General features: G+C 41.2%; 1 protein-coding gene, 1 long non-coding RNA gene and 1 pseudogene across 3 annotated transcripts; 1 reads left to right on the top strand and 2 right to left on the bottom strand.

Moving 5' to 3' along the window:
• Positions 1 to 15,167: 15,167 nt before the first annotated feature.
• Positions 15,168 to 17,667, bottom strand: LOC147454444 (uncharacterized). 2 transcript variants are annotated; one of them, XM_086516397.1, is made up of 2 exons: positions 16,731 to 17,667; positions 15,168 to 15,900 (listed from the first exon to the last, which is right to left on the bottom strand). In XM_086516397.1, the coding sequence occupies exons 1-2, from the start codon at positions 17,574 to 17,576 to the stop codon at positions 15,295 to 15,297; spliced, it is 1,452 nt and encodes a 483-aa protein (XP_086372523.1). In that variant the 5' UTR covers positions 17,577 to 17,667; the 3' UTR covers positions 15,168 to 15,294. The 2 variants fall into 2 exon arrangements, with proteins under 2 accessions (XP_086372523.1, XP_086372524.1); XM_086516398.1 differs by having other exon boundaries at positions 15,168 to 15,885; positions 16,731 to 17,666.
• Positions 17,668 to 20,968: 3,301 nt separating this feature from the next.
• On the top strand, positions 20,969 to 39,009 carry LOC147454442 (uncharacterized; annotated as a pseudogene).
• LOC147454443 (uncharacterized) lies at positions 21,873 to 23,114 on the bottom strand. Its single transcript, XR_015188775.1, has 4 exons — positions 22,989 to 23,114; positions 22,270 to 22,328; positions 21,995 to 22,063; positions 21,873 to 21,922 (listed from the first exon to the last, which is right to left on the bottom strand). It is a non-coding gene; the product is annotated as an uncharacterized LOC147454443 (long non-coding RNA).
• Positions 39,010 to 72,089: the final 33,080 nt, after the last annotated feature.

The raw sequence follows: 72,089 nt of genomic DNA, 5'->3' as shown, positions 1-72,089 counted from the left end.
CCATGAGTACTTAATGTTATTCTTTTAATGAACCTACTATTTGAGAGAATTTTTCTATGAAGCATCTATAGTATGCACACATACCAATAAAGCTTCTTAGCTTGTGTAGATTCCTTAGGTCAAGCCATGCTTTTATTACCTCCAACTTTGATGGATCCATGCGGTTGCGGGCATTTCTCTTGGGGCAAGAACGGTAGCCATATCCTTGCTCTCACACTTAAAACATTTGTGGTCCTTGCAAAAAGCTTCAAGCTTCTCAAGAGAGATTTTATTTTGACCTTTGTAAACTCCCTTCTCCTTGGAACGATTGTTGTTGTTGTTGTTGAAATTGCCTTGGGAAGAATTTTGGGCATTGGTTTTCCCATTTGCATCACTTTTGTGTTTGCTTTACATGGGCTTGACATTCTTTCTAGCCCCTTGTTGAAAATTGATGCTCAAAGCAATCATAATGTGGTGGATTACTTTGGTGATAGAACCAGGTCGTTGGGAGTTGACGTACTCGGCATCTCTTCAGGTAATCCCACAAAAACCATATTAGAGAGTTTCATACTTTAGAGACAATTTGGGATTCACCAGGTCTCAAATATTTGGCCATATGGACAAATCTCAAACTATTTTTTGGGGCCAACTCCTTCCACAAGGTAGTACCTGAAAAGCTCTTTCAAGACATGATCTCACAACTCTGGCTAGGATTTGACCATGTGATCAAATCTTAAGCTCATTCTGAAAGTGGGAATTGGGAAATTCCCAAATTCACTAATATGGTGTTCACACATAATTTTTACTTTTGCTCGGTAAATTCTATCTTTTGAAAAATAGTAGCCTTGAGATGTAAATCCCAAATCTTGTCCACATATTTGTGGATAGACTCATGGGAGAGAAGCTTCAAACTCCGCCATTCGGTAAGAACTTTGTCCTTTGCATCGCTTGCACAGAATTGCTTCATGATGGAAACTTTTAGAGTTTTCCATGCCTTTGGGGCTTTGTTGTTTCCACGAAGGCTAGCCCACCATTGACGAGCAGATTTTTGGAAGTGCATAGCTACATGGAGTAGCTTGGAGGACTCTGTGAAGCCCTTGTCTCCAAAGGCCGCATCAAATTGTTGGATGAAGGCCAATACTTTGTTGGTGGCACCAAAGGTGCCATCATAGGTGAGAAAAGATATACTCTTTTCTCACTCTTTGAACTTCTTGAGCTTTTGGGACCTTCACCATGCAGGGCAAGATTTGTGATATCCTCCCCTCTTGTATTCTCTAGGAGAATTGTTACCATATACATGTGGTAGTGATGTGTGTGAACACACTTAGGACCACCGGGGCATTTTTTCCCTCTTAAAGAGGTTTTCTCCCTTGCATTGTATACACGCCCATCACTCTAGGGTTGTCTACCTTTCAATTGCACATTAAGTAATACACTCTCTGTTGTGTGCCTTGACCTTCCTTCATCTTCTCCAAGTTGTGTGTGTTTTCCTGCATCCCTAATTCCAAAAATTGGTATCAAAGAAGGTTGCATCCTTCCGGGCTTAGTCACCATCAACTTCAACACACGCTGTGAGCGGGATGGAAACACACACAACGCCTCTATAATGACCCGACACACACTCTTGGGATGATATACACACACACTATGGGGCACCACTCGGCTTACACAACCCACCTAGCCGAGACAAGGAACACACCGATGGAGTGAGAAGAGAGAGACTATCCATTTGCCCACTCCACACACACAGAGAGAGAGAGAGAGAGAGAGAGAGAGAGAGAGAGAGAGAGAGACCCAAAAAATTGAGCTCAAAAGAGGATAATTTCTGAGGTTTAGATACAATTGAGCTTGGGCCAACACCAATGGGGCAAATAGCTCACACAATATGGGTAAAATATGCTAGATACAATCACAAATTGGAGCAAAAGCTTCGCTCATAGGAGAAACTTACATAGCCAAAACAATAGAAAAACAACAAGAAATTTGACAAAATGGATAGTGCCAACGTGTGTGGAATAGCCCAAAACCCCAGTCTACAATGTCAAAGTACTCAAATTCGACCTCGGATGAGGAGTTTAAGGCATAAACAGGCTCCAAAAACAGCAAAAACTCAGTTGCGGCTGGTTCTCCTCTTCTCTCCATGTTTTTTCCAATATTCTCTCATTTTTTTCAGTTCCCACACTTAGCTTTATTACTTGGGCACCCTTGGCCTTTTAGTTGACCTCAAACGACCCCGAACAGGCCAAAAACTGGCCTCGTAGTACATAGTTGTCACCCTGCTGCATCCATCCGCACACCTGGCACTCAACTTTTTCCAATAATGCATCCCACAACCACGTGGTGGCCCCTAGATATAATTCTCATGATGAACTTTGTGCATAATTATCACAAGGAAACACCCACGATGTGTTCGTACTTATCCACGTGCAAGTATTGACCGCATTCGACCTCCTCACGCCACTAGATGCCATCTGACGCACCTGATTACCTCATGTTGTCGGCCCGCAGATAGCTTTCTCAAGAAGTTTTACGTGCTACCAAATCCTCATTATTATAGAAAAAACACACTGGTACTGGTGATAGTGAAAATTGATGCACTATGTACATGCTGTCATACATGTACACATGTGGACCCCACGTAACCACCTAGCTTTGGAAAATGGGCAATCCTGTATTTGACGCACCATACATGTGTATATACATATGCACAATCCCTTGCTCCAAAAAACTCCTAACATAGTTTTTCCATCCCCTAGCCTGCTAGATCATTCATGATCAGCAGCAGCAAAAAGAGATATGAGACTTGCCGTGTCACAGGTCTGCTCATCCCTCACCAACATTACTTGCCCCGCAGACAACTCATCTTGCTCCACCATCATTAACCTAGCATGATATAATTTAAGATGCCATCTATTTACCCTTGACTTATGTAGAATCCCATCCAGGTTACCCAGCTGATATGTACAATTCGGAAAACACTCCACTACCTTGAAAGGGCCTTCCCACTTAATTTGAAACTTCTTTTGGAAGGTTTTGTCTAGCTTACTATTGTAGCACAAAACCAAGTCATGCTTGTTGATACCCTTACTTTTGACCTTTTCATTTATCTTTTCTGAAGCCTTATCTTGCATCTGCCCGTAATGTTCCAATGCGCTCATCCTATCTAGTTGAACCTCTTGTAACTGCAAGAGCCTCTCTTTGAATGCATCACTAGGCGACTTTTCTAGCATCTTGACCGCAGGCAACTCTACTTCCACAGGCAATAGTGCTTCCTTTCCATATACCAAATGGAACGGAGTAAACCTTAAACCCGTCTTTACCGAAGTACGGTAAGCCCATAATGCACTAGGCAATTCCAAATCCCAATTCTTTCCTTGGAGCTCTGTCACTTTTGAAAGAATTTGTACCAACTCATCATTGAATCTTTCATTTAGGCTATTACACTGTGGATAATAAGGAGTGGTATGCTGGTGTCTAATCTTCATCTTCGTGCATAAAAAGTCTAGCAGTTTAGCTCTAAATCATGGCCCCTTATCCGAAAGTAGCTCCAGTGGAACCCCAAACTTGCAACATATTTCATCGTACACAAATTTTTCCACATCCTTTGCAATAATTTGTTTTACTGTTATAGCCTCTACCCATCTAGAGAGATAGTCCACTGCAATCAAAATATAGCTTTTGCCCCTGCTTGTGATAGGTAACGGGCCTATTGCATCAATCCCCCACTTTTCAAACACATCAAACGCCATAATGGTTTTTCGTAGCTCTGGCTTCAACACTCTCTTCCCAAATGCTTGACACCTATTGCAAGACCTACACCAATGGTGAACATCCTTGTGCAAACTAGGCCATACATACCCCTCTTGCAAGATCTTATGCAAGGTGATCTTTAGAGAAAAATGTCCACCACATGCGCCTTCATGATTCTCTTCCAACACTCTATAAAGATCCTCCCGCCAAGGTACACGTCTCAACACGAGATTAGCCCCTTTCATGTATAAGACATCCCCAATAAATTTGTACCTGGATGCTCTACGCACAAAACCATACTTCTTAGACTTGTGAATGTCCTTCAGAATGATTCCTGTTAGCAAAAACTTCTCTTCTTGAGCCAAACTTTCCCGGCCATGATAAAGAGGTAAATTGGTCCTCAACACAAATGGCTCCCCAATCATGCTTTGAGCTGCTTCATGTGCCTCTCCATTTAGAGCACGTTCAATGTGTCTGATGCTCCATGCTTCAAACTTTTTTAACAGGCCTTTAATTCTGAAACACATTTCCTTCAATGAGGTGTTCTTGCTCTTCCATACACCCAACACTTGCTTCACAACTAATAAGGCATCACCTTTTATGCTCAACCTTCTAATTCCATGCTTGAAACAAATGTGTAATCTAGCTTCCAAAGTAGCATATTCAGCCTCATTGTTACTATGAGCATCCAATTTGAACCCTCTCTTGCATACTAGCTTCCCCTCTGGATCATAAAGTGCTATACCCCCTGAAGCTGCATCATGGCTCTTTCTGTATGAGCCATCAAAGAACAACACATGTGCATTTCTGATCTGTGGCACTTCTTCAACTAACCTTCTCACCACCTCTTCCTTAACAAGGAGGGGATTCTCCTTGTAGGTCACCAAATCGCCTAAGGTAGCTCTTGTACTGTCTTCCACTAGAAAAGAAAACTCAAACTCTTGCAGCTCAAGTACCCATTTCTTCACCACATTTGACATGTTAGTGCCATTAATTAACTATGGCAAAAAATCATAACTTGTCAAGAAAACAAAAGTTTGTGGTAGCAAGTAATGACAAAATCGTCGACAAAAGTAAATATTACACTGGCCATCATTGGCTCTACTTTCGAGAATTTTCTCTTTGCTATCAATTTCACTCGGCTTGCACAATACACTGGCCTCAAATAATGGCTGTCGTTCCCCTTTTGCAATAGCATGGCTCCAATGGCGTCATCCCCTACTAATGGATTTACATAAAACACTTGCTCCCAATCAGGATCCTGCATGGATGACAACCCCCTATTAACACCTCTTTCAACTCTTGAAATACCTCTTCACACTTGTCCTCCCATTGCAATGGATCATGCTTTTCCACTTGCTGTAATGGATAAAGGAGCTGTGAAGATAATGGAATAAACCGCGCCATGTACTTCACTTTGTATATAAAGGTTGCCAATTGCTTTGTACTCGTAGGTGATGGAAGAAGAATAATAGACTTAACCTTGTCTGGATTAGCCTCAATGCCATTTTCTGACACCATGTGGCCCAATAACTTCACCCTTGGCTGTGCTAGATGACACTTCTTTGGATTTAGTTATCCTCCACATTCTCACATAAATTTGTTCATCTTGTCGCTCTCTTTGACCATTGCGTGATGCAAAAAAGTCATATCTTGCTTGGATTCTCCAAAAATCAACATGCAAGTTGGAAATTTCCAAAGAAAATGATGTAAAGCAGACATTTCTTACTTTTTCCTTAATCTAAGGCTCTAACGAGCATCAAAACCATGGAATTTGAAAATAATCAAAGAATCATGTTTTTCCTTGTGTTAAGCATTGTCTTCCTACATACAAAACTTTCCCAAAATCTCACTCTGACACCTTCAAAAGTGGCTTCCAAGGAGTGCCCTCGGTCAAAATTTGAAACTAAAGGAAAACAATCAATGAACTCCTAGACTCTGTACAAACTTTAAAACAACCAAAATTTCCTTCAAAAAAAAATTATTGCTAAAAGTTTGAAAATAGGCCCCCTTGGACTCCCCACAAAACGATATAAATTGAAGGGTTCAAGGAGAGATATTGTGTCACAAGTGTATGGTAAGAATCTTACCGAGGTTTATTCCTTAAAGATCTTATTTCCTTTATCATGTCTTCTCATGTACAATCTGCTCTTACACATCAACAAACAAAAAAGTCTAAAGTTCTTCTCATTGACTTTGATAAACAACATACATTCATGAACAACTTACAAGGGGTACTGCGTTCATACCGGTAGTGCGGTCATAGTTCTTGCATCCATTCCATGACATGGTATGCTCATGGGGTGATTTATCACATAAAAATTACTTTGGTGGGGGTGCCCTCGTGTTAGGAAAGGGTGTGTTGCTGATGGAAAGTTGTTGTATTGTCCTACTAGGGATCTCTCCATGTTAGCATTATGGTTCTTGGCGTAGTGGGTGCCACATTACTCGAGGAGAGCTTTGTATCACCATAAAAAATTCATGTTATGCCATTTCTTTGAGCCATTGTTGCAAACACCACCACTCAACTAGCATAGTAAGAGATCACCTTGTACCATGACGCATTAGAGACTTGTTCTTCAAACAAAAACATGTAGGAATTCAACATTTTGCAAGATATATAATAAAGACACTTGTTACATATATGTTGTACAAATTTGCAGGTATTTCCATCCAAATTTTCAAGTATGCCAAGTGGGAATAAACAATCCTAAAATATACATTATAATGAGATTACCCAGCTCTAATAAGCATGGATTTGAAGCACGTACCAGCAAGATGTAACAAAGAAGGCTGTTTTAGAGAAAAAGTGGTGTTTAAGATCTATTATGTCAAAGACTATAAGGTTATGCAAGCTCTACAATGAAAGGGAAGAAGATGAGTGAGTACATGTGTGTGTGTTGGGTATACACATAGAAGATTTTGGTGAAAAATGGTTCAAAATCTGAATGGAACATTTTAATCAAAACAAAGATAATATAAAATGAGTTAGAATGTATAAACTATCACTTACATCCACCCAACAATCAACATTGGTGTCAACCTATAGCACGGCATTGTTGTGATCATCTTTGATACCCGTTTGTGTGACTTTTGATGCAAACTCAATGGGCAAGCAAATATACACACTTATGGTGTGTAGAATGCATGGTTTGTGATATTGTTGAGCAATATGGCTGCTAAACCTAAGGATACAAAGGGGGATGACAATGGACGAGAGAAGAGGGAGGTAGGGGAGAGGAGAGGGAGAGGTGCAGGGGAGAGGGAGCTGTAAGCGAGATGCAAGGGAGAGGGAGGAGGAGAGGAGAGTGAGAGTTATTTTTTTGGATGGGAAATAAAAATTCAAAAATGACCTTCTAGTGAGTGTTAAGTTCAAAAAAGGGTCAAAAGAAGACTTTTTTGATATATATATATATATATATATATATATATATATATATATATATATATATATATATATATATATATGTGTGTGTGTGTGTGTGTGTGTGTGTGTATGTATATATATATATATATATATATATATATATATATATATATATATATATATATATACATACACACACACACACACACACACACACACACACACACATATATATATATATATATATAGGTTGAGATGAACTTTTGAGAAAAATATAGGTGAAAAAGGAGTTTTGGAAAAAAAAAGTCATTTTTTAGCTTAGGGTTATGCACATTTTTTATGATGTGGCATGGGAAAGGGATGGAAGGAGGTAGTTAATGCCACAACACCTTTTTCCCTTCGCTTTTCTAGAGCTAGAGAGAGAAAGGGGCCTCTAGGAGGATCACAGCATAGATGGCCCTAAAAAAAGGCTAGAGAATCTTACTCAAAAGTAGCTTATTAAACACACTTGTCCCCCAAAGTCTACATAAAATTAACCTTAATCCCTTAAAATTAAGGATCCGTACAAGGCCCATGCAAAGTTCATAATTTTCCTGATGCTTTCTCAATCTCTTGTTCAAACCTCGACATTTAGTAAAGTAGTCCAAATCAGTATTTGAGTCAAGACTACTAAATTGCCTTTGTCTTTGCTCATCTTTTGAACATTCTAAGTTTTTTGTTGCCCCGTGGACTCTTGTTGTGTCAACTTTAGTTCAATCAAATAGAGTCTCATCCGTTTAGTGATGAGTCTGATCCATAGCTTGTCCACCTATTCCATTTGCACCTTGTGTATCACCAGCAGGTGGTTGTCCATCAATAGCAAAGCTTGGTGCGAGAGAAGCAGGGTAATCATCATCATCATCGTCATTTTTGTGATTACTTATTCCAGCTCCATCCTCCTTACCATGCTATGTGTCCTCATCTTCAACGCCATCTAGGTTGTTCATATAATCCATTAGTGCTTGATTAACTAGGGTCATAATATATTCCTCATAGTTTTCTTCCAAATTAGACTTGATCAATCGTACTAGATTTTGTAGGTCCTCCAGGTTCAATGTCAAGTTCCCTTCTGGATCAGAAATGTCCACTAAATGATGATAGATGTACTTATCCATGATAGATTGTTTGAGAGTTTTGTGAAAAATCTTCAACTAGAAACTCGTTGCACATTGTTGGCTTTAAGCATTTTTTATTTTTCTTCCTTCAAAACAGAGTTCTGTGCACTCATCTTTTCCATTCTGTTAAATGTGCATAATTTTCTCATCTTTCTCTTGTTCTATCTACAACCACATCGCCTATTAGATGCAAGGTTTCTTGTTTGTATTCTTCTACCTGGATCCAGGCTTGCTGAAGGTTGACTTTGAGATGACTCAAATCAGTGAGTTGGAGAGAACTTGGAACTTCCATCATTTGACCAATGGCATTGACAATTGTGTTCCACTCTGCATGGATGGTGGACACACAACCATCAATAATATGGATGAGGGAACTAAAGTTGCAGTAAAGAGGGGGAATCAAAGATCATAGCAAGAAATAACTAAATTTATAATAGAAATCGACATGTCATTGAAGCTCTTCCATAGGCATCTTGTCTCCCAATGCAATTACCTACACGTGCAGCTTGAAGGCATCTGGCATCATGCAAGATGTTGGTATGGGAAAAAGAGTTCATGATGATATTGTTTGTCGGGGGTTGTTGACAAAAAATGGTGTGCTTGGCATTGCCTTGGTTGACATGTATGCCAAATGTAGTGTACTTCCTAAAGCACAAAAAGTACTTGATGAGCTTCCTCTACGAAATGTCGTCTCTTGGAATGCTATGGTCGCGAGATGTGTGCAACAGTGGCAAGGCCAGGAATCTCTAGGCTGTCAGCTCTCCAAATGCATTCACATAGGCTTGTATCTTGAAGGCATGTGGCTCTACCCAAGATGCTGATATGGGCTTGAATATTTGCTCTGATATTGTTATCCAAGGGCTGTTGCAAAAATTGGCGTGCTTAGCAATGACTTGGTCCACACACATTTGTTTACCAAGCAAGCAGCAATAAAGGCTACACAAGCAAAAATGGAGAGCAAGAGAATGAGTATTTCTTTTGTGAGTTCACTTAAAGACTGTGCTAAGGAGAAGGTTTTGTACCAAGGAAGTAATTCATGTTGATATTCCGATAGTGGATTACTTGAAAAGAATGCATACTTGGGGAGAATGGTGGTCAGTATGTATGTCAAGTGCGGTGCACCTGTTTGTGCACAACAAGTCTTTGACTAGCTTATTGTATGGGATGTCATCTTGTGGAATGCATTGATTGCAGGATATGCCCAACAGAGATGCAATCACCTATGCATGCATCGTGATGGCATGTGACTCTACCCAAGATGCTGATATGGGCTTAAATATTTGCTCTAATATTGTTAGCCAAGGGCTATTGAAACAGTTGTCGTGATTGGCAATGCCTTGATCCACACACATCCATTTTCTCTCGCAACATCGTAAGCAAGCAGCAATAAAGGCTACATGAGCAAAAATGGAGAGCAAGAGAATGCGTCTTTGTTTTGTGGTGTACTTCATAAAGCACAAAAAGTGCTTGACGAGCTTTCATGTCGTCTCTTGTAATACTTTGATCGTGGGATATGCCCAAAATTTGCAGGACTAAGAAGCTTTGGGTTTTTTTTAGCAGATGGAAAGAGAGGGCAGCTCTCCAAATGCAATCACCTACCTATGCTTGTATCTTGAAGGCATGTGGCATTATGCAAGATGCTGATATGGGAAAAATAAATCTCGATGACGTTATTTAGGGATCGTTGGAAAAAAAGTGCTTGAGGAGCTTATTGTTTGGAGAAACGTCTCTTAGAACGCATTGATTGCAGGATATGGCCAACCGAGACTTGGTTAGGAAGTTGTGGGCTATTTTTAGCAGATGCATAGAGAGGGCCTATCTCCAGACGCAATCACCTGTGCATGCATCTTAAAGCCATGTGCATTGTGGATCCAAGTAAGATGCGGATGATGATATTTTTAGTATGAGGCTATTGAAAACAGATGCCATGCTCCACACTGCCTTACTCGATGTGTACGCCTTGAAGGTTACATAGAGATGCACTCTAATTAGAGCATAGGAGTAGCCAAACGCTCTCTCTTCTACCTCGGTAATCAAGTAGGCACTACGAGTAGCTGTGTGTGTGTGTGTGTGTGTGTGTGTGTGTGTGTGTCTTGGGCACCACATTTAACAAACATCAAACAAAGGCATTGCCAAGCATGACATCTTTTTTCAACAACCACTTACTAATAATATCAACGTGAAATTTTATGCCCATATTAGCATCTTACATAGAGCCACATCCCTTCAAGATGCATGTGTATGTGATTGCATTTAGAGAGAGGCCCCCACTTTGCATCCACTGAAAATAACCTTGAGCTTTCTATCCTGCTCTTGTTACATGCATCCCGCAATCAATGCACTCCAAGAGATAGCATTCCGGATAAAAAGCTCCTCAAGCACTTTTTGTGCTTTCTGAAGTGTACCACATTTGGCATACATATCAACCAAGGAATTGAGAATCACAAATTTTTTTGGCAATAGTAGAGCATTCGAAGAGACACTGTTCGGAACAAAAAGCTCCTCAAGCACTATTGGTGCTTTCTCAAGTGCACCACATTTGGTAGTGTGAGTTTGTATATGTTTGTGTGTGAGCCTACAGACGGATAATACGGCGGATTCAACCTACCCTAAGAGCAAGAACATCAAGATAATCGACATGTTGGCAGAAGTCGCAGAAAGGATGACGATGGAAAAACACATACCAATGGCAAGGTGGTAGAGCAACGAAGGGAAGGTTTTGGAGATGATCCATCCAAGGTTGTGCTTCGATGCATACAACAATACCAACAATATATTTATATTCCGTAAATTGATTTTCCCTATGTGATCTTGAAAGTATTTAGAATGAAAATTTTATCATATACGTGTTTCTCTCTGACGTTTTCTACAAAGGATTCTTGCTTCTCAATCTTTTGTGCGAGGACATGCTCAACTCTGCTACCTGATTCTTGGCTGCATGATCGAGAGGCGCTTAAGATTGAGCCAAGTCAAAAACTTAATCCAATGGTGCAGAGCACCAGCCTTAGAGCGTTGTCCCAAGTAAAAAAAAGCACCACCACCAACCCTGCTATTGTTGAAAAACGGAAATACTCCGATCTTTCCCCTTTGGCAAGGTCTCGTCTCGTCTTCACAGGAGTTGTCATAGCGACTTACGGACCTCCATGGTGGAGCAAAGGGTCAACTGGACCCTATCTTCGCTAGCAGCTCTCGTTGTTATGGGTTGCGAGGAGGCTAGGTCAAATTAAGTCTAGTACGCAGCAGTGGTGTGCTGTAGATTTTTTGTTTCTGAGTTGCAAACTCAAGTAGTCGGTGTTTGTCTCTCTCTCAAGGGAGGAGGTTGCAGGCGATCTGGAAGAGACTTACCGGCTATTGTTTCACCCCTGCATCCATGTCATGGCCATCTAGCTCTCCACACAGTCTGGCTTCCAACAAGAGGCAACTGGTGCAACATATGAAAGACATGTGCTACACATCATCTATCGACGGACATACTAGCTGCCTCGATTCTGTTGAATGATGCCACCAACGACCGACCCTACCTCCACCACCTGTGGTACATTTTGTTTTTCGGATGCACGTGATGTTGCACAAGTGGTTGACATTGCTTTAAACCTCAGTTCATAGCTAGTCAAAAGGAGACGATGAGCGTGGTGGAGCTGTTGCTAGAGTGCTCAAAATTGCTACACTTGCCCGCCTAATTTTGATAGGTCTGACCTGTCACCTCTTCAACAGCAGCTACATTTTCAATAGAAAACAGTTGCTAATGATCGAGATATCTAACTTTATAATTTATATGATGGCTTATGGCATCAACGTGCTTCACTAGGTTCCAGTGGGGCTTTTGAACTATGAACTCCTCACTACGATAAACCCTACACCATCTATGACGTACAATATAAAGTGACCTATGTTTCTCTTTAAGCTTAATCAATAATTGGTATTTTTTGTATTTATCTTGATTCCTGTTTTGTGTCTGACATAGAGAGGACATATATTCACAACAGTGAATGTTTCAATGGCATAAGCACGACTCCAACTCGACAACATTGCAAGGTCCGTTATCTATATCCAATTCCCTATGCCTATACGTTTGCTTGGTGCAACACATAAATGCTAAAGGGTAGGGTAGGGCTTCTGTTTCTTATCATTTTTGGAGAAATCACAGTGCCAATTTTCCACCGTACTTTTGAATGGCTCTTCTACATGACCTGCACTGTATATTTAGCATTTTCACTTTTGTGCCTAATTGCAAAATGAAATGTTTAACTAAGTATTCACATTGCTTTTATGTAGCTTGATTCAAACATTGTCCTCCAACTTGCACAATTGGATGACACCCGTACGCGATTACCAGGTCGGTAATGCATTTCAATTTTTAGTATGTCAATACTTTCTGTATTTTCTTAATTTATCAATGCTTCATTAAGTTTAGTTTCGCCTCATTAGTGCATGCTCTAATCTTGATCATTGAATCTATATATCAAATAGACACGCACTTCTTTTCTCACAATTTGGCAATTCAAGTTATGTATTACAATACTCAATGCACTTTACGCATGTTTACTTTATTTCTAGGTGGCTGATGGGAATCTACGTACATCCTTGTTTGGCAATGCATCTTATATATTGCAGCTCAATGTTCTCCTTTTCAGAATCATTCTATAGCGTGATTTGCCTCGAATATGTTTTACACTAAGTTGTGTGATCGACAACCAAGACTCCTTGCTCCCTCCGACTGCGACACTAGGTAACTCTCTCTCTCTCTCTCTCTCTCTCTCTCTCAGGTTCTATGAGAAATAAGAAAGAATTGACTACACTTGATTTGGAGAAAAATTTTCATTTTTAAAAGTTTGTCAATGTCGTGAAATCGGACCATTTTACAGACAGCTATAGAGCTAATTGGTCATCATATACGCAATTCTTCTATAAAAAATTGTCAATACGCTTTGTAATTCATTTACTTCAATGCTAGATGCTTGATCTCAATCTGCCTATGTCCTGTTCTATTCTATAGCAACGCCCACCAAGAAAGACTAGTTTGTTTTTTGGAGGAGGTTTAGCATGGTAGGCCTTTGCATTTAGGCCACAACAACTAACATTAAAAATTCGAGGCATGCTTATGATCTCTTGATAAACATTAACACCATTTATACTACATAGCAATGCCAAACATAGAATACCAAAAAAAATCGTCAAGTTGTGTATTGGCAAGCCAATTGGGCTAATATGGATCCGGGGGGGGGGGGCACTGAGGATAATGCTCTCATTCATTGTATTCTCTCTCTCTCTCTCTCTCTCTCTCTCTCTCTCTCTCTCTCTCACACACACACACACACACACACACACACACACACACACACACACACACACACACTCACACACACACAGAGGTTGGGTATTGGCAAGCCAATTGAACTAATATGGTTAGGGGGCATTGAGGATAATACTGTTAGTCATTGTATTCTCTCTGTGTGTGTGTGTGCACGCGCAGATAGGGAGAAATGCAATTCACAGGTTACAACTTAGGCAAAATCTACAAATGGGTGCAATAACGTGGAAGATCCGCTTTTACAAAAACAATTCCGTGGTAGGAGGAAAAGTTTTCAATAACCAAGCCATTTTGGTTTACACACAAATCATCCACAAGTGCTACCTCAAACAAACTTCGAAAGCAATAAAGTTTCAAGTCTTTGAAGGAAACCCTACAAGAATTAAACTCGAAGAGATCGAGCAAGAAAGCAAAGAATGGATTCTCTTTGTTGGAAACACAGACTCTCAAGATTGGAAGCAAACACCTCTTGATATAAGAGATAGTGCTTAATATAGGCTCTCGACTTCCAACCAAAACACAGCTTGAACACTCTCTATAGTAGTGACTTTGTATCTTTTGCTGCCTCATCACAGCAAAGATTGTGCTCGAGTCTCGATGTATGGTGACATCCATTTGGCTCAATGATGATACATCTCCACCAGTCAAAATTGGGAGTGGTAAGAGTATGATCAAATTAAAAAAAAAACACCCTCTTGGGTAGGGTCGTTTAGAGAACTCTCTTCTTCCTCTCCTCACTCACACACGAGCACACATATGTTCAAGCTCGTGTTCTAGTTCATTATAGTCACTCTTTTTAGTTTTCACATTCCCACAAAGGTGACCTTATTGATTCATCAAGAGTGAAGGTTGTGAATATTGATGCCTCTTTGCCAATTGCAAACATTGTGTATGGGCTCTTCATTCATGACCTTAAAACTTGTGACGCTAACCACCCTACATTACTCATCCAATTCTAGCCGAGAGGTCATTATGATAGCAAACATGTTATACCTGTGCACAATTCTCACATCCACATTCCTAGAGAATAGAAAGGCTCCAGCAACTTATACAATATGAAATTTACCACCCCCCTAACCGAATCCAGGATAAGCCCAGATTCACCTTTGAAGGAAAGATCGATGTACGTGTTCATGATAGTCATCCACAAGACTATAGCTCTCAGACAGTGCTTGCCCCGCCCCTCCCGTGTGCCCATTAGAAAAATAACTTTGCAATGAAAAACACAAGTTCATGACAATCAGCGTGTAGGCAATTCCTACGAGCTACATAATACTCTTTATTCTCTACCAAGGACAAGTACTTTTAAAACCAAAACTTGTACAAAATACAAGAAAAGAGCATCTGACGTGTGATACAAGAAAACAGTGAAGCACATATAAGCCAAAACTGAACACCGGACACAAGCTGGGTAGGTGGGTCATCTCAAAGACTCATTGGTATGTTCAATACTGAACGGATCACCATAGCTAATACAAACACACACAGACCGATGATATACAGCACCTAAGAAATTACTGACAAAAAAAATGTAGTCCTGTTTGTTCCTAAATGACAGCAATCAGAAAAAACAACTTCTAAATCCACAAACGAACAGAACGTAACAAGTAGCAATCACCACAGGTTTGAACTTAATTGTCACTTCATGGTTTTCCTGTTTAACAAAAACTAAGTTGTTCCACTACAAAGATACCGGAGGCCAAAAAAGGGTTGAGGCACATAATGGTTGGCACTTAGCTGTTGGTGGCCAGTTCCTTCAGACGTGCAGCATGCCGCTTTCCTTTCAAGTGAAATTCCAGATTCTTCTGACCAGTCACAGAAATGTTGCAAACCTCACATGCTAGCGGATTGTCCTTTCCACCTTTAACCACTGGCATCTTGTTGGCCTTCTCCTTCTTATCAGGCGTGTTTGTAGGAGCACCATTTGCTACAGCCACTGTCGAGGTCTTCTGGCGCTTGGCATTTTGTGAAGTTTCTGGTTTTGCATCACTTGCACGCTTCCTGTCCGCTTGTTTATTCGCAGCAGGGTTAGGTTTGCCATCAGCCTTGCCATCAGCCGACGTCTCACTTGACTTGGCTGATTTTCCTTCAGCCATAGCTTTGTGCCTCCTACCACCAAGATGGTGGTTCAATGTCTTGATGTTGTGGCAATCAATCTTGCATAAAGCACACCATCCTTCAGATTGTTCCGGGGGCGGCTTTATCAAGGCCTTCACAGGAGGAGCCTTCTTATTTGCATCACCTTTTTCAGCAGGTGGCTTTGTCTTGGAATATGCAGGTGGCGTTTTCACACTTGTTACACTCTTGTCTTGCTTTCTTGCAGCCTGCGAAACAAAAAACTAGAAAGGAATTAGCTAAGAGTCGGGACAAAAAACTGATAATAAATCCTAAATGCATATGCTAAAATCATACAAGCCCAAATGAATAAATTAAAAACAGTAAAGCCAACAATTCTTGGGGCATGAACCAAGTTCTTACAGGGTGGACGGTAAAATAGCATTGAACAGATGGCCTTTTCCAAATGAAACTCGGATTAAAGCCCGAAAACATAAGCACAAGGATACTAGAAAGAAAGTAACCGACAGAATGGGAATAGTGACTGTTCCTGTGTCCAGGGACCCGTAAATGTAAGTAAGTACTCAAAACAGAAACACCGACATCCTTGGAGAAAACAATTATTCCGTAGATAAGTTACTGAATACAATTCTTCCCTATGGAGCTTTCGGCTAAATCCCAAAAGCACATGCACAAGAGAAACTTAACACATTGAGAATGTAAAGTTGAAGTCAGGCCAACTCCAACAGCAATACCTCTCTCTCTAGGCTGTATCCAGATACAATGCTGCCAGATAGGGATGCCTCTCAAGAGGAAACATGCCACTGAAGAATACTTTTGAAGCAGAGTAACAACATAAGCATCTTAGAGCTATACATACAGCACACAGTACAAAACACCATTTCTTGCATATGCTAAAAGTGGAATAATAAAAACAGCCAGAATCCCTTGAATTTCATGTACCACACTTTGTTGCACATTTCAGCAGCCACCTCTTCTGGATTAACTAATTGAAGCATCATCCTTTGCCTTGCCTACAACTATGACCAGAAAGACCATGTGCAAACAGTCCCGACTAAGAAACCACAATTACAAAAGGTGCAGACCAGCATACCTCCACAGGAGGACGCAGCGCTGCTCGTTCTTGCTTGCCATAATGAAAGGGCCGTTCACTTAGGGGTTTAAAACTGGAAGTGCTTGGACGACTCACAATATCTCTTCGACTCCGGGAGAACTCCATTGGCATAGCTGAAGTGCGACCATCTGCAATGTCTCTTCGACCATGTAAATAGTTCTCTGACGACAGAAAAGAAGCAGCCCCACTTCTTGCCCCTGCAGAAAGCTCCCGTGTGCGGGTCACCTCAGGAAGAGATCTTTGGACTTGGGCTCCAAATGCTAATCCACCTGAGGATCCAAGGGACCTTGCTCTGTCATCAAGCCCTTGCCACAAAGGGTCATGAGAACGCACATCCAGCCCATGAATTCTAAACCGCGAGTCAAGTACATCGTCATTAGGACGTACATCAAGCCCATGAAGTCTGGAACGTGAGTCAAGTGCATGCAACTCATCGACTAAAAGCCTTCTGCTAGCATCCACAGCGGGTAACCCATCAAGCCTTGTTCGGGCATCTACACCTGGTACAGGCGGCAACAAATCTGCTAACCTCGGATCCGAACGCACCAAAGCTTCTCTGTCCGCTGCAAGAAGTCTCTTTTCGGCATCTAATGATTCTCTTTCAGCAGCCAAAGCTCTTTTATGTGCATCCAAGCGCAAAAGGAATTCCCGGTCTGCGGCAGCAAAGCTCGGTTTGAGAGGTGGAAGAGCGGAAGCACCTTCAAGGGACTCGACTGTGTAGTAGGACTGGCCAGACAAGAGACTGCTCGACAGGGCCATGGAAGGAGCTTGCATCCGTCCGTATAGCTCGCGAGCAGTCTCCAGAAGCGCCCGCGAAGAATCCATGAGAACAGCAGCAGAGAGACAGCGGAATAAGAACCCTAACGCAATACCTACTTCTTGGCCCTCTTAAGCATGTACCGCGACCGCCTTGCCTTCGGAATGTGGTTCATTAACGGAAACTTTACAATGGTGGCAATTATTTTTTTCTATGGTTTCTTTAGAATGGTACCTATTCGGTCTACGCTCTCATTAACCGGAATCTCGCAAGATTTTTGCTCAAACAAAAAAGACGTTAAACAGCTCCTCTCTCTTCTCTCTCTTCGCTCGTGTGCTTCACGTCCTCTCGCTGCATCTACAACCCTACCCTGTAGCTCCCATGGATACCCCCCTCCGCCAAGCGCGCGATGGTATGCAGTTGTGGTAGGGCACACATAATTCAGCAGATGGTTCCTTGCATAATGCCTTTACGCTCAGCCTGCGCTCGCGCGCACACACACACACATAAACCTCGATCTTGTTTGGCTCTCGCAGACGGGGCTCAATCTCCCTTGCTTTAGCCGCTCCCCAAAAACTATCTCCCGCCACCTCCTCTGCTGCAGGTCCCTCTCTCGACGGATGACTCGACGTGATTTGCCGCCCATGCACAATGAAATCTTCCTCTCTCTCTCTCTCTCTCTCTCTCTCTCTCTCTCTCTCTCTCTCTCTCTCTCTCTCTACGCATGGCACCTTGATCCTCGATCCCTGCCAGCTGGCCACCGTCACCTCACCTTTTCCTTGCCTTTTCTCTCACCTCACCCTCAGAGTCGAGGTATCTTGCTTGATTCCTCTTAACGACACCAGCTTGCAAAATTGGGGACACCTACTGGCTGGAATTATCTGCCACGATGCCTGTTGCGAAGACAAAGGATGGGGCTCACAAAAGGAAGGGCGTGGAGTCGTCTACTGTAGCATGCTGGCACGAGCAGGAGCTTGGCGTCAACGGCAGACAGTCATTGACGACAGCACGGCCAGGCACGCTTTTGAGGGGGAGGGGGGTTAGTTATAATTTTTTTATTAATGCGCTACGCTAAGTCGTGCAACATATAAAGCCTCCTGTGTGGTTAGCTCAGTTAACTTGAGGATACTTTTGTGGAGCAACGAGAGTTCGAGTCCAGCATGCTGAGTTTTTGGTTGGACAACTTGTAAGGGCTAATGCTACAGCGGAAAGAATCTTGACAAGATTCCAGCAAATATAATAATGAACCCAGCAGTATGTAGAGTGTATGTCTGTCTGTTTGATTTTGCAAAAACCAGTGGAACAGGAATCAAAGCTGTATGCTAATTTTTGAAGTTGGAGGAATGTGGAAGCATCTCATTCTCTCTCTCTCTCTCTCTCTCTCTCTCTCTCTCTCTCTCTCTCTCTCTCTCTCTCTCTCTCTCTCTCTCTCTCTCTCTCTCTCTCTCTCTCTCTCTCTGAGCGCCTATGTGTGGCGGATGAGCAGACGCTCTCCTTCTCTGACTCTCTTTCAATGGCAGACGAGCGAGCAGACAGACGTGCAAACCCTCTCTCTGAGGCTAGGGTCGAGGGAGGTGGTGGAGGAGGGCACGCGCAGCGAGGGGCACTGGTCACGTAGAATGGGGGAATACCCGGAGGAATCCGGGTATTTAATAGGATTTATGTTTAGTTGACCCAATATGAGGACAAGAAATAGGCCTACAACTTAAAGCACCACACTTGTGGAGGGTATGCAAGAAATTGTCTTATGGATGAAGAAGCCCAAGTTGAGCTTGTTGGAACGACAGCCTTCTAGCCCCATGTGAATGGGCTAACCTGCATGCTTATAGGAAGAGGAAGAGAGAGAGAGAGAGAGAGAGAGAGAGAGAGAGAGAGAGAGAGAGAGAGAGAGAGAGAGAGAGAGAGAGAGAGAGAAAATATGTTGCATAGAGGGGCAAGAAGATTGCCGATCGAGGAGGAATCTTGTAGCCACGTTGTCTACAAAGACCAAAAAACTTGTTCTTCAATCGTTTTGACTGCCCACGGGAGAGGAATCATGGATTCGAGGAGAATAGTGGTAGGCTACAGTCTCGTGTAGAGAAAGGTGATGGGAAGTGCATGTCTCCTCCATGTCTCCTCTCTCTCACACCTCTTTGCATCCCATCCACACTAACAAAGCTAGTGGCCGTTCACCTCGACTTGCCTATTCACCTTCTACAAGCATCCTCCAGACTCACCACCCCTTGCTTCCCAGCTAACCACTCGTGTTTTCTCTTCCTTCGCTATGTGGGAAGCCTCCATTGCCTTCTCAATAATAGAATTGTATAGATATTAGCATTTGGTTGTGGAGAAGCTTGTGCACTAATTGACTTTTCAAGAGCTTTAGTTCCACTTCACTTGTACATTTTCTTCACAATCAAAGCCATTTAAAGACTCCGCAAACATTGGCTTCAGTAGCAATTGAGTGTAGAATACCATGCATACTAACTACAACTTTCTAGGGTATGTTGGCACTCCACTCTTATATTCATCTTAGGTATGTAAGTTGTCATCACGCTTTTAATCTTCGTAGTATATCATGATCTTGTCTTACTCTCACAGAGTGTCGAATATGCTTTCAGACGCATGCGCATGCATGCAACACGCACACACGTAACTCAATTTATTTTTAGATCGGTTTAAAAATTCCATGGCATAGTTAGTTGGTTTTAGATATTGGAGTTGCATGGCTCTAACATCCTTGTAACCAAGGAGCTGTTCCAAGGTGAATGGAAAAGAGGAGGCCAAAAACAATTTCGTGATATGAGGGGAGAGGGTAGCTTCTCTGGTGGTAGATGAATTCCATATACACTACTAGCTACATGCTATGGATTACCAAAGAATTGGAAGCCATAGCTGATGTCAATGAGAATACACAAATCAAGGTTACCATCATGTGACATTTGTGGATTGCCTAGGATGGCAAAGAAGGCCAGCTAGCTAGGAGCATTACACTTAGCTTGAGCAAGAATGTAATTGCCAAGGTTAGTGTGCCATGTTGTTAGTATGTGTGTAGCGGCTTGGGTAGGATCCTGAACATTCTGGTTTTCTTGAACTGCAAGTACCTTGACAGTCAGAATCAACATCCTCAAGGCTCACCACCCCCTGCGTCTAGGGTAATCACTCGTGCGTCCTCTTCCTTTGCCACATGGCAAGCCTTAATTTCCTTCTCCATAATAGAGTCATATAGATATATCATATGCTCGCGTCATCAAATCCATCATCAATATCACGGGGCAGTAGCATTAGTGGCTACTTGGAAATCAGAGGCATCTCGGTAGGTACTCTTGGCAATATCCCTCTTGCAATTCAATTACTAAGCTGAAGATGGGCACGATAAGCCAATTCACCCCATATAAACCTCCTCTCACATAGAAACACTTTGACTTCTCATTCACAAGTCTGATTAATGAGAAATTTGGGTGCCACCTTACGTCGCTCTCTCTCTCTCTCTCTCTTCATTTTCCTACCATCGAGACTTGACGATTCTCCATCACACTTTCTCAACTTCACTTTCAGTGCACAACTACTTCGGTTATTATTGGCTCTGCCGGAGGCAGTTGCCAATGCAACGATTCGATTTGACTACAAAAAGTGTGGCCTCGAATTTCGCTTGCTTGCAGGAAACTTACTTTTTGCAGAAAGAGGGCAAAGGGTGCACGTGTGTTTAAAGGGGGGAGGCGCGAGGGAGGGAGACAGAGAGAGGCACGGACTGCAGCAAGCAAGCAAGAGAGCGACTGAGCTAGGCGTGCGCATGCAGCAACGATCTTGACAGAGCAGGTAGCATGCTCGTCTCTTTCTGTGTTGCTAAGTATTGCTTGATTATTTAATTATTGATAGTCTAGTATTGCACAACGATTGTTGCTTCTGCTCTCTCTCTATTTCCTTATAACAGGTGATTGTTCTATCTGATCTCTCTCTCTCTCTCTCTCTCTCTCTCTCTCTCCCCCTTCTTGTCTCCATCCACTGTAGAGATTGTAGGTGCTAGGATCAAATCCTCCCTCCCCCTCTCTCTATTCGCTCTGCTTTGTGTCCCTCTCCTACTTCATGCTACTTGTTGCGTGTATGCGACAGAGGGTTAAAAGAGAGCAAAAATTGCGCAGCAGTAGGAGTGATGGGCCTTGGGGAGAAGGGCAAGAGACGAAGAGGAATCGCGAAGGTGAAATTGGTGGCCTAGGGAGGCCCCGAGACAGAGACAGCAATGGCATAAAGGCAGGGGCCCCGCCATGCCCCTCTCGCTTTTCAAAGCTTGGTGATTACACTTGTTATGCTCAACATAAGCATCTCTCTAAAATACGTTCAAAAAAAATTCAGCTTTAAAGTACAGCTTTGTAAAGGTGAGAACTCACCTGGTAAAATCATGTTAGGCTTCAGCAAAATCCCCTCTAAAATGACACTGTTAGAGCACTGAAGGTGTTAATATCCTCAACGTTGTTGGGTGTTAAACTAAGAAGTGAGAGGCGCATACTTGTATTCATTTGAGAGTCTGAACACATGTGAATTGACTTTCTCAGAGATATATGCCGTCCTCTCAATGCTGCTTAGAAACAAAAAACATCAATAAAAATATATGCTGCTTTAAAATCAAACCATCACTAGCTCTGACTGGCTAGTGTATGTTGTCACCCATCAGGACCCCTCCCCCAAAGAGGCTTTAGTCTTTTATATTGATCTTACTAAGACATTCTTTCAGCTTATTGCTATAGACTTTAGCTGACATAGAGTTTTGATAACCCTTGCTACCTGTAATCTCCTGGACCGAGTGTCACTTCTGGTTCCACAATGGGGACTAGCCCATTTGCCTACAAAAAAAAACAGAAGACAAAGAAATGTCATGCCATTATTAAACACTTCGAACAACAAAACATTTCACACAAACACAGATGCCAAAAAACTAGAACACAAATCATCAGGGCATGATTACAAAATTATTTGAGACAAACGGACTGAGAGAAACTATCAAAGATGACCAAGAGCTAAGAACTAGAGTGTGAGCTTTCTAGTTATATGTATGCTTTAGTCGGATTTTCCCTCATCACTATTTACCACGGGGTCTTGAATGAACCCCAATTGATGGGATTGACGGTGTTGAAGAGGGGCACGATTACTGCTGCGCACGTGATCCGTCTGATTTGTCCGTGTTCAATTTTACCTTGGGCGGTTTACTTCATTATCAAGCAAAGCGGTTGTAGGACCAATGAAATACACATGCCAACGTGGTTAGATGTTCAGCTGCCAACTGGAAGGTTGTGGGTTTGAGACCCAGGTGGGGAGGGGTTGATAAATGCCATTGACTTTTCGTTACCTGCCGGGACTCAGTTTTCCTCAAGATTCACGCTGACCGTTGACCCCAGTTCTTGGAGTTCATTAAAGACCCCATGGTATATAGGGTCCAAGGTCTTCCGTTGGTCGTAATTCATAGACCAAGACATTAAATATCACATCTCAGATGTGAAACTAACCTGAGCTATCTGAGCATACCGAGCCAAACCATGGGCATTCTCAAGAATAGCAGTAGATGATGGGCATTTGTCAGAATCCAGTTTCAGAACCGCTCTCCACTTTGCAAAGTGAGGTCCCTATTGGTAGTACCTACAATACCTCAAATGTCAATAAGAGGGTTATTCAAAAACCTGACCTACAGATATAACACAATCACTATGCAAAGAACCTGAGTTTTTGATGTAAATAGTACCTTTTGCATCTGTCTGCCAGACCATCCAAACCTTGAGTTGCAGTCTCCCCATCCACATGATGATGTAGGTATTGTAACAAACTTGGACACTCCAAGTCAAGAATCAACCGCGACAGCACCAAATAACCACTTCAAAACAATTCACAGATCACAATAGATTTGCACTGGCCCGGCAGAGTTCCGTGCCTAGAGATATTGGCCCCAAAGACTGGCGCCCCTTTCGGTATTTCTTTTTGTATTAATCAATCATCAAAGTACAAGAGAGCGGTTAGGGTTTCACTCTCAGACTCTGCGTCCAGATGCTCTGAGAAGTGAGGCCCTCACCACTAATTTAAAGGTTACAAGGGATGCCCAAAAGCAGAGCCCCAAAAGCTTTTAAAATCAAAAGCATCAGATCTCTCTCTCTCTTAGAGAGTCTTTTCTCTTTTTTTTTTTAAAAAAGCAAAAGCAAAATTCGCGTCGCTCATCATTTTCCAATTTTTTTTTTTTATTATAATCCGCTTCCCGCGATTTTCGGAATTTAGGGTTTTTGGCAAAAATTAGGGTTTGCAAGAATTTTAGGGTTTCTGGCAGAAATTAGGGTTTTTGCTGTCCGCCACGTCATCACTTTGTGACATACCCCCCTCTTGAAAGCATTGTAATCGACCGCGATTACGCCTGCAAAACCGACAAAAGCCATAAACCGTCTTAGCAGACACTGACTGTTAGTACCTACGTACTAGGAACGCACATCTAGCACATGTACAAAATCGACAGTCACATCACACGACATCACCAGACATCACAGGACATCACATGACATTCAACATTCATTTGGATCTTAGACCATGATTTATCGGCAATGTAGCTAGCAATCACATCTAGGTCCAATCGGGACCTCAACGATGTCCGATTGACTAACCCCTATTGCAACCATGTCTATTCGAGATCAATCGGACCAAAATGCTGCAGTCATTTCGGCTATCAGTTCCTGCACTCACAAGAAGTCAAGAACAAATCAGTATCATAATCAGGAATTCCATTTCATAAAGTCATCTAGCAGAATACTGTCAGCTCTCAGTATCCCTGAAGCTCAAAGAGACATCAGTGACTTTAGTATCAAAATCGAGGCATCTGTTGACAAAGGAGCGGAGTAACTCCCCTCTTGTGCATCCCACTGCACCAGATCTTCGGCCAAGCTGAGTTTCTGGGTTCCGTTTGGAGTAGACTATGCTAAACCAAAAGATCGAGGTAAAGTTTCACAATCCGAGGAGTATCTGCTAGGTCCTCCTCCTCCATCCACTTCGCATCAAATGCAGGAAAGTTCTTGAAGTAAACCAAGAACCGCCTTCGGACTTTACCTTTCTTCGTATCATTATGTGCCAAAATCTGTTCAGGAACAAGGATCTCCTCGTTTTCTTCCATTGCGGGTTGCTCATCAGGCTCCCCATCATCAGGCACATCACCCTTAACAGGGTTCAAGAGACTCACATGCAATGCATTGTGAATCCTCCAAGTATCTGGCAGTTTCAATCGGAAGGAGACATGATTTATCTTTTCAGTAATCTGGAAAGGTTCGTAGTATCACATACTAAGCTTTGGAAAAAGCCTCTCCTTTCCCTTTTTCTTTCTTAGACGTGCCTTCTCAAAAGTAAGAGCACCCAATCATCCTCCTTCAGTTTCAAGTCGCGACGATGGCGATCCGCTGCCTTTTTCTGTCGTTCTTGAGACTCCTGCAAAGTCTCGCGAACCTTGGCAAAAGCCGTATTCAAATCTCGCGAATATTCATCCGCTTCAAATTTCTAATCTTTCGTGCTCAGGAAGGATGGAACCTTCGCAACAGTTTCAACAATCTCACATGGCGTCTTCCCCGTCGAAGAGTGTATCGTGTTATTGTAGGCAAATTCCACCAAAGGTAAGTTCTTTTCCCATTGAGTCTTCTGATGTGAGATACAAGACTTCAATAAATCTAAAATCACTGAATTGGCAATCTCAGATTGCCCGTCAGTCTGCAAGTGGAACGATGACGAGAACTGCAACCGTGTGCCAATGTTCTCCCAAATTGCCTTCCAAAACAAACTCATAAATATGGGGTCTCTGTCGGAGACAATCGTCTCAGGCGTGCCATGTAATCGGAAAATCATCGTGATCATTCTGTATTCTCGGGAGATAAAAAAAAATGAAATCCATTTCAATATTTTCCCAGGGGCGGGTGGGTATGGGTAAAGGTTGTAACAATCCCTGTGCCTTATGCCTGTCAAACTTGACCTTCTGGCATACCAAGCAACTGCGCACAAACTCTTCCACATCCTTCTTCAGTCTCCGCCAAAAGAAATCTCTCTACCCCTTTCATGGTGGTAGCAATGCCGCAGTGACCCGTAAAAGGTGGACAGTGGCAATCAGTCATAACCTTTTCCCTCAACGGCTGTGTAACGCACAACATAGTCTTTTTCATCAAGTAGCCTTCCCGAAGGGAGTATCCAGCTACTGTCTCCCCATCCCGTATCCGTGTGAAAATATCTGCAAAATCTGTATCTGTGGCACACTGATCGACCATATCCTCGAAGCTCCTATGATGTATCGCGGAAATAGCCAGAACCAACGGTTTTCGAGACAAAGCATCTGCCACCACATTCTTCTGTCCCTGCACATGGACAATCTGGAAGTGGAACTGTGACAAGATGTTCACCCACCGCATCTGCTTTTCCGAAAGCTGCTTCTGTGACAAGAAGTAGCGCAAACTCTGATGGTCTGTAAAGACAGTAAAATCCGCTCCGAGTAGGTAATGCCGCCACTGAGTAAGAGCGTGGATAACCGCCAAAAGCTCTTTCCCATAGATCTGTGCTGTCATCTCCGTCCTAGAGAACAAACGGCTCTCGTAAGCTATGACATGGCCTTCTTGCATCAAGACCGTACCCAAACTACGACCACAAGCATCACAAAATACTTCAAATGACTCTTGCAAGTCCGGCAAAGTCAAATCTGGTCCTGTAGTGAATTTCTCTTTCAATGTCTGAAAGGCAGTCACCTCTGTGGGTCCCCACGAAAAAGGTACTCCTTTCTGTGTCAAGGTATGCAAAGGGGAAGCAACCTCTGCAAACTTTCGTATGAACCTCCTGTAGTACGAACACAGTCCCAAGAAGCTTCTAACTTCATGGACATTCCTCAAATCGGGCCAATCACGGATAGTCTCTATCTTGGCCGGGTTCATTTGCACTCCTGCTGTTGACACAATGTGTCCCAAAAAATGTATCTCTGGTAGGAAAAATTCACTTTTCGTAGCATTAATCACTAATGTGTGATCTCGTAATGCCTGAAAGACTTGAAGCAGATGATCTCTGTGTTCTGCCTCATTCTTGGAGAAAACAATGATGTCGTCAAAGAAAGTGCCAACAAATAGCCTGTACTCTCGAAAAATCCTATCCATCATCCGGTTAAATGTCGCAGGAGCATTGGTTAAGCCAAAAGGCATCACCAAAAACTCAAATAACCCAAAAGTCGTCCGAAAAGCTGTCTTGTAGACATCTCCTGGCGCTATCCTGATCTGATGATATCCACTCTTCAAGTCAATCCTACTAAAGCACGAGGATCCCTGTACCCTGTCGAGTATATCATCGATCCTAGGAATCGGAAATCTGTTGTTGATGGTGATTTCGTTGAGAGTGCTATAATCGATGCACATTCTCCAAGATCCGTCTTTCTTCAAAACCAACAACACTGGAGAGCAATACGGTGAAGTACTAGGCTGGACAAGACCCTTTTCCAAGAGGTCTTTCACTGAGTTCATAATCTTTTCATTCTGTACTCGGCTCACACGATAAGGTGGCCGATTCGGTGGCGTGCTTCCAGATATCAGATCAATGGTATGATCTTCAAGCCCTCTCAAAAGCAATCGGCATGAGCGTGGAGAAAAAAATCTTGGCGTTCTTTTCTTCAGGTCAAAACATATTCAACTTTTATCCATCGTTCAGTTCTCCCAAAAGAATGAGTAAGAAAACTGAAGTTCATCAAGTACAATCTCTAAGCCCTTCATTTATCAAAGTCGCTTTCTCGGCCCTGTAGTCAACCACGGCGTAGTTCTTGTGGTACCGAGGGATCCCGAGTAGAACGTCACTCGCGTGCCTTGAACACCCCTATCATTGCAAACGAAGTTTGCCAATGCTCGGTGTAATGGCAACATCCCATCCGGGTGCCAGCCGAACTACCTCCGCCTGTGGCGTCAGTCTGTCGGGCGTAGTTCCAAATCGAGCCGCCAATTCCAAGTGAAAAGAAGTTGGCCTTGGCTCCTTCAAAAGAGCTTCCTGATCCTTCACTTTGCCCCGAAAGCGGCAAAGTTTGTACTTTCATTCATTAGATTCGGTGCAGGTCCCACGCCATGTGGTACCAGTTTTGCTTTTCTATCTGTCTTTTCTGCCACATTCCTCAGCTGCTCTCGAACTCTCAGACCTGTGGTCGTCTTGATCATTCTGTTCTTTCTGTGCCTTATCAGGGCACTTCGCGGAAATATGTCCATGTTCCCCGCATCCAAAGCACTTCCCCTCTCTGATGAAACGAGCTCTCTCCTCAGGAGTAAGCTTGGGTTGTGCATCCTTTTTCTCTGGCTTGCTCTTTTTCTTTCTACTTTCATTCCTAGAAGTCTGTTCGGCTCGTTGTGTCATGGCCTTATCTGTGGGGTAGGTCAAACTGCCAGAGTGAATGGCAAAGCCCCACTTCGCATGACTCATCAACTCCTGAATAGAAGCTAACTTCTGTTCCAAGCAGTGATTTTGGATTTCTGTAGGTAGACCCAAGGTAAACCGCTCAATCTGTTCTCTGAACGAGATCTTCTTGAATGAAGAGGCGGGTAGAAAAGAGCTCCAGAATCTTTCACAATAAGAATTCACTGTATCGCTCTTGGTCATCCGGAGATGGTTCCAAGCAGCTTGTATATCTCGCTCAAACTCTTGAGTCAACCAAGAAGAAATAAAAAGCCTCTTGAATTTCAGCCATGTAACTGGCACAGTCTTGCTTAATAGAAGCGTGGACCACCAAGTACGAGCATTCCCCTTAAAGTAAGAGGCAGCTCTCCGAATCTTGGAGTGCTCTGAATAGCGTCCTCCCGCGAAAGCGATGTCAAACTGCTGTATAAAAGACAAAGCCTTTGAAGCATCTGGCTATCCTGAAAAGTATCAAACTTGATCGAGTGGCCACCTTCCTTAAACTCTCTGACTTTCTTGCTTTTATCTTCGAGAAAGTCATACTGGTTGGCTTTGTAAAAATTCTTCTTGTTCGCATAAAACTTTCCGTCATCGGAATCTGAGCTGTCTGTAGACGAGTCCTCAGTAGAACTGTCAGTCTCTGGGCGAGATTTAGCCTTCTTTGCCTTTCTCTTGCCCTTTCCAAAGCGTTTCTTCTTGCTTCGCTTTTTACCTTTTCTGTCTTCTTCGCTCGAATCCGAGGAGCTAGAAGAACTGTCAGAAGAAGAAGAAGAAGAACTGGGTAGGTCTTCAAACTTGACGCGCTTCTTCAATTTCTTTGCCTTGTCAAATGTCGACCGACGACCCAAATATCCCGGGAAGTCAGTGCCTTTCTTCTGCTTTTTGCCGTGCTTTTTGGCTTTCTTTTGCGTGTCAAAAAGCTGAGCAATCTGTGCATCAACCACGTTCTCCAGTTCCTTCTCCGTATATTTCTTGGAGGCAGAAGGTTTCTTGAGAGCGGGTTTCGGGAGTGGTGTTGTGGTTCTTTGCCACTCCGTCTGTACCTCTTTCAAAGAGGTCTGGTTCATATATTTTGCCATCTTCGGGTCCTTGGCAAAATTGAGCATCATCTTTGTTGCATCGCCAATCAATTGACGACGCTCCATCTCTCTTTGCTCCGCCCGAGTAGGCCGAGGCGGGCCATACTCTCTGTCAGAATCTTCGTTGTGATCCTAGCCCGCATCTCCAGATGCAGAGGGAGTCGACTGATCATTGACTGAAGCCATAGGTGCCGCGGAAAAAAAATTCGGGGATCGGATTTCCCGTAGAAGAGAAATCGGCCGTGCTCTGATACCACTGTAACAAACTTGGACACTCCAAGTCAAGAATCAACCGCGACAACACCAAATAACCACTTCAAAACAATTCACAGATCACAATAGATTTGCACTGGCCCGGCAGAGTTCCGTGCCTAGAGATATTGGCCCCAAAGACTGGCGCCCCTTTCGGTATTTCTTTTTGTATTAATCAATCATCAAAGTACAAGAGAGCGGTTAGGGTTTCACTCTCAGACTCTGCGTCCAGATGCTCTGAGAAGTGAGGCCCTCACCACTAATTTAAAGGTTACAAGGGATGCCCAAAAGCAGAGCCCCAAAAGCTTTTAAAATCAAAAGCATCAGTTCTCTCTCTCTCTTAGAGAGTCTTTTCTCTTTTTTTTAAAAAAAAAAAGAAAAAGCAAAATTCGCGTCGCTCATCATTTTCCAAATATATATATATATATATATTTTAATAATCCGCCTCCGTGATTTCCGGAATTTAGGGTTTTTGGCAAAAATTAGGGTTTGCAGGAATTTTAGGGTTTCTGGCAGAAATTAGGGTTTCTGCTGTCCGCCACGTCATCACTTTGTGACAGGTATAGCCTCCAGGACGGAACGGTAAATGGCTGATTTGGAGAGACACACTTGCTGTTGCTGCACATATGTCGCAATCAATGCATTTGAAGAGATGACATTTTGGATGGGAAGCTCTTCAAGTACTGTTTGTGCTTTCCGAAGTATGTCATATTTGGTGTACATAGGCAGTGCTTGCCAAGTAGAGAGATGCCTTGCTTTGCATCTGTTCAGAACAAGCTCATAACTTTTTTTTGTAAATCTCTGCATCTTCCAAATAGCAACATGCCTTTAAGCTGCAAGACTAGGTGACTGCATCTAGAGAGATGCGCTTATTTCATGTAGAGAGTAGTGCTCGCTTTGCATCGCCTGGAAATAGTTTAGAGCTTGTTAGATACTCAGCCCGCTGAAACTATCTCCTTGAAAATTCTATCACGCATGTAAACGTCTTGTGCGAGACCACAAGTCATCAAGGCGAGAGCAGTCACCTCTGAAAGCAGCATAGAGCGAAAGTCCTTCTCTAGTTAGGTAATTGCATCAGGTGAAAGGCCTTCCCTTATTAGGTAATTCCACCTCATGAAGGGCCTTCAAATATGCGATTTGTCACCGCTCCATGGTGCAAGGTGCAGTGGAATGAATGTTTGCGCTTTGCTCAAGACGAGTGCTCCGAACTGTGCTCAAGGTTCTTTTTGTTCTTATGGAAGGGAGAGCCTTCCGTTCTTAATGGAGAGTACTATGATCATGAACAAAGTGAGTGGACACTGTGCGTGCAAGTGTACGAGACTGAGAGATAGAGAGAAGAGAAACACGACACCAGAGATGACGTAAAACCCCTCCTTCGAAGGCCTCACTTTCGTCGCGAGAGTGGCCTACTTATGATTGCACAATCTATTACAAATGGAATGTATGGGATTGATGCAAGTCTAGGCTACGCCGATGATGGCGACGGTGATGATGAGGCTGACACTAGGGCTGAAATCTGCGATCTTTCTACTGCTGTCTAAAAAAAACACTCTGGCTGAAATCTACTACTATTTTAAAAACGTTGATGTTGGGGGCTGTTTTTGTGGGTCTTTGTCGCTGTAATTCTGCAGGTTTAGGGCTGGAAACAGAGATTGTTAAGGGCTGAAATTGATGGTCTTTCTGGGCTGAATCTGAAACTACTTCATTGCTGAAAATTGCTGCATTGCTGTGGGTGGTATCTACTGAAAATGCTAGTCATGGGATCCCAAAAAACGCTAGGCATGCTGATGACAAAAACGCCAGGTTGAGGTTCTGCAAAAACGCTAGGTGAGATCTTCTGTTGGCAATGATGCTGATGCAGAAATGCTGTGCAGTGGGACTTGCTAGCGATGGTGTGATGATGCAAAATGCCAGGCTGTGATGCTTTCCAAAAACGCTAGTAAAAGGGGGATCTACTGCTTGGAGGGAAGGTCCACCAAGGCTTGGTCTTGCTGAGAAGGTACCTGCTGAACTTGGCTCCTGTTGCCTCTTCTGTTAAATAGTGCTAGCTCTAGTTTTCTTATATACATTTTGCTTGAGAGAGCGTCAATCGTCCTCCAATCGCACGAGGAACTGAGCTGGCATAAACCGCGCCTTGAGCTTGTCTTGGAGATCAGTCCAACTGATGAAAGGGGCATGAGTTGGTCAGCTTCCTCTAGGTGCGCAGCTAATTGTGCCTCTTGTCATGCGTGGTACCAATTAATGGCATCACCGGCAAGGTACACAGCTGCCGTCAAAACTTTTCTATTTCCTGTCTCCTTAGTTGTCGCAAAATAAAGCATTAAATTGATACAACCAAGAATGAATAACGGTAGCATCCATCTTACCATCATACTTACTGAAAGTCAACTTTTCTGTGACTGGGTTGTTGGCATCCGCATCGTGGCTTGCACCACTTGAGGAACTTCTACAAACTTTGGCTGGTTCAGACTTCGAGGCAAGTACTTGTTGAACCAACTCTTGAGTGCGCAGGTCTCTTTGAGCCTCTGGCTCGATCTCCAAGGCCGCACTTCGTGATGCCGCTTCCTTCTTTCTTAGTCCTTTTCGTTTTTTTTGTACGTCGCGCTCGCGTTCTAAAGCAACACGATTTGCTTCTTGTTGTGCGGCAACTCTTTGCTAATTCTATTCTGTTTACATGAGGCCCAATCATTCATATCTGGCTGGTACTCCAGTAACTCATTTTCAGCAGCAAGGGCTACAGCTTCGAGGGCAGCCCTTGCAGCCTGTATTCATGTTGCAAAAAATGCAGGCCGAGGAGGGCAAGAAAACTTTGCGCTATTTTGGCCCAGCGTGAAGGTTCCTTTGGTGGGCTGTTGTTGTCGGGTGCAAGTCAACAATCGCTTCCACCTATATGGAATTGCTTAGGACTGACTTTGAAAAGGTTGGCTGACTCCACAGTACAGTGAGGATTTGTTGCGGGTAGGTGAGATTTGCGAGGCTAAGGCTGAATCTGTGGCGTTCAAGTGCTGGAAATTGAAAATGCTGGTGTGCTGGTCTGGTTCGTCGTTTGGAATCTAGGCTGAAAACTGGAAAAGCTAAATTCTCTGCTATGGAACTGCTAATGTGGTGGTATTGTGGCTGAAAATACAGAATGTTGGCTGGCCTGGCTGCAAATTAAAAATTGCTGGCTGTTTTGGGTTTGGCTTGGCCAATGCAGCGAGGACCTGTTACGGGATGTCGTCGACGGTGACGATGATGGTGACAATGATGATGATGTAGCAAGGGGCTGAAGGCTGAGAACATTGACCTGCTGTGGCTGAAGCACGGGAAAAACACGCTGCTGGCAGTGTTGTAGCATGGTCCTGCAGCAAGTTGAGTGTTGTGGTACACTGTTGTTAGGGCTAAAAATGCTGATGTCTGAGCCTCAAGCAGCTGATAAGCTGATGCAGAACCAACCCTTAGGATGTTTAAGGGGAATGCTGGTTGGAAGCTGATATTGCGGGTCCTGTGGACACTAACCTTTGTCATTGGCTGCTTCCACTTCTTCCTCGAATACCAGAAATGTCTGCATAGGCCAGCATTGGTAGGCTGAGCAACCGTTAAATCAGGGCATGACCAGCAAGAGGAACTCAAAATTACTTCTTGGTTCGCTAACATATAAGAGTTTGTTGATGCGCTCATTCACATGAGTGCGAAAATGGTTGCGCTATGCAAGAGAAGGTGGGGTGTTCATCAGACAGGGGCTCACAAAATGCCACGCTAGACTCTGAGCTGACTGAGACTAGTGCTAGGCTGTGGCGGAAGCTTGTCGGTGGAATGTAGACGTAGTGTGTATAGCTGCATTCATGTTGCGAAAAATCCAAGCCAAGGAGGCCAAGAAAGCTTTGGGCTATTTTGGTCCGGTGTGAAGGTTCCTTTGGTGGGCTGCTGTTGTTGGGTGGAAGTCAATAACCACTTTTACCTATATAGGACCGTTTAGGGCTGACTTTGAAAAGGTTGACTGAGTCCACGGTACAATGAGAATTTGTTGCAGGCAGGTGAGGTCTGCGAGGCTAAGGCTGAATCTATGGCATTTAAGTGCTGGAAATTCAAAATGCTGGCGTGCTTATTTGATTTGCCACCAGAATCTGCAAACGCTAGGTTGGACTTCCAAACTGAAAATGCTAGGCTGACTTGCATTAAAAAAAAAGCTAGGCTTGATTTGCAGCCAAAAAACGCTATCTGCTTCTGTAGGATCGAAATGCTAGGCTCCTTGCTGGTCTTACTGAGAAGGTGCACTGCAAGTTGCTGGAACTTCTTCTGCCTTTTCTGGTAGAAAGTGCTACTGCTAGGTTTTTTTTACGGTGACTTAGTAAATTTTCCCTACTCACTTTTCCAACAAAGGTCGCTATTGATAAATAAGTGAAAAATGTGTAAACTAGAAAAAATTGGCTTAATTTGAAGCATCGTTGATTCCAGCATGTTATCTTTCTCATTACAATCTCGAAAACCATAGGGATTTCCTGTTTGTCCTTTGAAGAGGAACCCTCTTCCATAATGCCCTTCCCTTTGTCGGCCATAGTGTAATCCCGCATTCTTGCACTCTGTATCTTTACCCAAAACAACCGAGGCTCACTCTTTGAGGAAAAAGTGATTGATATCCCGGCAATGGAACCTTGAAACCAACTCGTGGGGCGGGAGGCTTTGGCTTTCACCTGAAATTCTTTACTTTAGACACACACACACAAAGCACTTTGCAAAGAGAACCTGCGACGGGAATTAACGCTTGAATACAAACACGGCTCGGAAGCTAGAATGCCTCGAGCAGACGCCAACAACTTGTAGGCCCCAAAATTGGCGCCCCTTTCGGTATTTCTTTATTCTTTGAGAGGGTAAATTACAGAGTAGAGTCTTGGGAATCCTTTACCTGTATCCCGCTAGATACTACCTGATTTGGCCAAATTTCGGTAGCATAACATCCCATAACTTGCGCAAAATCAATTTCCCTGCTGGATCTCACTTGCACTAGCGTAAACCCTCTGATTCCTGCCTAAAACCAGTAAATTTAGATCGCTGTATTTACTGTTTTTTGCCATGTTTCCAGCCCCAAACAGCCCCTGAACTGTTCTCTGCTAGTGGGGCACGATTCCCAAATGTTATGGCGTCTAGAGCAACTGCTTCATGTTCTCAGCAATACTAGGTACTAGGCCTAGACTTTAACAACATGTCGAAGTTTGAGAAGCAGTGCTATGTTGTGGAAATCACAATTGTTTACGAAGCTGAAACCCCTTCATACTGTTAGTTGAAACCAGGAAAACTTGCAAAATGAAATGTTCAAGAAAGACACGGTGAATTATGTACTAAGCTGCAGAATTGTCTTTTGCGTTCCTTATTCTATTGCTCTTTTGCTGTTGACTTACATGTACACCATGGTTTTCTTATTATTGGAAACTTGGTATCACAGGTTGCTAACTTTTTTTCTTTGTTTGTAGAGCAAGGTAAAGAGAAAGAGGCATCTTACATATTGGTGGAGCTATTTTGATTATGATGGCCACATCGAGCTGTGTAGAGGTAAGAAAAAGAGAAAATAAAGTTGTAAAATTCCATGTTTTGAGTCATGCCACATAGAGGTTTTTTGAGGGGTGAGGTTTCCAAAAGCAAGTTAGCTAAAAAACTCTTTTTGCCTGCAAGCATGCTAGTAAACTAGTCACACACTTTTGAGCATGGTGTCTACATTTATTCCTTCGTCCAGAAGCTTTGGGAAAGTACTTGTCTAAATAATTTGTTGAGAATTGAATAAGCTACCTTCCATTGTTCCTTTCTCTTTGTTGTTGTAAACAGTTGAACTGAGGTACTCGTGGAGTTGCAGGCTCCATATGAGTACGTCAGAGTAGTACTTGGATGCAAAAAAAAAGGGTCAAGGTGCACGTCTGACACTGACAAAGTGTCAAACATACAGCACGTTGATCTTTCCTCAAGTTTTCGAGAAACAAGATGTAACTTATTAGTTTGTTTTATGTGCCGATAACGAGATGTGAGCTTATTGACCTTTTTATTCAAAATTAAAGTGCATTTGAAATAGAACTTTCAGTTGACAATGCTTTATGTGTGAATTGGATACACACACACACACACACACACACACACACACACACACACACACACACACCGCACAGAGTTTGAAATACTAGTTTAATGCGCAGCTATTAATGATGCTTGGCTTTTCTACTTGTTTTAGATATATACAAGCATGTCATATACTCTTGCTCACAAAAATAGTTTGCATCATATGAATATTCCTCACTTTTTTTGTACAAACAATAGCCCAACAATATTACGTTACTCTTTAACTCAAACAAAAAAAATGAAGCAGACAAACATACAATAGCAACTTGTTCGCAAATGTGACTCATATTCCTCAATGAAATAAATGTACATTGGATGGTGCTAGGGTACATGGCAAAGTAGTAGTCCTTTACTGTACATGGCAAGCTTATATGCAAGTAATATTCTACGTTAGCTTTGATACAAAGTATTCGCAGAGAATATCCCTTTTGTGATGTTCAACATGAATTTTCCCTATGGCTAATTTTCTTCATATCCACCTTCCCTCTTTACATTCTCTACAGTCTTGCATGTCTACTACATTGTTGCAATGGCATTCATCATATTGACCATGCCTCTTGCAGTCTACATCACCGCCTTTTTTGTATGATCTTCACATTAGTGAAAGCAGGTGTCTGCAACACCTTGCTCCATTATGAAATTTCACTATTGAGCAATGGAAAAAATGGCTCTTTGACTTACAGCAACATTTAAATTCTCTATCATGTTACCAAAAAATTAAAATACATTAGAAAAAAGGCATATTTCAATTGGGGGGAAACAAAACCCAACTTTTTGGCTCATAAATTAAAGCACCGACGAATGATTACAACCTTTCATAGAGGAAAACTTTAGAACTCAAAAACATATATTTGGTCCTTGATGTCTTTTGCGCTAATAACAACTAGAAATTTAGGCCTATATTTATATATTGGTATAAATGGATAACATTAGGTGGCAAAACTAAGTTGGTGTTAGAGGAGAGTCCTAGGTACTAAAATTATCTGAACCACATTATCTGCAAAAGACATATGTCCTTGATGAGCCTCCTAGTGCTAGATTTACCTTCTTTGCCTGTGTAGGAATCCTGATGGAGTCAGGATTCCTACACAGGCAAAGATAAAATACTCAAGCTTGATTGAAAATGCCTGTGTAGGAATCCTGATGCAGTCAAAAGATAAAATACTCAAGCTTGATTGAAAATGAACAAGCATATTTTACCAAACTCGTCCAATTAACTCAAATTGTTGGCCACCGACAATATCCTCCAGCAAACCATACAGCAAGTAAAACCAGTCTTTAGGTTGATTGGTGACTTCCTTGCTGCCGACATTGTCGCCATATTATTTTGGCCTGCCTCGATTCTTCAGCACAATATACTTGGGTATGGGAGCCACCTAGGTTTGTATGCAGGCCCCTTTCTGTTTTGTCCCTATTTCCCATTGTTTGAAAAAAGAGCTAATTATTGTTTGAGGTTCAGGCTACGAACAACACATTTACCTCCCTAACTTGCTTGCCCACATCAGCACCTCGGTTACTAGAGCTTGCTTCGTGGTGTACCTTGAGGTCAAATCGTTTCTGTATGTTCAACCTTCTGGTTGCTAGAATTCTTCTAATTACAAATATACCACAGAGAAGCGTAAGGAGGCCATGCGGTATGTAGAGTCATGCAAATAATATCATTGCTTTTCCAAAATGAGAATTATGGCATGAATGACTTCCTTATCGGTTGAAAATTTCACCAAGTACATAAACACAAGCACCGATTTAAGCAATAGACACCTTACTAAAGCTAACAATACATCGCACTATGTAGCTACGAGATGCCTCTTCAGTCTTTTAAACTCCCTTTCCGAAATCCATATAAGAAAAGCAGGATCTCTAATGGAGTCCCTCGAACCTTTACGTGAGGAACCTAGTAACTGCTAAGAAGGACTTTACTCGGTGCCCATTTCTAAAAAAAAAACATTTAATTCAAATCTTAGTTAATGACAACTACCTAATAAAAGGTCTATACCTGAGTGACAGTTACATAAAAAATGCCACTAGCCTTTGTGAAAACACTTTCATATATACAAAGCACTCACTACTAGAGCAAGTGGCTACATCTCTTCTTTATTTTAAGACTTAGATTCTAAGTAGATGCCTGTAAGTGCATAAACCTTTTAGACGAACATGTAGAAGGATATAAAACACATGAACGACATTTAGTTACTACAGCATTGGTTATATTTTGTGGCTAAATTTGTTATAAAGTTTCGATGTTGCATCAACCTTTTCAACCAGTGGACTAGACTCAGTGATATGTAAAATTTATTTCAGAATAGGAACACGGATAGAGGAGCCCATCTTGAGAAACATGAGCGCCACTTGCTTATTGCAACAATGCTCCGTTTCCTGCTACAACTAACAAAAGAAGAGTTGCGCCAACTATTCGATCCAGGCCAAAAAGACCTCAAACTAGTTACTGATTGTGTTGTACCCTTGGTCTAGGGTATTCTCCAAAATACATGTCTGCGTTTGCAGTTTGAGGCTCACTTAGTCAACAACAAAACCATACAAAATGAGTGTGTGAAGGCGCTAGGTGAAATGAGATGCTCAATCAATCTACTTGAAAAGCCTTTTACAGAAAGAGAAGACATTTCCGAGAAAATATTGTTGATTGAGGAGCTATACAACGCTCAACAACACAAGCGGAACAAAAGACATAGACAGAGTAAAAGTACATATGCAATGACAAGCAGCCAAGTCCGACAACTACTTCTGAGTAATGAATTTAGAGCTGTTGCGCCTCCTCTCTTTCAGTTAGAGCGTTCACAAATAGTGTTCTTGCCAAATGCCCGTCTTGGAGCTGGTTCTTTTGGAACTGTAGGAAAGTGTCAGGTGTTGGATAGAAACTTTTCGCAGAAAGAGTACGCAGCTAAGATTGTCCATTCAAGTAGAGCCAACCATACATTGGATGGTCATGCAGCATTAGAAGCAACTCAGCTCCCAGTTGCTCATCGGGGAATTATAAGTGCAGTGGGGCTATGTCGACATGCAGCACAACCAATTAGAATTTTTCCTTTTTGGAATGGGGGTAGTTTAGAAGGGTGGCTATGGGTAGCCAACGCTAATAAAACACAACCTCCTCCACAAGACTTACCACATGTTGTGGAGGACATGTGCAGTCTAGATCGTATTCGAAGGAATGTATTTCACATCATTTCATCCTTGCTCCGAAATGTAGACTTCATTCACTCAAGAAATATTCTGCATAACAATCTTGAGCCTGGAAATATACTACTCCACTTTCCAAAGGACACAGACACTGTGTACGCAGGCATTGGGGGCTGGAGCAGTTCGACAAGAGCTAGTGCTTCTTTGTACATACCACGCCTTGCAGATTACAAGTATGCGTCTGCAACAACATGCCCAAAAAAACATCCTTGGTTGGCTCCTGAGTGTTTCAGCAAACAAACAATTACACCCCTCCACCAGCCACGACATATATTCTATTAGCTATATTATCAGCAAGTTGTTGAAACTTGTGAAGATAGAGGAAAACCACACAGATAAGCCATTAGAGACACACATTGGCCGTTGGATTTGGAAAGGCATGTCTCCTGATCCAGACGAAAGGCCTCCTGCGTATGATCTAATGAATGCAACAGCAGGAAGTCAACATTTTGGGGTAGAATTGAATAGAGACACAGGATTGAGGCCTTGGAATGAGTAATGTATATACTTTCTATTTTTCGAGCCATGGACTCTAGATATTAGTAGTTTGTAAAAAAAAAAAGCTTTTTTGCGTCAATGTTGTACATAATTACCTTTAGCTACTTGACATAAGATCTTTTATGTAATGTGAATCAAGTCAATAAGGTTATAAAAAATTGTGGCTTAAGTTGAAAAACGGAACGTGCTCTCTCTCTCTCTCTCTCTCTCTCTCTCTCTCTCTCTCTCTTTGTGCTGCACACAGACATATATGCACATATTTAGTCTAAATTTCTATTTGGAAACACGTGCTGACATCGTGCTATTTGGTTCAATTTGCAATGTTCGTCGAGATCTCCTTGCGATACAGTCAAACATACTCCTGCATAATAAGTTTAAGCTCCCATTTGGCAACATGTACTGAACTCATACTAACTGAGTCAAATTCCAATGTTTAGAGGAATTTTTTTTGTCGTCCTCAGAATTTCCTTGTTTTATTTCTTCGACATTCAAAAGATCTACAAAGGCTTTTCATTTTTTTCTTGCCATTACTCCTCTCTCTCTCTCTCTGTCGCTCTCTCTCTCTCTCTCACACACACACACACACACACACACACACACACACACACACACACACACACACACACACACACAGTTACCTTACCTTACAAAGCATAGAGGAAACCCTTACCTTACAAATCTTTTGCAATAAACATCTTTACATGATTTGGAAAGGGCACACTGCTGTAATATGGTCAATTGCTAGTGTTTTGTTAATCAAGAGATTGTAACCTTTTCTCTATCTGATTTATATTGTGATGAGCCTTAGTCCCTTGTAAACTACACACACGCACACACATACACACATAGACACACTCATTGCATACATATGCACACACACATACAACTCTCTCTCTCTCTCTCTCTCTCTCTCTCTCTCTCTCTCTCTCTCGCATAGACACACTCATTGCATATATCTGCACACACATACAACTCTCTCTCTCTCTCTCTCTCTCTCTCTCTCTCTCTCTCTCTCTCTCTCTCGCATAGACACACTCATTGTGTACATATGTACACACGCATACACACACATGCACGCGTACGCAAACACACACACACACACACACACACACACACACACACACACACACACACACACACACACACACACACACACACACACACACACACACACATGCATGTGTATGCAAACACATGTAGACACACACACACACGGACATGCACAACACATACATACACACATACACACAACATATATACACACACACACACACACACACACACACACACACACACACACACACACACACACACACACACACATATATATATATAGGCGCACGCACACACACACAAACTCTCTCTCTCTCTCTCTCTCTCTCTCTCTCTCTCTCGCATACATACATGATCTTGAAAGTTCAACATAGCTTAAGCTCATGACCCGGTATATTAAAAACATGCAATTTCTCCAGACTGTACATATGACGCTTAAAAACTCCCCCCCCCCCCCCCCCCCCCCCCCCCCCCCCCACACACACACACACACACACACACACGCACACACACACATACACACACCCTCTTATAGAACCCTTGAAAATAGCCTCTTATATTCACAACACCCATCGACCATGACAAAATATCAATTCACTGTGGGCAGGAAACTTGGTACAACAACATGACTTCTTTCTTTCTCCCCCTCTACGGGGGACGGCCGGTCTATCTCTGGCCCTCATTTAATCTCCTGTAATGTAGTCCTCCCACTCTCTCTCCCTCCCTCTCTTTCTAGATGCCATTACAAACAAGGCATTGTACTTACTGTCCGAAGTTTTGCTGAGCGCATTGTACTTTTCTCTGCCACTGGCCTAACAATCCTATAGTACATTAAGAAAGGGGAAAGATGCCTACATCCATATCTTCCCTCCTATTGGCAATTACTCCCACTATACCAAGGTAGCAGACCCCCTACTCATTTAAGGCTGTAGCTCTGCTGAAAACAAACTAAGCGAAGCCATGTGGCCTTAATCACCTTGAAGTGTCTTAGAAGGAGTAGCTCTAAAATGAAAATAGCTCTTGTTGAGATAAAAAGGGGAAAAAAAAAGAGCTCCAAATGTGTGTGACAAAGCGTTGCTAACGTAGGGAGTTTGGAAGCTTGGAGACTCAGGATTCACAAATTAGAAATCCTTGAGCGCTTGCAGGCCGACACTTCCAAAATAGATATGCACATAGACACACACACACACACACACACACACACACACACACACACACACACACACACACACACACACACACACACACACACACACACACACACAACACACCTTATTTTAGTGAAAAATGGTTGGAGTCAAGGAAGTTCTCAACCTCAAAGTACAAAAAAAGGGAAGAGAGTCCAATAAGCCCTGCCTCCACACATAGTCGATGGAATGATTTAAGACTGTTTGCCAATCTAATGGAAACAAGTTTGAAATTGAGTCTTCATGACATTGGGAATTTTTGAATGCCTTATTTATAGCAGCTTTACAACCACTTTGAAAAATAATTGTCTCCCCTCTTACAGTTAGAAGTATTAACTCATAACGCAGCCAAAAAAACTATAGAATCTAGAACACGATTTGTATGACCTACTGCTATTAATGACTAACACAAAAAAGAGAGGCCCAACCAGTAATTGAGATGATGAATTGAATAATTAGAGGACGTTAATTACTCGCCATAGATCCAATATCAGCTTTAAAAAAATAAGAAAAATTAGCATGCGCAGTGGTTCATGCTGGTATACTTATTTAATACACGGATTACTCAATACAAGTAAAAAAGGAGAGCGTAGACTCTAATGATGCTTTCCTTAATGCTAGAATTAACTCCATGTTTAAATGGCACAAACAAAACATGTTTTATATAGCAGTAGCAAGTTCCTAAAACTACTTCTCAAGAATCACATGCATCTCTCTGAAACATCAAGGATTTTTTCAAGCAGCCGTGCATGTCTTCTAGAACTGTAAGAGTCTGTCTTAGACTCTTGCACGTCTTCTAGAACTGTAAGAGCCTGTCTTAGACTCTTGCGCAATTGTAGAAAATATAGTTCGCATATTGGTTGCCAACATAGATCAAGAGCCATAGTTCCAACAAGATTTTTCTTCATCATATAGGCTACTAACCAAGAGGTCAACATCGCTTCATACTCTAGAATAAGTACATTACTCTAATGTTGCTTTCCTTAATGTTGGAATTAACTCCATGTTTGAATGGCACAAACAAAACATCTTTTATATAGTGGTAGCAAGTTCCTAAAACTACCTCTCAAGGATCAGATGCATCTCTCTGAAACATCGAGGAATTTATCAAGCAGTCGTGCATGTCTCCTAGAACTATAAGAGCCTGTCATGGGATCTTGCGCAGCTGCAAAAAAATATAGTTCACGCAGTGGTTTTCAACATAGATCAAGAGCCATAGTTCCAACAAGGATTTTCTTCATCATATAGGCTACTAACCAAGAGGTCAACAGTCCTTCACACTCTAGAATAAGTCCATTATTTTACCTATAGCAAGGTTTACTAACATCATATCACTTCCACCTAAGCAAACTATTAATGAATAGCATAGCCGTAAACAGGAGGTGGTTGTTCTTTTCAAAGAAAGAAAATGTTTTTCCCAACTACTCACACATGGCTTATTTTTTCAAAAAAACATGAAGGAACAGCAAAAAAAGGTTGAAAAGGTCATGCAAGTAACTGACCTCTCAGAAAGAATGCGACATGGAGACCTGTTTGAAGGACTAATTTTGAGCCGTTACGGAACCTATGACCAAAATATCAGTCCTTCATTTCCAGTCCTGCGTGCAGACTTAACAGACAAAGAGGGCTTTGTGACAGTCACACTACAAATAAACAAGGATGAAATTCAACAATTTGAAAAGTTGATAAAAAAAAGGACCTGAGTGCGCATACAAAACTTCAGGCTTCATCCTAAAAACCCTAAATTTGATAAAGGCGATGCACCAGCTATCATCATAGTTACTGGGAGCTCGTTGATATCAACTATGACTCCGCAGCCATGTGAAATACTTTTTTTCCCAAGTGCAACTCTTTCTAGTCTGGTTCAAGCACAAGGAGACAGAGAGCAAGAGGAAATAGTTTCAGTTGTCGCAATGCAAGACAGAGGCCCTCAGACAACAACAAGGCAAGAGATTATATACAAGTTTGATTTCGCGGACGGCACTGCAGAAGCTGACTACCAAACTGTACGTCCCGATATATAAAACCATGTGGTACAATCTAATCTAGCTAGTGAAAAAAAAAACCTTTCTTGAGCCTACTGACATGTTGTTATGTATGCAAAAAAAGGTGGCTTTCAACACTGCTTGCGAAGACGATAGAAACTACATTGTGCAAGAGTTTCGCACAGAGGAGCATGCAATGTTCACTTTGAAAAACTTATTCTCAGGAGCTTTCTTTGGTGCACGCTCACTACAGTTTCGTACATCAACAATCATCGCGCCTGTTAATGATGCCGATCGGAGATTAGAATTGATGCAAGTCGCCGATTTCTGGAAAAAGAAAAATCAAATGGTCAAACAGGTATCAATACTCAATACCTTAAAAACCAAAGGAATGAAAATCCTACTCACAGTTTTCGACACGGATTGCGCAGGTAGATGGCTGTCTGCTCTTTTCTCCAACAAGCACGCCTTTCTTTACAGGCTGTGAGAAATGTAGAACCATAATTCACGATGCATTGCCTTCTACTTCGCACTCTCAGCCAAACGAACAGTACTGCACACGCTGCTCACAAGTTACTAGCCCTACTCTCATTCCCGGCGTAAATGGCGCAATTGAAGGCGACAACAGCTACATAAGGATATCCATTGTTGATAAATGGGTTCCCTTGTTGCTGAAAATTGAAGAGCCGCTTGAAACGTACTTTAAAAAAAATAAAAGGGACTTCTACAAAAAACTGAGCTCCACCCGAACGCATGGACACTTTAAAGTAGACAGCAATAACTTCTTAGTGGGGTACGATGAGGTTCCTGCAAAGCACCAACGAGCTTGATATGTAGCGCAGGTTCCCTTCTAGAGCAAACTCAGTTTTGAATGTACTGGCTTTTTATTTTTAATGTTGATAAACTATTTTTATATATGCAGGAATTTGTTGGATGATGCTTCTCTAGAGTACCATGGTTTGAAGAAGGAGAAAAACACCTGCTATCCAGTGGCTCACCTAGAAGGACAACAAGACATCTTTTTTTTTTTATCAGCTATTTGAAATCCCTGTAGACACCTCCGTTGCACAAAACTCCTCTGTAGATATTGGTATAGTGTGGTAAATAACCTCTGTCTGATTTGTTTTTTCCCTAAAAAAGACATTAAAAAAAGCATTTTGTCAAAATATGCTTGTATAAATACCTCACTAGTGAACTTTGTTACGTGGTCAATAAACCCTAGCTTTTTTGAAGCAACTTGTACCTTGTTTGCAATGCTAGAAACTTGTAATTGTCTTACAACTAGACTTACATTTGACAATGTTATACCGCAAATTCCAGAAGACTACGTATACGTCGCCGGAGATTGTCTATTTGACACATTCAACTATTTTCTAAAACACTCTTTATCGTCAACTGCTTTGAGGCATGCTATTGTTTCAGATTTCATTCTTGCTATGAATAGAGAAGATCACAATGCACTTCATTGCATACATACTTTTCTATGTAATGATTTCCTAGTAAGTTTGCATGGAGTACATTCGTTAGAAGAATACACACACCGAATGCAACTACAAGCTACTAATGGTGGATTATGGGGTGATCACTTCTGTATCTTTTGGTTTGCACGCTTATTTGAAAGAAGTATTACATTATGGTCGAAAACAACTTCGAAGCCATACATTCCATATTCCTCAGAATTCACAACCAAGTTGCATATATTATATGACGACCGATCGATGCACGTTGGACATTTTGAACCTCTTGTACCTTCAAACAACGACTTAACCCCAAATGCTTCTAACATGGTGCAAAAAAACTTAAATGCTATAAGCTTTAAACATCTTCAGCCTCTAAAAGCATTTAACTATAATGCTGGTGATTGCTTATTTGATAGCATAGTATATCTATTAGATAATCAGACTTCGAGCCATAACTTAAGACAACTAGCTGTCTTTGAGCTCCTTAAAAATTTAAGCCTCGATGATACAGCAGCAAAAGAAACAGTAGAGATCCACTTGAGCGCATCTTGGTTGCGCGAAACTCATAATATTAATAGCTTCGAGGAGTATATTCAGTTGATGCAATTACCAGCAAGAGCAGGAGGATTGTGGGGAGATGCAGTTATTTTATTTTGTCTGACACGAGCCTTGCAGTTAAATGTCAATGCTTGGAGCTTAACTTCTAAATTGATTATCTTCAAAGTGAATTTTGCAAGCAACTCAAAACAATTGAATTTACTTTTTCATGATGAATGCGGGAAAGATGGGCACTATGAACCCCTTATTTTTATACCAGAAACAAATGAGTCAAGTCAAGAAGAGTTTGAAGAAACTACAGAAATTTTAAAAGCAAAGAAAAAGAGGGAAGAGAAGTCGGCAAAAGAACGAACATACACTCAATGGACCACAGATTTAGAAAACAAGCTTGCAACTCTTTTTTTCACGCACAAACAACTCTCAAAAAAACAAACTTCAGAACTATTCCTGCAGCAAAATCCTAATATCCAGGCTTTAGTCGCGACCACTGTGAATAGACTCTCACACATTCTCAAACAGTACAATATCAGCAAAGAAATGGAGCATGAATTTCCAATTTGCAAAAGAAGATCACAGAACTACTCTCTTTCATGGAGTACACATATGAATAACTCCTTGTTACATTTGCTCACAGAAAGCAAATACAACACGCATGAACAAGTTTGCTTTCATTTTATGAAACTCTTCAACCTCCCGCAAAATTATTCTGAACAAATAAAACGTCATTTGCTTTATCTAAAAAATAAAAACAAGCAAACACAATATCTTGGTCCAGCAGCTAACATCAGCAATACAGAAGCAGCAAAGTTGGAACAACATTTTTACAGGCGCGCCCAACAAACAGCTTCAAAAATTTGTAGTTGTTGTAGGCGCCTATTCTTTAAAGAACAACTTGTTGCTAGATGTTCATATGAGATAAGCTTCATTGAGCATGAAACTTCCACTGCAATTAGTACAAGTAATAACAAAAAAACAATTAAAATATGCAAAAGTTGTATGAGCTTTTGCAAGAAAAAAAAGGTGCCAAAGTTCTTGTCACCTTTCTTAATACGCATGAATGAACCTATAAAAAAAGTCTCAGTTCTCAATGAGCTAGAAGAACGCCTGGTTGCACCAAGAAATACATTTTCGCAGATACACCAGTACTTGCACCACGGCCAGTATTTACTGAAAGGAAGCATAATCAACGTTCCAGCCACTACAGATACAATACAGAGGATCTTGCCACGACTGACTTTCGAACATACAACAATAGGAGTTGCAATAAAGAGGAAACTTGAGTAAAAATCTATCTATAAAAGTGGACAAGTTCAACCTCGGCTTATTATTGATGCGATATGCGAACTAGTTAAAACTCCTTTATACAAAAAACATAAAATTGAGGTTAACGATACAATGAATACCATTAGAGATTTTGAAGAAAAAACAAATAGACAATCTTCAGAGCTTGAGAGTGCAACACTAGAAACAATTGACTTAGCAAAAGACAATCAAACTCACATAAGCAATGAAAGAAACGTCGACCTGCATGAAGAGGCAACCGAACCGCACACAGACACACTCTTACACAACTTCACAGACTCAAATGACTTTTTTGATGCTTTTTCAAAAGTTTTAACTCCTGCACCATGCAAGGGGAAGCAGCCGCTTGGTCTTTTTATCGATCAACATTTGCGAAGAATTGAACTTCCCTACCTTATTCTATGGGAGCCAACGGCAAAATACACCTCCCTTATACCACTACTCACTCCAAGAAATTTGCCAATGGGAACTCATGAATAGTGACCGAAGATTTGCAAATCATATTACCGACATCTTTTTCAAAGTAATAAAAACAATGATCGACCAAATTTACACTTCAACATGGGTGCGTTTGCGAAAAACTTCACTAAATAACAGACTAATTTGCGCACGAGATGTAAAGACAAGAGAAAACATTGAGGATATTTTACAAACAGACATTGGCTACAGAGATTTAGAACGATTAAGAACTTTTCCAGACTATTTTGAGCGCCTTCGGAGAAATCTCTTTGCAATGATTCGCCAGCCCGGGCCACCTACCTTCTTTATCAAATTCACAAGCGGCGAGCGCAACTAGAAACCACTACAAGAGGTTCTCAAAAGCCTAGCTTCAACTAGCCTTGCAAAGCAAGATAAACCACTGAACTTAAATGACCTTATAAGAGGAGATCCTATTACATGTGCCAGGTACTATCACCATAGAACATCATGTCTAAGACAATTGTTAAAGCGTACATCGCACATATATGGCCACATACAGGATTTTTTTTTCGTCGCAGAGTTCCAATCGCGTGGTAGTGAATATGACCATGGGCTACTTTGGGTAAAGGACGCACCTATCTACAATGGAGAAAATCAACAAGAAATTACTAATTTTATCGACACTTATATATCTTGTGACAAAGAAAACATTCTTGAGCACCTGAAATCTAGTCAGACACATCTTCATACACACACATGTAAAAAACATAATAGAAAAAAATGCAGATTTAAGTTCCCAAAGCCACCATTTCAAACAACTACAATTCTCGAGCCTTTAGAAAACCCGACTTCAACAGATATCGAGAATGCAAAAAATATTTTTGACTTTTTAGACACATATGAAGAAACAGACAAACCCCTTCAATATGAAGACTTTATTAGAAACCTGCACATCACTGAAGAAGCGTACTCTAGAGCAATCGCAACAACCATCAAGCATCCAACAGTATTCCTTAGAAGGAACTTGCAAAACATTCGAACAAACGCTTTTGCAAAACACATCATCAATATTTGGGAAGCAAATGTTGACTCCCAGTTCATTTTAGAGCCTTATGCAGCAGCATTATACTGTACATCATATTTAACAAAAGTTGACAATAACTTAACAAAAACTCTCCAACAAATTCTCAAACATGAAAAGCTAAGCAATTCAAGCATAGCTTCACGTATCAAGCAATTAGGATTAGCGCTATTGAATACACAGCAAATGTCTGCTCAACAAGCAGTATATTTAATACTTTCTTTACCTCTTTTTCATGCTTCACGCCAGTTCCAGTTCATCAACACAGCACCTCTACAAGACCGTGTGTTCATCTTAAAACGCAGACATGAGTTGGAGGCCCTACCGGACGACTCTGTCGACATTATGAGGGAACCAATTATAGAAAAGTATAAAAGAAGGCCTCCACGTTTAGAAAATTGTACGCTGGCTGACATTGCTGCTGAATATAATTACGTCAAGAACTTCGCGAAGCGAAAAACACCAAAGGTCATTAGATCAATTAAATATAACAGAAAACGCGACCCCGAGAACTTCTACAGAGAAATGCTTCTCTTACATGTACCTTTCCGAGGAAGCGAAGAAGACCTTCTGCAAAAATGCTCAAACTGGAGAGACGCATTTGAACTAGAAAGAGACCAGGTCAAAGATAACTACGAAAAGTATAACTACAAAAAAAATGACACAATTGACGAACAATGGTACAACATTGATTACCTAGCTTTTGACATAGTTGAAGACAACTCAGACGACAATGACGAAATTAACAGGAACTACATCAGTGTCACAGATGCAACAGACATTGAGCTGTACAACATGAACCTTGATTTTGTACATGAAAGATCAAACAACGCCCAAAAATTCCAATACATTTCAAAATCCAATATAATGTTAGAAACAAACAAGCACTACGAACAAATAAGGAACCTGAATATACAACAACGAGCTTTTTTTGATGACGTCCTGCACAAAATACAGCATGACCCGCAGATACAACTCTTCGCTTTCATAACTGGAGGAGCTGGCACCGGTAAAACAGTTCTCTTAAAAGCTATTGCAGAACAACTTGCTAGATACTATAACTCTGATAAACTGTGTGACCCACTAAAACCAAAGATCTTGAAGTTGGCTTATACTGGAAAAGCAGCATACAATGTCGATGGAACAACAATACATTCAGATCTACATATACCAATAAACCAAAAAACATTATTGCAGGTTCTGGATTCACAACTAGACATCCTATCAAAAACGTACAATGAGCTAAAAGTGGTCATTGTGGATGAGATATCATTGGTAGGAGCACGCATGTTTTCATACATTGACAAACGATTGTAAGCCATTAAGCATATACATCATCTACCATTTGGAGGTTTACATATACTATGCTTTGGAGACCTTTACCAACTACCTCCAGTAAGAGACAAGTGGATTTTTTCAAATATCAATTCTCTTGATAAAAACATTTGGCAAACATACTTCAAGCAATATGAATTAACACAAGTAATGCGTCAAAACGATACTAGTTTCATTGACATGCTAAACCGAATTCGAAAAAATGAACAAATAGACATTGATATTCAAGCTTTAAACAGTAGCTGCTTGAAGCAAAATTTCTTCGACACATACACACCTCACCTATTCTACACCCAAAAAAGCACAGCTAGACACAACAGTAATGTTTTTGAAGCTATGAAAGGGCCAACATACATATTGAAAGCAAACGACGATCCCCTTATTACATTAGACTTAATTTTGAATGACACGAACAAAACAGCTGTTTTGCAAACAGTCCTAAAGATCAAACCTCTCATGCTGGTTGAGCTATGTGTAGGAAACTACGACATAAACGATGGGCTTGTCAATGGAGCAGATGGCTACTTTCAAACCATAACTACTTGCAATAACAAGAAAATAATGTGGATTGAATTTTCCAATAAAAGAATAGGACAAGAAACACGCCTAAAACACAACGTATTATATGGATCAGACATAAAACCCACATGGACATGCATATTCCCAATAACAAAAGAATTCCAGGTAACTAAAAATGCAAGTAAAAAAACATACAGAACTCAATTCCCAATTCAACAAGCTTCTGCACGAACCATACACCGTTCTCAAGGACTTTCATTCCATTCGATGGCATTCTCGCCTGCTAAGTGTACTAAACACGGTTTAACATATACTGCGCTTTCTCGAGTTCGAACGAAAGAAAACTTATTTTTACTAGATCCTTTAGAACAGTCAAACTTTACAGTTGACGACTTTGTAAGAGAGGAGCATGCTAGATTTATTTCAATATCCCAGTGGAAATTTTCAGTCCCATATTTCAACTGTAGAGATACAAACACCATCAACATCTTCACATTGAATCTCAGATCACTACCAAAACATATTGAGGACTTAAAGTCTCATCCACTTATTGATATGACTGATGTCGCTTGCCTTCAAGAAGTAAACACATATTCCACACCATTAATAGGCTTTGAATTTTTTTAAAAAGCAATCTCAACACAAAGCAAACATAACACAACCATTTTATACGACTCTTTGTTAAATGTTACGTCATCAAAAACTCACACATCAATATACTATGACATAATTGAATTTATATGGTACATCAACAACTCCAGGCCTCTACATTTAATTGCATTATATCGGTTTCCAACAACTGACAATATTCAACCATTCTTAGATGACCTAGAAAAAGTTATAGAGATACAAACAGCGAAAACATGCTTGTTATTATTGGTGACTTCAACATCAACATGCTCACACAATCTCGACCACAGCTGCACTTGCAACGAATGATGAAAAAACATAGGCTTCACATTGCAAACACACTTTTCACAACAACAAATAAAACTTTACTTGATCACGTTTGGACCAATGAACCCTTGGTCAATATTGTTGTGCACAATATTCCAATCTATTGGTCAGATCACGACGCTGTGCTACTTTCTATAAAAAAATGACGCTCATATAAAAAAGACAAAAATATAACTTATAAAGAAACCCATAAATCCTAATGAAGCTCATATAAAAAAGACAAAAATATAACTTATAAAGAAACCCATAAATCCTAATAATTCCTTGGCCAAATCTCCTACTTTCAAAGCAAAAAAAAAAAACTCAGTAACGCTCACGTGCTTAAGTAACACGACTGCTCAAGAACTGAGACGACCATTCAAAAGCCTAAAGAAATTTGTAAAACCCTTGCTATACTATTATAGGGCTTGAAGAGAAATAGTATTGGGTCTCCAGCATACCCACTTTGTTATTAGATAACTAAAATTGCAATTCTTTAGCTAAACACAAAATGCCCTTATCAAGAAACAAGCAACACACGCTCCTTTTTTTTTCCAGAAGCAACAAGCATAAAGTAGCATCCCACTCTGCTAATGCTCATGCATGCTATGTAGACGTTCTAGATACAAAAGCAAGCATCCAAGTTTCTGCTATTTCTCAAATAATGGCATTTTAGCTTTATGTACTTTCGAGTGATTTTGTTCTCATGGTGCTCTTCCCTTCCTTCAAAAAGTCTTCATCAAACTCATGAAGTACCATTGTCCCTGAAGAACCATTCAAAGGTCTTCCACATATATCTTTACAAACTTCAGAACTGCTTAGGCGACTTGACAAGCTACTCTATTTCTTAAGTCGACTGAATTTGAGGTAAATTAAGTTTTATGATTTTGTCAATTTGTTGACGCCATACATGCAGGTCTATTCTATCGATAAGAATTTCTAATACAATTCTTTTTAATTTACCTCTACAATACACTTTGAAATAGTTCTATAAGAATGGAAAAATTCTTCCCCATGCTTGTGTTCTCAAATAACAAAAAAGAAAACCTTTTCTTATCTCCCGTATCTAATACTCTTGTAGAATTTTTTTGCAATGTCATTCTCCACCTTGAACATAGGATTCCAAAAATTAGCTATATATAGTCAATGTAGGCATAGAAGCTACACTCTAACTTACACATAGGCATTGAAACTATAGTTCCAACATTATGACAGACAATGTCAAAGGAAGGCCATAAGCCAAAGAGAGAGAGAGAGAGAGAGAGAGAGAGAGAGAGAGAGAGAGAGAGAGAGAGAATCCCACATGTAAGTAGACGGTAATGTAGAAAACACCTTCCAAAGCAGATGAAAATATACATGCCAAAACACTTGACAACCAAGTACAATCGTTAAAGTACAAAATGTCAATTCCAATCATCTCTCTAAAATCAGCATTAAGGCCTCTTGACGCATGTCTCTTGCGAATCCAAGTTAAGACGTGGTTGTTGTTGCAGGAAGAAGTACCACAAACAAAATTACATAGCTTCATCGAACTGTAGCCAAAGCATGCAACTTCCAGCCAGCTGTTATGACTAATATGTCAAAATTTCTTTTACTGCCGATACATAACACAATGCATTTTGCATGCAAAAAATCCGATGAAGCATTTTGCAGGGCCATGTAGAGAAAGAGTGTCAATCAGATCTGTAAACACTTCCATTCTTATGTTCCAAAAGTATGGTGACATCAATGTCCTCCTATTTGGTCGAGCAAATCAAAAAGCAGAAATTCGATTATTATAATATTCAACCAAAGAACAATATTCTACTCAATAGAATGCAAGTTTGCAAGGAGGTAGAAGGCAAATTGAGAGATATGCCTAGATATGATTTAGAACTTGATGGCTGATACATGTTAGCTCTTAGAAGCAAATGTTGAGTACTTGTTGCTTCAAGGAAGGTTTGAGGACTTCGAATTTGAAGTGCCAGCATTGAGAGAAAAAAGTATTCTTAGATGCTTGCTCAACAACAAGAGACAATGCCAAATAAAGTGCAGGCATCTACAATGGACCATGATTTCATTGCTCTAGTAAAAGATGCAAAAACACACGGCTCCATTGAGAAAGGACATGAAGTACAAAAATAGAGACAAGGAATATCACTGCAGAAGTGGTTCAAGAGCACCTGAAGAAAATCCAAGCAAAGACCAAGTTGAAGACTTACCAGGCAAGGCAAAAGATGCTTCGAATAAGATTACGCCATCACTTACTTCGAAGGAATTAAGAGACACCTCAAGGCTCAGTAGAAGCTTGTGACTACTTTACATTGCTCCTAATAGAAGGACACCTCAAGCCTCAAAATGAGCTAAATGCTACTTTGTATAGCTCTTCAGTCTACTTCGTATAGATGTTCACTATTGCTTTGTATTGCTCCTAATAGAAGGACACCTCAAGTCTCAAAATGAGCTAAATGCTACTTTGTATAGCTCTTCAGTCTACTCTGTATAGATGTTCACTATTTCTTTGTATTGCTCCTAATAGAAGGACACCTCAAGCCTCAAAATGAGCTGAAGGCTACTTTGTATAACTCTTGAGTCTACTTTGTATAGATGTTCACTGCTTTAGGATTATTTCTGTACAATATTTGGAATCATTTATGGAAGATGCCTCAAGGGTTGGCATGAAATCTGTCTCCCTCTCTCCCTCTCTCTCTCTCTCTCTCTCTCTCTCTCAAAATATCTCAAAATACATGATGAAGCCTAATCTCTCTCTCTCTCTCTCTCTCTCTCTCTCTCTCTCTCTCTCTCTCTCTCTCTCTCTCTCTAAACACATCCTGATTAGTACCTGAAGTGATGCACATATTTTAATTTCCAAGACAATTTTCTTAACGCACATATGCCCTCTCTCTCTCTCTCTCCCCCCCCCCCCCCCCCCCCCCCCCCCCCTATAAGACATCACATCCCAAATGATGATAGTTCACTTCTGTAAATAACTATATGTTAACTCATATTCAGAGTGTAAGCTTTAATCACAATCAATAAGCATTCTCACTGTCATTTCATTAGCTTCTTTGCAAAGTCACATATTCCACCGGCAGTGCCACTCGTCCTATAGACGCCTTGTTTCATACCATGTGCAGAGGGCCTCACAAATAAAGCACTTGAAGTGGGACCCTCAAGGGTGTAGGCAAGCAATCTCCTGCCTCTCAAGCCTTTACTTGAGTGCTCAGAAACCATGATTTTTTATACTAAGTTTTTCTAAAGTTTATAAAATATGTGACCTTCAAATCTAAAATCTAGAGGCAAGATATATCATGAAATATGTCTCAGACTTGATTTATGTAGAGGTATGTTTAAAAAATTTTAGGTGTTATTGAGCTTGTTACACAAACAACGTTGAATATGGAGCTCAAGAGTGTGTGCTTACTTGGATTATTCTTGCCCTGAGTCCACAAAATAGGGACCGCCTATAGCTTTTGGCCTCAAATTTTGGTCATCGTCCATGCGCACTGAACTTGTTGGAATTTGGGTTGCAGGGTTTTGGGGTATAAAGCCCAATGTGGTCGCCCAGGTAAGTGGGCGGGCCGCCAGGTATGTACACATATTCTTTTGTGAAAACCTAATAAGAACTCACTATGCTCTACACATTACAGTAGAGCGAGTTCACCATATCGTCGTGCTCTTTTTCTCGCACTCTCTCTCGCGTCGCACTTCTGCTCGTACTCCTTCAACTGGTATCAGAGCTCAGATCGAGGCTCGGGGAAGCACTGCAGGAGGCTAGAGTCACCAGCTCAGATTGGAGTGAAATTCGACAGGCAAAGACACGGCCCCAAATCCTGTGGGAAATCCCTTCGGGCTCGGTGTTCTCAGAATTTCATTCTGAGGTCATCTCGGCCACCGTTCGGCTTCGACAAAGTTCTGCGCAGGCCATTTTTGACTACGTGATCTCAGTGGGTGTAGATCAAACTCTGAAAATTTGGGGTTTTCGGCCTACGATTGCAGGTGCTGAGGATATCGACACTCCCAAAGTGTTGATTTGTGGCTGTCTACACATCAAAGGACGGCTCACAGTTCTTGGAGGCGTGTCACATACGACACAGGTGCATCTATACACAGACTGTAGGCGACATCTACTAGTTCATCAGGTAGCTTGTGTTTGCTGCTTGATATTCCAGATTTCATCCTGACATTGCAGGTACTTCCACATGGGATGTATTGTCAGAGATGATGTATGTCTGTTGAGGGTTTGATGGCTGTGAGTCACGCAGCAAACAACCGCCGCAGCGGTTACAACATACAGTGGGAAATTTTTGGATGTATGACTTTGTGGGAAGTCTATGTACTGTCAGATTTACTGCAGCCTTTGTTGAGGGTCGAGTGAGGTTTTATTGAGCTGGGGGATTCTCGAATGTTTAGATCCTTTCGGTGATACAGGTCTTGGAGCGATCCCTCGAGCACCCTTAGATAGGCAGCTAGGATGTATTGACTGTGAGTTAGACAGTTGGGATTGCATCTTTGCTTTACTGTCGTTGAGGCATTGTCGCAGTCTATGCTTACAGGACAGTGACAGGACAGTGCAGGACAGTGACAGACAGTACAGGTGCAGGACAGGTTTACCCACAGCTTACAATGTTAGAGAGATAGTGGTTTTTTTTTGAGCTATTTTTTGGTATGTTTTTGAGTACACCAGAGCCATTTTACAAAGGCGACTCTGCCAAAATTTCTGCAGAATCTGAAGCTTTCTTGGTTCATTTGACAGGTTGATATTGGTTCAGAGGTCAGTTTACAGGGGAAACTCTGCCGAATTTTTCCCAGGAAAGTAAACTACTGTGAAGCGTAGCTATGGCTGGATCACAGGACACTGCTCTTTACAATATCAAGAAGCTGGATGGAACCAATTTCCCATTGTGGAAGAAGCAGATTTGGCACGTGTTGGTACAAAAGAAGCATATAAAACCTATAAAGCTCAAGGGGATAAAACCAGAAGATATGGACGAAGATGAATGGAGCGAAACGGATGAATTGGCACTTTCTACCATTATGCTGACTTTGGCAGAAAGCGTTTACTTCAATGTAGCAGACAAGATGTCGGCTTATCAAGCATGGTTAAAGCTGAGTGATCTTTATGAGAAGCAGAGTGCAGCTTCACAGGTATACTGGCTTAAGAAGCTTGTTGACTTGAAGATGAAAGAAGGGACACCTATGTCCAATCATCTGAATGAATTCAACACAATCTATAGTCAGTTGTCAGCTCAAGGTGTCAAGTTTGATGAACCTGTTAGAGCTATGTTCTTGTTGATCACATTGCCGGAAAGTTGGGACACTTTTCGCACAGCTTTGAGTAATTCTGCACCTCCAAATGGTTTGAACATAGCAGGTGTAGAAGGAAGTCTGCTTACTGAAGAAACCAATAGAAAGACAATGGACAAAGGCAAAGGAACAGCCTTAGTTGTCAGGGGAAGGACCAAAGAAAAGTACAAAGGTGGAAAGAGGAATCAGTCTCGTAGCAAGTCCCGCAGTGCTAAAGGCAAGAGTGACATAGAATGCTACCATTGTGGCAAGAAGGGTCACATGAAAAGAGACTGGAGAGAATGGAAAGCAGAAAAAGGCAAAGAGAAAGCTGAAGACCATGGTGAGAAGAACAAGTCCTCAGTGAAGATTCAAGAAATAAATGTGACAAACACTGTTGCAGAGGATGACAGTCTAGTGTCAGTAGACATCTACTTTTTGAAGAATACAATGGACTCAGCTCTTCTTACAGCATCTGATGGAAATGCACTGAGTGACTGGATTATAGACTCAGGGGCATCACTTCATGTGTCTCCAAACAAGGAGTGGTTTACCTCTTATGTGACCACTAAAGATCATGTTCGGCTAGGCAATGCACAGACATGTGAGATCTTAGGTGTTGGAGATGTTCAATTGAAGTTTCAGAATGGCTCTTCTTTCACGCTGAAGAATGTGAGACCTGTTCCCGCAATTACAAAGAGCTTGATCAGCATAGTTTTACTTGATGATGCTGGCTACGTCACCACTTTTGGACAGAACATGTGGAAGATATCCAAGGGTTCTATGACAGTAGCACATGGAGTAAAGTATGGAGGACTTTACATGATTTATGTATCAAATGTCTCTAAAAATGTAATCAATGTAACCGAGTAGCCGAACGTTTCTTTGTGGCATAGCCGGTTAGGACATATGTCCAAGAAGGGAATGGAAATCTTGTCTCGTTCTTGTTATTTGCCTGGCTTTTCATTTAATGATTTTGAATTCTGTGAACATTGTCTGTATGGTAAGCAAACACTGCAGCCACATAAGCATAGAAGCAGTAGAAGAGATACACAGTTGGCACTTGTTCATAGTGATTTGTGTGGACCTATGCCTAACCTATCTCTAGGGGGAGCTTCTTACTTTATGACATTTATAGATGATTACTCGAGGAAAGTATGGGTTTACTTTCTCAAGAACAAGGATGAAGCGTTTAGTGTTTTCAAAACGTTTGCGACACTTGTGGAGAATCAGAGTGGCAAGAAGCTTAAATGCTTACGCACTGACAATGGTGGAGAGTATGTTTCAAAGGCCTTTTAGGACTTTTGTGAGTCAAAAGGTATAAAACGTGAACTTACTGCTCCTTACAATCCTCCTCAAAATGGTGTTGCTGAGAGGATGAATAGGACCATACAAGACAAGGTCAGAAGTATGTTGTCTAATGCACAGCTGCCAAATGGGTTTTGGGCTGAAGCTGTATCAACAGCTGTTCATCTTATAAATAGATCTCCTAGCAAGGTTTTGCAAAAGGATTTAGTGGCAGAGATGGTATGGTCAGGCAAGGTGCCCTCATACAAGCATCTCAGAGTCTTTGGCTGTGAGGCATATACTCACGTTGCAAAGGAATTTAGGAACAAACTTGAGCCAAAGAGTAGAAAGTGCATCTTTCTAGGCTATGGTAATTCTGGTGAGATGGGGTACAGACTTTGGGATCCCGAATCCAGAAAGGTTATCCGCAACAATCATGTTCACTTTAATGAAGCCAAATATCATTCTAAACCAGAGAGGGTTGAGGAGATTAGAAGAGTTGTCTTCCAAGAAGATGGACCTGCACGTGCAAGACAAAATGTCAGGGCTCAAGAGGAGCAAGGACAGGATAGAGTGGAACCACAGGTTGTGGCTGAGCCTGCGCCACCTATTGTGCGTAGATCTGGACGTGTCACGCGACCTCCTGATAGGTTTGTTCCATCTATGAACTATGTCATGTTGACTGATTGCAATGAGCCTTCATGTTAGAAGGAAGCAGTGCAAATGAAGGACTCCGGGAATTGGCAATTGGCCATGCAGTCAGAGATGACAGCTCTGCATAAAAACAAGACATGGAAGCTAGTTAAATTACCACAGGGAAAAAAGGCTCTACCTTGTAAATGGGTTTACAGGTATAAGATCACCGCTCATGATAGTTAGCCAAAGTACAAAGCAAGGCTTGTTGCCAAGGGCTTTAAGCAAGAACAAGGCATTGACTTTGATGAAGTCTTCTCTCCGATGGTCAAGATGACTACATTGAGATGCTTTCTTGCATTGGTTGCCATATTAGATTTGGTGTTGCACCAAATGGATGTCAAGACAGCGTTCTTGCATGGTGATTTAGATGTGGAAATTTACATGCAGCAGCCAGAAGGGTTTTTTGAGAAAGGCAAGGAAGATTGGGTATGCCAGTTGTTAAAGAGTCTTTATGGCTTAAAACAATCACCGAGGGCATGGTACCATAAGTTCCACAAGTTTATGCTTTCTCAAGGCTACAAATGTAGTGAGTTCGATCACTGTCGATATACAAAGAGAGCTAAGGATGGCAGTTGGCTGATCCTTATTTTGTATGTGGATGACATGTTGATTGCTGGCAAGCACTTGGAAGAAATTTCAGCTTTGAAGTCAAAGATGGCAAAATCGTTTGACATGAAAGACATGGGTGAGGCAAGTCATATACTTGGTATGCGCATTGAGAGAGACAGATCAAAGAAGTTGATTTGGTTATCTCAAACAGAGTATATTGACAAGGTTTTGCAATGTTTCAATATGGAGAAGGGAAAGGCATTGAGTGTTCCATTGCCACCATATGTGAAACTTAGCAAACAAGATTGTCATGTGTCTGAGGAAGAACAGGCTGAAATGGATAAGATTCCATATGCTTCTGCAGTGGGTAGTTTAATGTATGCAATGATTGCTACTCGCCCAGACATTGCATTTGCAGTGGGAGTAGTAAGTTGATACATGTCAAACCCATGCAAGAAACATTGGGAGGTAGTGAAAGGAATATTGAGATACCTGAAAGCTACAAAGAGTATGCGTATATGCTATGGGAGTCAGGAGCTAAGTGTAAAGGGTTTTACAGACTCAGATTATGCAGGTGACTTAGACAACCGAAGGTCTACGTCAGGGTATGTCTTTACATTGGCTGGTGGAGCAGTATCATGGCGTTCTAGATTACAAGATTGTGTTACTGTCGAAATCTGATATGGTTGCTTCTTTGCCGCCTCTTGAAGCACCTGTTAAACATGTTTGTGAAGGCTATATTTTGGGTAAGATGCAGCGTTCTAAGTTTCCAAAGGATGGTTCAGTTCGGGCCACATGCAGGTTGTAGCTTGTGCATAGTGATGTTTGTGGGCCAATGCAAACTCATCCTTGGGCAATTACCTATACTTCGTGACTTTCATTGATGATTCCTCCAGGCATGCATGGGTATTTCTGCTTAAAACGAAGTCCGAAGTTTTTATGTGCTTCAAACAATTTCTGGCTATGGCTGAAAATGTCTCGAAATGTACTATGGGCGAGGCTGAATATGTTGCAGCATCAGAGGCATGCAAAGAATCAATTTGGCTTAATCGACTAGTAGCAGATTTGGGAATCAAAGAAGAGATGCATGTGTTATATTGTGATAGTCAAAGTGCTATACAATTGGCTCGCAATCCAGTTTATCACTCAAAGACAAAGCATGTGGATGTGAAGTATCATTTCATCAGGGAAATGCTCGAGGATAAGCAACTTCAGCTTGTCAAAGTTCACACCACAGAAAATCCTACTGATCTACTTACTGAAGGACTTCCCTCAGAGAGCTTTGCGAAAATAGCTTTGCGCATTTTTGCAAGCAATTAGGTGTAGGGTAGTACATCACTTCTCTACATCTCTAGTATATTAGCTTGTATAGTAGCTTCTCTCACACTTAAAGTACCACATTGGACTTTAAGAGGGAGGTTGTTGGGGTATAAAGCCCAATGTGGTCGCCCACGTAAGTGGGCGGGCCGCTAGGTATGTACACATATTCTTTTGTGAAAACCTAATAAGAACTCACTATGCTCTACACATTACAGTAGAGCGAGTTCACCATATCATCGTCCTCTTCTTCTCGCACTCTCTCTCGCGTCACACTTCTGCTCGTACTCCTTCACAGGGAAACACACACATCTTGGAGAAGAGGAAGGAAGCTCAAGGCACACAACAGAGAGTATACTACTTAGTGTGCAATGGAAAGATAAGATAGCCCTAGAGCAGTGGGCGTATATACAATCCACAAGGGAAAAAACCTCCTAGTGAGGGAAAAAATGCCCCGACGGTCCTAAGTGTGTTCGCACACATCACTACCACATGTATACGGTAACAAATCCCCCCTGGGAGTGATGCGGTGAACAAGAGTTGGCACATAGAGTATAGGGAAGTACCATGCCCTGAGGACATGATCAGTCCACAAAGGGAAGTAAGCCCAAAGCTTTGCAAAAAGCTTAGAACTTCTCACAAGACAATGGATTTATGAAAAGATCTGCAAGGTTGTCCTGTGTTGGCACATAAGCCAAGCTGATCTCTCCTGCTAAGAGCCTCTCCCGTACGTAGTGGTAATGCACCTCAATGTGCTTTGTGCGAACATGAAAAATTGGGTTCCTCGCAACTGCCAATGTGCTCTGGCTGTCAATGTAGATAGTGTTGGTAGTGTCTTGTCCAACACCCAAATCAGCCATAAGACGTATGAGCCATACACATTCAATCGTAGTTGTGAAGACTGGCATGTACTCAGTCTCACAATCAAAAGTGGCTACATTAGGTTGCTTCTTGCTCAAACATGATATGCATGAACTACCGAGCATGAAACAAAAACCACTCGTGGACATTCGCATGTCGAAACAACCAACCCAATCTGAGTCCAAAAAAGCATGTAAATTTGACGAAAATGATCCCTCCTTGGGATAAAACAAGCCAAGATGTAAAGTGCCACTCAAGTAGCAAAAAATCCTCTTGATAGCCTGCCACTGCTTAGACCTTGGGCTATGCTTAAATCTATTGATTTGTGAGACTAAAAACTGAATATCTAGCCTCGTGTTGCATTCATAAATAAGACAACCAACAGTAGTTTGGTAAAGAGTGACATCGGCAAGATCACCAGCATCATGAAAATTCAATTTCAAACCTATTTTCATGGGAGTGGCAATAGATCTGCAATCCTCAAGTCCAAACTTACATAGCAATGTCTTTATGTAACTTGTCTGACACAAGGCAATACCACCATCACACTGCTTAAACTGTATACCCAAGTAATGATGCAACAACCCCAAATATTTCATCTTAAAAGTAGCATTAAAATCAGCCTTAAATTTAGCAATATGTCCCTCATTTAGTTTAGTGATCAGCAAATCAGCAACATAGAGAACGACAATGAGAAGTACATCACCCTCACACTTTACATACAATGTGCTTTCTGTTGGAATGTTATGAAAGTCTCATTTGACCAAATGAGTGTCAACCTTCTCGTACCAAGCATGAGGAGATTGCTTCAACCCATACAAAGTTTCTTACATTTTGCAAACTTTATCTTCCTGCCCTTTGATGACAAAACCGCAAGGCTGCATTACATGAACTTCCTCAAATATGTCACCATTCAAGAAAGTAGTATCACTATCTAATTGATGTGCATCCCAACCAAAATGAGCTTCCAATGCACATAGAAAATGCACAGTAGTCATACGACAAGTGGAAGCAAAAGTCTCTTCATAATCTATGCCTTTTTGTTGTGCATAACCCTTTGCAACAAGTCGAGCCGATCAATCTCACCATGTGGCTTGTGTTTCAACTTGTAAACCCACTTCGTACCAATAGCCTTTTTTCCAGGAGGCAAATCACATAAAGTCCATATGCCATTTTCTATAAGTGCATCATATTCACATTGCATGGCAACCATCCAATTTTTTGAATTCTATGCTTCATCTAAAGACAGAGGTTCCTCAACATCACATAAGCTAGACACAGCCAAATCATAACAAAGTGTGCATAAGATGCACAGTGAGAACTTGAACGAGTTTGACTAGACAATGGTGCATCCAATTTACTATCACACAAAGTATGCATCAGCCATTTTGGCATACCTCTAGCCTGATCATTCTTAGCTCTTTCCTCATCAAAACATCATGTACATCTACATCATTAATAAGCTGACCTCTCTAACATTTTTAGAAACCCCCATAGGATGTACATTTGCCTCATTGGAATTTATATATGAACTTCCACCACTGAAAAGAGGCAACAAAGTGTCATAAATGTTTTGTGAGCTTTCATTACTATCTCTAGTGCATGATAGCAAGGGCTGAACATAATCTTCCACAAACACAACATCCCATGAGACCAAGATACGATTTTTTTGCAGATGATACAACATGTAACCTTTGCTTCAGCACTATAACCAACAAAAATACATTTGACAGCCTTATCATCCATTTTCTGTGCTATGTTTGTGGCACCAAAGCATATGCCAAATAGCCAAAAACACGCATGTGCTCGATAGAAGGCTTTCTATCATACCATACTTCATATGGAGTCATAGATTGCAAAGTTTTTGTAGGACACCTATTCAGTACATAAGTGGTGTAATATACTCAACATTTTTCAATAAAGTATTTTATTTACTTTGCAAATATTTAAGGTTCGCATTTTGTTAAGTCGTAAAGCGTTCAAATGGAACGATCGGATCGAAAATCGGACTCTTGAACTATGAATTATGGTCTTTATTCACTTGGAATCAATAGGTTGATATGAAAACTCAAGCCTCAAGTCTATTTCTAAACATAAGAGTTGGCCCTTAAGAAAGAAGGAGTATTTTTAGGAAAAGAGAAAAGGAAGAGTATTTTTAGAAGAGAAAGAGTAGAAGGAGTATTTTTAGGAAAGGAGGAGTATTTTTAGAAAAGAAAGAGGAGGGAGTCAAGTTTAGAGTTCTTGTCTTGGAAGCCAGGCTTCTTCTAAAATTAGAGAATCGAAATCGCGTATCGGAATGCCTCATTCAAAAAAAAAAGTAAAAAAGAGGAAATGCGAACGTGCATGAACTTATCTCTATGCTTTTCGCTATTCTTAGCTTGTTCTTTTGGCTCTTGGGAGCCTATATAAAGGCCCCTCTTCCCTCGCTTTCAAGACACACACACATAGAAGTTTTCAAAAGCGAAAGCTCTCTTGCCATAATCCCGGAGTTACCCTCTCTCCCTCAACCTCTCCCCCTCAACCCTCTCCATCTCCAACTCCCTCTCTACCATCTTCGTGTTGCCCTTCGGATTCTTGAGTTCTCTCTCTCTCTCTCTCTCTCTCTCTCTCTCTCTCTCTCTCTCTCTATATATATATATATATATATATATATATATATATATATATATATATATATATATATATATATATATACGATGTCCCCGAAGCGAGTGACTCGACGCTCAAAGGATGCTCATGTCGTTCCACCTCGAAGGAAGGTGCAAAAGAAGATATCATCTACTCCAATCATTACTCAAGCGGAGGTATTGACTCCACAAGAAGTTGAAGCCGTCCAATCTCCAACACTGGAGGTAATCGAACATGCCGCTAATCCGGTAGGACAAATTTATAATTTTGCATTGCTATTCATGTTGACCTAGGAAGCTAAGATAGGGATTCTCTTACACCGTCCAAGTGATTCTATCACAAGAAACAAGTATATGTTTTCATAGATTAGTGAAAGAATTGTTTGACAATTGTTATTGCTTGATAAATTGTCACTGTTTGTTAAATTGTTATTGCTTGATAAAATTGTTATTGTTTGATAAGTTGCTACTGGTTGATCAAAAGAGTTGGTTGATCATGTTTGAGGAATCATTTAAAGAGAAGAATTGTTGGAAGAATAACTTTTGTGCCTTGCGGGTAGCGAGATGCTTCACGGTTAACAAGATGATTCTGCGATTAACAGAGATTAAGCTGAGGTTATCATCTCTCTTTTGTTCCTCGCGGTTAGCGGGATGCCTGGCAATTAGCAAGATGCCTCGTGGTTAGCAAGATGGGAAGGTTGCATAATTCGCAGTTAGCGAATAAATCCTTTGCAAAGGCTCTCTTGGCTAGACAGAGAACAAAAATCACTATGCACAAGGTGCAACCTGCATGTGCCCTAACTGAACCATCCCTTGGAAAATTTGAGTGCTGCATCTTACCCAAAATACTCCTTCATAAACATGTTTGACAGGTGCTTCAAGAGGCGACAATAAGCAACCACATCAATTTTTTTGCAAAGGTAGAAATGTGCATGCCAAAGTTTTGCATCTGAAACAACCTTTGAATCCACAATAGAATTTGCAAAATTTTGCCCACACTTGTCATACAAAGTGAGCTTATACAGCCCACGACATAAAATGCCAGATGCAACAATTTCATCACCAAAATTGAGATCATGTACTGTACATCCATCATCCACAAATTTGAATACAAGACCAAGTCTAGCAAGTGCAGATATAGACAAAAGATTCTTCTTGATCTCACGTACATACAATGCATCAAGAAGTGTGAAAGAACTGCCATTTGCAGCAGTAAGCACAATCTTTCCAACTCCCTAAACCGGATAAGAGGCATTGCTAGCACAAGTGACTGAATTCCCATGAGGGACAGACTCACGAGAGGTAATCAAATCACGATGTGAGGTAATGTGCTTTGTAGGACCATTGTCAAAATACCACACATATGAATTTGCAGCAGCAACTGACATGCATGCATCAAGGACAATAGGATCATAAGTACACTCTGCACTAAAATCCCAAACTTTTTGGTCTTCCCTCTATGATTTCAAAATGTGTCTTTCCCATAGTAGTATGGACGATATTATTGTACGCATACTCTACAAGGGGTAAGTACTTCTTCCATTGTGAGTGTTGATCTACTTCTATAACATAAGCCTTTAGTAGATCGAGAATCGTAAGATTGGCTATCTCACTTTGGCCATCCGTGGTGGGTGACAGGCCGAAGAATTCAATCTTGTACCTAGATTTTCAAAGAGACCCTTCTAGAAATTACTGGTCATTCTAGGATCTCTATCTGACATGCTGGATGTTGGCAATCCATGGTGTTTGAAAATTTGTGATATGAAGAGGTTTCCATTTGGTGTGCCTTAATAGTCTTTTTGACAGGAATAAAGTGTTCTTGCTTGCTGAACCTGTTGACTATTGTCCATATTCTCGTACTCCCATGGATAGACTTGGGTAATCCAAAGATAAAATCCATGGATATACTTTCCCATGGCGAATTAGGGATGGGAAATGGCAAGAGTAATCCAGGTTGTTTCCCTCTATCATACTTGGTCTTTTGGCATACCACACATTTTGAAACATACTCTATGTCCACTTTCATGGTATGCCAATAGAAGTATGTTTCTACTCCTCGAAGAGTAGGTTGAGTCCCATGATGCCCCACATAGGGAGAATCATCAGATTCATACATGAATTTCTCATGAAGGGAGTGAGTAACACATAGCATGTTGCCATGGAGAAGATAACCATCCTTCAAGGTGAATGGTTCCTCTTTCTTCCCTAAGGCAAGGGTTGACATTATGTCTTTACAATCAGGGTTAGTAGTGTAGTCATCTATCATGGAAGATAGATCACTATGAGTTGTTATAGACACCACATTTACCCTCGATCGTCGTGATAGTATCAGTCACTTGGTTATGCTCACCAGCAATGTGAGCAATATGAAAATTAAATTGCGAAAAAAAATTTGTCCACCTCATTTGTTTGTCGGAGAGCTTGCGTCATGAAGTACTTGAGACTTTGGTGGTCGGTTTGAAAAATAAATGGAGTCCCCAATAGATAGTGCTTCCATGTGTATAGGGCATGTAGAACAACTAAAAACTCTTTTTCATATATGCCCAAGACCCGTTCATTGATATTGAGCCTTCGGCTCTCATATGCTATGGCATGCCCTTCTTGAAGCAAGATTGCTCCAAGGCAATCACAACAAGCATCACATTGGACCTCAAATGGCTTTGAGAGTTCCAAAAGCATAAGCACTCGTTGGGAGGTAAGCTTCTCTTTGAGCTTGTCAATTTTTCTCTTTAGTAGTCCATGAGAACTTAACGTTCTTCTTGGTTAAGTCATGTAATGGTCCTGCTATTTGAAAGAATTTTTCTATGAAGTGTCTATAATATGTGCACATATCAATAAAGCTTCGTAGCTCATGTAGGTTCCTTGGATTAGGACATGCTTTTATTATCTCCAACTTTGATGGATCCATACACCATCTTGAGAGATAATATGACCTAAGTATTGAAACTCTTGAAGGAGAAATTCACTCTTCTTTTGATTGATAAAAAGTTTGTTCTCCCTCAAAGCTTGAAAAATTACTTGGAGATGTTGCTTGTGTTCCTCCAAGGACTTGAAGTAGATGATGATATCATCAAATAACACTCCAATAAACTTGCGGTGGGTCTAAAAAATTTCTCCATTAAACGATTGAACGTGGCTGGAGCATTTGTCAAACCAAAAGGCATGACAAGATATTCATAAGGACCAAACGTTGTACACAACACAATTTTTACGATATCTTCATTCCCTATCCTTATTTAATGATAGCCACTTTTAAGGTCAATCCTACTGAAGTAGGTTAACCTTCTAGCTTATCAAATAGATCTTCTACCCACGGTATGGGAAATCTATTTTTGATAGTGATGCGATGGTTCAAATCTGTTTTGTTGGAGAGGAGAGATGAAAAAGATTCTTTGTCGATGTAGCTTTGGACATGAAGACTCAACTTCCCAATCAAGGGAGTAACGAAGGCTTGTTGTCCCTTGAAAGCCCCATCGGCAGTTACAGTATCTCCCATCTCAAAAGCTTGAATGCCGAGCTTAGTAGCCAACTTCATTGATATGAAGTTGTGAATAGAGCTAGGGTCAAAAAGGATGAAGGCATCATGCTCCCTCAACTTTCCCCAAGCATATTAAAAAGGGATGAATTTTGCAATGAGCATCCTCTTTTGGAGCTTCGATTGTGGAAGCTCTAGGAGTGTCATTGCGGGCATTTCTTTTGGGGCAAGAACGATAGTAATGTCCTTGCTCCACACACTTAAAACATTTGTGATCTTTGCAAAAACCTCTAGCTCTTTATGAGAGAGTTTGTTTTTACCTTTGTAAACTCCTTTCTCCTTGGTCTTGCTGCTATTGTTGTTGTTAGAATTGCCTTGGGAAAAACTTTGAACATTGTTCTTCCCCTTTGTATCATTTTAAACTTTGTTTTCCATGCGCTTAGCATTCCTTTTAGTCCCTTGTTGGAAATTGGTACGAGATGCAACCATAGTGTGGTGGATGACTTCAGTAATAGAACCAGGCCGCTGGGAGTTGACATATTCGGGCATTTCTTCAGGTAATCTTGCACAAAATTGTTGCTTTTTCTTGGAGAAGTTTATCTTTTGAAAGACTATAGCTTTGAGATGTAAATTTGAAAACATTTCTACATATTTGTTGATAGACTCGTGGAAGAGTAGCTTCATATTCTCCATTCAGTAAGAATTTTGTCCTTGGCATCGCTTGCAAGGAATTGCTTCATTATGGAAACTCTTAGAGTTCTCCATGTCCTTGGGGCTTCGCCATTCTCGCGGAGACTACCCCACCATGACAATAAGAGTTTTGAATGTGCATAGCTACATGGTGTAGCTTGGAGGACTTTGTGAAGCCCTCGTCTCCACCAAAGGCCGCATCGGATTGCTTGATGAAGCCAATACCTTGTCAGTAGCACCAAAGGTGCCATCATAGTTGAGAAAAGAGATACTCTTTCCTCCCTCTTTGAACTTCTTTAGATTTTGGGACCTTTTCCAAGCAGGGTAGGATTTGCAATGTCCTGTCCCCTTGTATTCTCTAGAAGAATAACCGCTGCTTTCTTCGGAAGAGGAGGAAGGTGAAGAAGAAGGAGAAGAGGGTGTAATGGAAATGGCCTATGAACTTTGAGAATTGCAGAATTAGGAGAATTAAAGAGAGCATTTTTGTGAGACTACTTTGAGAACATAGAGGGTGAACTCAATTGATGGTAGCAACATAATCATAGTACTTAATTAACTTGTCATAAACAATGCTTTTTCAAGAGAGAGAGTTTAGAGAACTTGACAACAGTTGAGAACCGGATTTATATGGAGCCGGTCCCCCCTCCAACAGGCTTTTGTATTATAGGTTTTCCCATCAAGAGAGACTTGGTACAATACAATCTTTGTGTTCCTTTTGTGACCTAGGTGATGCAATGAAGATGGGAAGCTTCATGCATCACGAGCATAACATAGACTTTGTAAAAAGCATTAACTATCCCCAGCCTCAGTCCCAAGGCCTCAAACACCTTCAAAGGTGGAGAGAGCTAGCGGGGAATGAGGGTAGAGAAGAGGAAGAAGAAACATTCATAGGAGAAAGAAATAATTCCTCACTTATCATCCTCCTTGATTTCACAGGTTTAGTGCATATCAAGCAACAAGGGTAGTCTTGGGACAAGTGTCCCCCTTTCCCCTTTTAGAGAGGACTTGATAAATGCAAAAACAATTAATTAAATCAACTAAATTATCATTGGAACCCAAGGGAGGTTAACCAATAGGCTTTGGGCACACTATGAGGGAAACATGAGGAGGAGCTTGACAAGTGTCCTATTTGGATTCTTGGTACCAAGATTTCCTTGTGTGAGGGTGTGTGTGTTCTCTCTCTAGCCCCTAGAATGAGGGCTCACCCCTTTTGTGTAGGGACATGCATTGAATTTGAACACCTTACCCCCTCAAGCACCTTCGTCATGGAGAACCTTAGCACCTTAGTCATCAAGCACCTTCATTAGCAAGCACGACAAGCACCTTAGTCAGCAAGCACAACAAGCACCTCAAGCACCTTAGTCAACAAGTACGACAAGCACCTCAAGCTTGGGCTGGGTTCCCACCTCAAGCACATCCCTAGCTTACCTAAAGTTAAAGGACTTTGAACACTAACCTTTGGAGGTCTTAAATGAAGCTAACCCTAAGGTCTTTAAGCTCCATTGGATAACCTTTCTCTTTGACAGATCATCTCTCATTTGGACCCCTTTACCATTTGTCCCGTGTTGAGATAGACCCGTAAGCACATGTCTATATTCTAACCCTTGTTCCCATCTATTCTCCCACATTAAATGATCGGTTTAATATGAGAAAATCATTTGGGTTGGTTAGATATTAGATTTTATGACATTACCTCTCTCTTGAAATCATAGTTGTCCTCGACTATGAGGCAGAAGAGAAAAAGGCTTAGTCATTAGTCAATGTTTCTTAGCGGGTAGACGATCCCTTTTTACCCTACAACATCTTTCCAACATGGATGACTAATCCATTTGGTGCTTGGAGACATAGCTGTCACAAGCATGTCTGCTCTTTAGCCCATTTCATTCTCCCAAAGTAGAGTGACAAATTCTACTTGGTGTTTGAGAGACGTCGTCATCACAAACATGATTCTAAGCTAAGCATGCATACTACTTAAATTTGTGCACAATGAAAAGAGAACTAGTCTTATAAGACAAAAACATTGATCATTTGAAAGAAACATGTACGTTTGCTTACTCTAATGTAGCATTGTAAGCATTGACAAGGTTCATACTATCCGTAAGTTGTATTCCTTGCATCCATCTAGCATCTTGAAAAGGATAATTTTTGAACTTAATAAGATACCGTCGGATAATCTTACCATGTCATAGTACCTTGTCTTCATGCCGAAGGATAGCTTTGGGTTGTAGCACCTCTTCTTGGTCTTCGATTTCAGGAGGGCATTCAATAATTGGTTCACTTGGTGGCTCTCCTTTGTAGGGCTTAAGTAGGCTCACATGAAAAGCATTGTGTATGAGCCAATGGTTGGGCAACTTGAGTTGATAAGCCATCTCATTGATTGGCTTCAAAATTTGAAAAGGACCATAGTATCTTTTTGCTAGTTTAGCATAATGCTTTTGATGGCCCATAGGATTTTTGCCTGTCGTTTGCCTCAATCAAGCCTTGGGAAACTTAAGTAAGACCCTATCATTTTCTTGAACGTTAAGGCCCTTCTGTGCTTGTCAGCAACAACTTTTTGCCTTTGTTGAGAGATGGATATAGCCTCCTTAATCTTTTGAAAAGATTCTTGTAGGTCAGGTCTATACTTATCGGCAACGAAGATCTTCCCATGTACTTTAAGTAGCAAGGGACTTTAAGGTCTTCCCTCAATGATTTCAAAAGGTGCTTTTCCCGTAGAAGTATGGATAGTATTATTGCACGCATACTCTACAAGAGGTACGTACTTTTCCCATTGTGAGCATTGATCTACTTTTGTAACATAAGTCTTTAGTAGATCAAGAATTATAAGATTGGTTATCTCACTTTGGCCATCTGTTTATGGGTGATAGGCCGAAGAGAAATTCAATCTTGTACCTATATTTTCAAAGGGACCTTTCCAAAAATTATTGGCCATTCTATGATCTCTATCTGCTGACACGATGGATGTTGGCAACACATGGTGTTTGAAAATCTGGGATATGAAGAGAGTTGCCATTTAGTGTGTCTTAATAGTCTTTTTGGTAGGAATAAAGTGTGCTTGCTTGCTAAACCTATCGACTATTGTCCATATTCCCATGGATAGACTCGGATAATCCAAAGATAAAATCCATGGATATACTCTCCCATGTGAATTAGGGATTGGCAATGGCAGGAGGAATCTGAGTTGATTCCCTCTAGCATACTTAGTCTTTTGGCATACCACACATTTTGAAACATACTCTTGTATGTCCACTTTCATGGTAGGCCAATAGAAATACGTCTCTACTCCCTCGAAGAGTAGGTTGAATGCCTCTATGCCCCGCATAAGGAGGAGCATGAGATTCATACATAACTTTCTCACGAAGGGAGTGGGTAACACATAGCCTATTTCCATGGAGAAGATAACCATCCTGCAAGGTGAATGGTTCCTCTTTCTTCCCCAAAGCAAGGGATGACATTATGGTGTTTAAAGTCAGGGTCAATAGCATACTCATCTATCATAGAAGATAGATAATTGTGAGTTGCTATAGACATTGTATTAACTTTTGGTCATCGTGAGAGTACATCCGCCACTTGATGTGCTTACCAACAATGTGAGCAATATGAAGATGAAATTGCAAAAGAAAATTTTCCCAACTCATTTGTTTGTCAGAAAGCTTTGTTTGTGTCATGAAGTACTTGAGACTTTGATGGGCTCATATGGTATGGCATGCCCTTCTTGAAGCAAGACTGCTCCAAGGAAATCACCGATCTCTCAAAGCCATTTGAGGTCCAATGTGATGCTTGTTAAGGACTGGTTGGGAGGTAAGCTTCTCTTCGAGCTTGTCAAAATCATCTTGCTTCTTAGCAGTCCATGAGTACTTAATGTTCTTCTTTGTTAAGTTATGTAATGGTCTTTCTATTTGAGAGAATTTTGCCATGAAGCGTCTATAGTATGCACACATACCAATAAAGCTTCTTAGCTCATGTAGCTTCCTTGGATTAGGCCATGCTTTTTTTTACCTCTAACTTCGATGGATCCATACGGATACCATGTTGAGATATAATATGACCTAAGTATTGAATCTCTTCAAGAAAAAATTCACTTTTCTTTTGGTTGAGTAAAAACTTGTTCTCCCTCAATGCTTGAAAAATCATTTGGAGATGTTGCTTGTGTTCCTCCAAGGACTTGGAGTAGATGATGATATCATCAAAGAACACTCTAGTGAATTTGCGATAGGGTCTAAAGATTTTCTCCATTAATTTATTGAACGTGGCTGGTGCATTAGTCAAGCCAAAAGGCATGACTAGATAGTCATAAAGACCAAACGTTGTATGAAACACGGTCTTTAAGATATCTTCATTGTTGGAATTAGGGTTGCAGAGAAACACACACAGCTTGGAGAAGACGAAGGAAGATCAAGGCACACAATAGAGAGTGTGTTACTTAGTGTGCAATGGAAAGATAGATAGCCCTAGAGTGATGGGCGTATATACAATGC

This window comes from Adiantum capillus-veneris, chromosome 7 (assembly GCF_014529385.1).
Source record: "Adiantum capillus-veneris isolate H3 chromosome 7, ASM1452938v2, whole genome shotgun sequence".
Classification (NCBI taxonomy): domain Eukaryota; kingdom Viridiplantae; phylum Streptophyta; class Polypodiopsida; order Polypodiales; family Pteridaceae; genus Adiantum; species Adiantum capillus-veneris.
Note: the sequence above shows the minus strand (reverse complement) of the source record. Positions and strands in the feature narration are given on the sequence as shown.

Bases quoted from the DNA above. Each gene is read 5' to 3' on its own strand.
- LOC147454444 (XM_086516397.1), bottom strand. From the start codon at position 17,576: ATGGATTCTTCGCGGGCGCTTCTGGAGACTGCTCGCGAGCTATACGGA. The intron at 15,901-16,730 runs GTATGCTGGTCT...ATTCCTTTCTAG, and splicing joins CGCTGCGTCCTCCTGTGGAG to TTTTTTGTTTCGCAGGCTGC.